The sequence below is a fragment of the Plenodomus lingam genome (assembly GCF_022343315.1).
Source record: "Plenodomus lingam strain CAN1 chromosome Unknown contig_21, whole genome shotgun sequence".
NCBI lineage: Eukaryota > Fungi > Ascomycota > Dothideomycetes > Pleosporales > Leptosphaeriaceae > Plenodomus > Plenodomus lingam.
This window is the reverse complement of record NW_027093938.1, coordinates 1,275,357-1,336,304: the sequence shown is the minus strand read 5'-3', so window position 1 is coordinate 1,336,304 and position 60,948 is coordinate 1,275,357. Positions and strand designations below refer to the sequence as shown.

Genomic DNA, 60,948 nt, shown 5'->3' with positions numbered 1-60,948 from the left:
TATTCTAAATAGGTTCTAATATTCTTAGGCTATTCTAGGTACTAGGGGCACTTTATATACCTATACTAAAAAAGATTATAGGCTTAATATAGCCTACTATAAGGTTAGTAGGGTTAAGAAGACTAGCTAGCCCTCTATAAGGGAGGTCTATAAGGTAAAGAGTAAATATATTATTAACCTATTCTTAACTTATTATACTAATATATATAGACTTCTATATAAAGATTATATATAATTACTAGAATACTCCTTACTATAAGTTATTTAGAATATATTTAAAACTTATTACTAACTTATTTTATAGAAGTTCTCTAAGCCTAGCTAGTAGCTACTATAGGCCCCCTTATAAATACTAATACCCTCCTAAATATAATTTAGAAGAAGACTTATACTAGCTATAATAGTAATAAGGTATAGCCTATAAGAACCTATTAAAAACACGTTACTAACTTATTATAGCTTAACTTTATTACTATATCTACCTTACTAAGGATTTAAGGTTATTAGGTTCCTTATACTATCTATACTTATAATTATCCTAGCTATAGTAAGTTATTTATAATATATTATTAACCTATTCCTAATATATTTTAAGACTATTACTTTAATACTAGTATAGACCTTGCTAATTCCTACTAGAATACTACCTAGTTCTACTTATAGTATGCTTTTGTAGAGCCTAGGGAGGATAGGGAGGATAGAGAAGATACTAGAGAGGGGGAGGGAGATAATAATAGTAATAAGTAGGAATATATTAAGAATATATTAAGAATAGGTTCTAATAAATAATATATAATAGTATATAACCTAAAGGGGTAGTAGTAATTATTAAAATAAACTCTCTACTCTTCTCTTTTTTTTTTTCTATCTACTAAAAGTAAAGTACTATTTACTTTTATAGGGTCCTTTAATAGTATATAACTTTTTCTTTTTACTTTTATAGGTATTATAAAGCTCTAGTAGTCCCTTAGATTAAAGAAGAATCTAGTATTTATAGGTATCTAGCTATAATATATTATTAATATATTCTAAATATATTTTAAGAGACTAGACTTATATCTCCTTTTTACTACTTTTGCTAAATATTATTTATAGTGTAAAGGAGAGCAACTATTTGCTTCTCTTCTTTACTCTCTACTTCCTCTTTAGCCTCTACTCTAGCTACTACTTCTTATTATAGACTAGCTATCTTAGAGGGTTCTTAAACCTTAGAGGAGGCACTTAGTATAGTCTACTCTACTAGTAGAGAATATATTATTAATATATTTAGAATATATTCTTAAGTATTTACTATTAAGCTCCTATAGAAGATCCTTACTTCTATAATACCTTATATTATAATTCTACTATAGTTTACTAGGGCTATTTAAACCTTAGGATAATACCTCTTAAGGTAGTAGATAAGATTACCTCTATTAGAGAAGTAACACTAAAATAGTTATTAATATATTATAAATATATTCTAACTTATATATATATATACTTTACAAAGTTCCTATACCCCTAATCTAGCCTAAATAGCCTAGTAGAAAAGCTTACTAAGAAATACTATACACCCTTTATTTAGGTAGGATATTATAGGAGAGAATACCCTAGTATTAGATAGAAGTAACTTAAGCTTAATATATTGCTAGTATAAATCCTACTTAGTATTAGAACAAGTTTATAACGTGTTCCTAACGTATTCTATTATATACTAACTTTAAAAGATCTTTATAGACTATATTAACTAGTTATATCTAATAATATTAAGAAAGATAGATAGTAAAATAGTATTAAACTCTTAAATATAAAAAGTTCTTATAGAGTGTAAGAAGAAAGAAGAAGAAAGAGAAGAAGAAAGAATATATATTTATCTACTTATATATACTTATATAATAGACTAGAATATATTAAGAACTAGTTAGGAACTAGTTACTATATTTATAAACTAACCCTACCTTATATAAAAAGTAGCTATCTCTTTCTTAAGTTTAAACTATACCTTTTATAATTTAAATAGTGCCTTTTTCTATATAAGTTCTTCCTTATTTACCTCTAGCTTTTCTTTTCTTTCCTTTAGAGCCTAATTACTAAGAAGAGCCTTTTATTATAAAGTTTATAGTTATAGACTAATAATAAGTTAGGAATATATTATAAACGTATTTTGCAAAGCATACCTTTAGGTTACTATTAGTAGAGGAGAAGAGCCTAGTAGTAGAGAAGATAGAAAAGGGGCTAGTAAACTTCTTTCTAATACTACTCTACTACTTGCCCTCTAGCTTTAGGCTTTTAAGCGTGCTCTTTTATTTCTTATTAGGACTAAGATATATCTAGTTAAATTAGATATAGCAAGACTTGCTTTATTATTATCTAGAGTGTTATTATTATTATAGGACGTGTTCTAAATATATTCTAAATATGTTTTAATTAGCAAATATATATAACGCTAGCGTAAGACTTACTTTCTCCCCTCTAAAGCTTTTTAAGGTACCTTTGCTTAAGCCTATTAGGAGTTCTATAGTTATAGTATATTCTAAACTTGCTCTAGGCTTTAAACTCTTTTATATCCTATAGATCTATCTAGTATACACTATATAATATTACTTAAATAATTCTAATAGGTTAAGAATAGGTTATAAACTTACTTCTAAGTGGCCTTAAGAATACTTACATGCTTACTAGTTTTATATCCTTTCTAGCCTACTTGCTTAGCTATATTTAAATAAGATTCTAGTTTTTCCTATACCTCTTTTAATATTTTACTATAGTATTATATAATCCTAGTAGTAATTACTAGGTTTTTCTTATAGATTACCTAGTTTTAGGTATCTTTAGAGGGTTTGTGTTCTAATTATATAAGAACAAGTTAGGAATATATTTAGAATAGGTTTAGAATATATTTACTTACGTAAGAGGAGGTTAGTAAGCTAAAAGTATTCCTCTGCTATTAATACCTGTAGTAATTTACTTAGATATAAAGAGGTAGTATTATCTAGCTCTCTTTTATATGCTTTATAAATACTTCTTTATAGATATACTTAACAAAATCTTATACAAGATTAAAGTTGCTAGCACTAGTTACGCTTATAGGGATTAATTAACTAGAGATAGTGCCTAAGTCCTAGAAATAAGTTAGAAACACGTTATAAATAGGTTATAGTGCGCTATAAAACTTGCCTATTATCTACTTATTATATATATTAATAGTAGTCCTATAGAATCCCTATAAGTAAATATACCTCTATAACACTTATCTTTTTATAAGTGCTTTACACTTCTAAAAGAAGTTAGTAATAGTAACTTAATATATCTTAGTTATATCCTTATCTATAATAATTTAGCTAAGTATAATAACTATAATATATTAGAAATATATTATAAACCTATTCTTAATACGTACGCTTCTTTTCCTATAGGTAGAAGATTACTATTAGAATCTCTACCTATGCCCTATATAACCTCTTATATAATATATCTATCTAGAACATATCTTAATCTAATAGAATTAATACCTACTCTTTAAAAAGGTAAATAATTAAGTTACTTAAGCTTAATATAAAGATTTACTATATATACGCCTGTAGTAACGTGTTAGCAATATATTCTAAACCTATTCTCTTACACCACGTATAGTTTTAGGATCCTAATACTTTATCCTCTACTTATAGTATACTCCTCTAAGGCTACTTTTAAATAGGAACTATAGAAGCTTTTTACGCTTTATAATACGTAAGATTTTATCTTTATTTATAAAGCTAATATATATTTCTTTAATAGAATAGAAACCTTTAAGTTAGAGATAGGTTTAGAGCTAGGTTAAGTTTAGGAACTAGGCTATAATAAGTTAGGAATATATTTATAATAGGTTATAAACAACTTATATTATATAAGCTATAGAGTAAGCATAGGCTATAATACCTTTACTACTTCCTTAATATTACTATTAGATAGTGTTAAGGGAGGAGGAGGTATATATATATATACTAAAAGAAATAATAGTAAAAAAAGGTATTACTACTATATCTATTAGTATAATTACTTAGAAGGTAACTTTATATAGGATTTTAAATAGAGATCCTTGCCCTTATAGATAATTAATGCCTAGAATATATTAGGAACGTGTTAGGAATAGGTTATAATATGCCTACCACACTTCTTTATCTAGCTTAACTATAGCTTAACTATAGAATATAAAGCAGGACTACTAGAAAGATTTAATATCTCCCTAGTTAGAAGACCTTATAGATATATAGAGTCTACCTCTAGTAGTACCTAACTAAAATAATATTTTTTCCTAGTAGTAGATATTAGGCTATAGTTCTAATAGCTAATATATAGTTAAGCCTGTTCTATAATTTACTAACTTATTATTAATATATTTTAAATATATTTAAGTTTTACTCCCTACCTAATTTACTATAGTCCTTATTATAGGATAATAAGACACCTAGTAGTCTTTATAAATCCTTAAAGAGAAGCGCTTAATAAGGCTATAATAATAGCTTCTTATTTATAGTTCTCTTTATAGAATTTTCTTAGGTACTACACTTTTTAAGGTTTAGATCTAATTATATAATATATTATTAATAATATAATAAGAATATATTTATAACATATTCTTAAGATACTTACACGCTTTTACCCTAGAGTATTAGTATTTATACTAGCTTGCTAGCTAGCTATTAAAGAATAGTAAAGTTATAGGCCTATTAAGATAGATAGACTAGCAGGAATATTGTACCTACTAGAATTAGAATAATTTAAGAATATATTCTTAACGTGTTACCTATATAGCCTATATAAGCACCTCTTCTCTTATTAGATAAGAGCTATCTTTATATTACTAAACTAGTATTATATACCTATACCCTTAGCTATATAATTAAGGGTATACTAGGAGAATAGCTATATACTTAATAATTACTAGTATAAGTAGTAGTCCTTAACTATTACTATAAGTAAGGTATATATTATACCCCTATAACGTGTTACTAACCTATTCTAAACTTATTCTATTTACTTTTACTTACTTCCTTAATACTACTACTACTATCCTCCTCTAGCACTTTATATAGTTACTTAAATTTATCTCTAATATTACTATCTAGTTTAGATATATTATCTAGTACTACTATACTAAACTCTAGTATAGTATTTAGGAACGCCTATATATTATTAAGAATAGGTTTAGAATATATTTAAAAAAGATAGTAATAAAAACTATATTTACTTGCTTAAATTACTCTAATTTATACTTAACTATAGGCTAGTTTATATAACTATAAAAATTTGCCGCTATAACGTGGACTTGAACCTACAGGGATATTCTAACCACTCAGAGTAAAGCCCAAGTCGCCCGACGCTAAACCCATGGTCATATGACATGCCACCACGGTTTCTTCACTGTCCATGCAATGTGAAACCAAGGCAACTCCTCTCATCTGAAGGCGTGCGACCTAGTGCCAGCTCGGTAGTCTTGTAAGCTCTGCTGTACCGGTACTGGTAGCGCTTATTGTGGCACAGCTGGCCTGGCACGTCACCTGACACCCACTGCCACCACTTGAGTTGCTTCGCACTGCCTGGGAAGCACTCCTTCGTGGAGGCATTGTTACGCAGCGATGACGCCCCCAGGCCGCTCGATTCAGGCATCAGGTTGGATAGTGAGACTTGGTGCTGTGCCTCAGACTGACAGCCTTCTCTTCAATGCTGTCCTTGCCACACTGGTGTCCAGGGTTTTCCAATGCAAGCGAGGTTGGTGTGCACATCATCATGGAACAGTGAGAATGCACTTGCGATAACAGTAATGTCAAGGATGGTTTCTTGTATTAACGAACTACAATACTTGAATGTGGTGGACATTCCGATGAATCCAGTCATTACCCATCTCTGCAGAACGCCCTGTAGATTCACATCCATCTTCTTCCGCCCATAGCTACCACTCGAATCGCGAGCCAGAACGCCTCATTGAAAACTCGTTTCCAAAATCTCTGGCTTTCGGTCCTCCAAATCCAACATCATCTGCCCAAACAATCCATTCGCCCATGAGAACCACTGCCTGGTCCAGTTGGTCTCGTTGAAGCTGTTGACGCTCTCGTGAATCAAACCCAAGCCCGCTGTACTGCTCACAAGCTGAGAGAGCTCGTGGACAATCTCGTCATTATCGTCCGTGGTCAGGATGCGCACAATCGAGGCCATGGGCCACGCCATTCCGGGACCTATGTGGGGGCCGCCGATGGCGCTGAGGACAGGGCCGCGCATAAAGTATGGGTTATCAGCACTCAGAATGAGCGAGCGCGTGTTGGCATAAGTCTCTGGATTGACGGGATAGCGGAAGAAGGGAGCGGATAAAAGACCGGGGATATTGGCATCGTCCATGATGTTTCTGGAGCCATATCCGTCAACCTCAAAGGCATAGATGTTGCCATACTTGATATGATGCACCGTGCCATGCGTCTCAATAGCATCGCGCAAGCTTGAGGAAAAATCACACATTTTTTGTGAAAGCTGTGCTGAATTACCATCGTTGAGTTGGCCCATGATTTCGGCAGTGGTTGACAGATAGGAACTGAACATCATGTTGGAAGGAATGTAGAGCTGGTAAAGGGTAGCGTCATCGCTAGGTCGGAAACCGCTCCTGATGAGTCCAGTGCCATTGGCTGTTGGGTTCCCCAGCCCATCGTTGGCGAAGGTCTCAGTGGCACGTGTGGTGTATCGAGTAAAAGTATACGGACTGGTGAGGACAGCGCCATCAGGGCCATAGGTCGGGAGTCTCATGTCTTCCGCCACCTTGAGGACAGCCTCGACTGCTTCGACCCAGTGGAACTTGCCGAAGAACTCGGCGTCGCCCGTGGCGTCATAGTAGTCGGTGGAGATCTGCAAGAAGGCGGCGAGAGAGTCGAGTTCGTATTTGCACTCGAATACGGAGTCGTTGGAGTAAGTTGGAAAAACCGTGTCCTGGCTTGCAGCTTCATTGATGGCTATTCCGATTCCGCTCTCTACAGGCGGTTGGAAAGAGTTGCAGTACGGTGACGTGAGGAGGTATCGGGCCTGAAGGTTGATGACACCGCGATACAGACTGGCAATCGAATCTGGTTCGCTGCTGGCGTTGAGCAGAGGCAGGTAGCTTTGCAATTGGTTGGACGAGTCGCGTAGCCACATTGCATCGATGTCTCCCGTGATGATGAAGGTCAGCTCTTCGTCTGCATTGTCTGCTGCAACTCCCTTCCATTTGATCGCAGTGTCGAGAGTGTTTGGATACGCATTCTGAAACAGGCGGTAGAGATCGGGGTCGCGAATGACACTTTCCATGCGTTTGACTGTATCTTCCAGAGCCGGGGACTTGAATGTGCGGCACTCTTCCGTTGGTCGCTGGTACGCAAGCTTGTATTTGCCGGAGCTCAGAGGCTCATGAATCTCTTTAGCATAACCTATGTAGGCTGGACATTGTGCTGTGGCCAACAGCGGTATACTGTACAGCGCACCTAGTAACTTGAGATACTGCATTTCTATGGCGAGGAGGAATGTGGATAGGGCAGGGAAGTTGGTCCACGATGCAGACAGATATGTATTCGTCAAGATGGGCCGAAGGTCATGAACTAGCGTTATGAGAAGCACAATTGCGGAGATGAGCAGCATGGTAAGTTCCCATACAGCTAATTGGCCCTTCACCTGCGCGTTTGCCATACCCCGCTCGACAGTCCCATGGGCATGCGCGAGTGCTGGGTAGCTGATGTAACGTTCTGTGAAGTAGTTCGGCCCAAGAGGTTAAACAGTGGCCAACAACGTCATTGTACGTACCCAGTTATCCGACTTGGTCACTACTACGGGGGGTCTGCCGTCTTTCGGTTGGTGAAAGTAAAAAATTGGAGTTGGTCAAGTGATGTGGAGTGCAGATCGGTAATCCTTCAAGTGATGCGAAAGAGGGATGCTAAGCTTCCATGAGTTGCAGGGAGGTGACCAGGTTTGTAGGTGAACAGTAGATCTTGTGTACTATCATGCGCAGAATGGCAAGATCAATGTCTGTTTGAGCTTGCAGAGCTGAACAGAGATAGTAGACGTATACACAGAGATAGTAGACGTATACAGATGCGCATTTACAAAGTATACAAATGATTGCTTGGAGATGGTAGAGTAGTGAACGGGCAAGTTTCAGTCAAGAGAAGCTCCAACGGGTCCCGCAAGAGGCTTAGTGCATCGGCATATATTTATACCGACCCTTGGAGCTGTGGTTCTCTTCCCTTCTCTCCTCTCCATAGATACTACGCCGTTCTGACCTCTATATTCGAACCTGATCAACAGACGCGATCATCGGTAGAAATCCAATGGCTGCGCGGAGACGGAACCCGATGTTCAAGTTGGATTGTACGGATAGTATGCGCAGACGAATCAAAGCAAGTTGTCCTGATCTGTCCCTCGATACCGGTACCCCAACGGTGCTTCTCATGGCCACGCCCAGACCGGTCATATTGCAAGGGACTGGTACAAGCATCATGCCAGTTGCCATCAGATACATAGACTAGGACAGATAGATCTTTACTCCAAATACCTAGTCATAGACGATTCCAGCGTGCTGACTGTAGCGAACATAGAGTACTCTATCTACAGTTCCAGCAGTCTCATTCTAAACGCCCACGATACCAACTGGCTCACCATCAAGGGCCGGCAAACTTTCATCCCATATTCGGTCCTACTAGGCAGACTGTTCAGACCGTCAGCTAAGCATGGACTACTGGATGTTGGTGGTCGAGTAGGTCTGCTAAGAGTCATCTCCCGGTCCTGAGGTCTTTCGCATGAGCCTGAGGCTTTTCCGCTCGTTGCCAGATTCAGCGACTTGGTTCAATGAGAAGCTAAAGACAAGAACGACCCTAGTCCGTTCCGTCCGGTGTCGATCATCCTTTGGTCAATACCGTCCCACCTGGATATTCACAGTACTCGAACGACAACACTTCGGAACTTGGATTTTCATCCCACATTAAGCAAAGCAATGTTATCTGGACAGGTCATCAACCTCATGTGGCTTACCAGCTGAGAATTGATTGCCATTGCTACTCCTCTTATTGTGGACATTTATTGAAAATGGTCGAAACGGTCAGTCGCCACAACTGGCTTTTGATTCGGAGAGTACAAACCCTTGCAAACACCTTCGTTTCTGCCATGTGTAGGAAAAGGCTGACTGTTTAGAAAACATGGGAAATTTGCAGATGAACGCTGCCTCATCACGTAGGTCGCCCACCCAAATGTTGGCATGGCTCTTCAGGTCGACGCCAATGACGTCACCACCGCTCTGTGGTATACGACCGTTTTCGAGCGCATCGCTGCTGTCTCGCAGGGTCTTTCCATCTTTGCGTTATGGCCTTGCGATACGAATCGGCCGTGGGCAGGCGCTCGGGGTTGGTAGGTGCCATGACCTAGAAGTTCTTCGATCTTCTTTGAGAACGGTTTCTTCTGCCGCTGACCCTTGTACCACGCATCTCCATGTCGAGACATGTGCGACCTCCATCCTCCATGCCGCTTCTTTGGTTTTCGTCATCAATCATCAGTACAGGTTAGAAGGCCTGTCCTTTGTCGGCGTCTTCACCCATACGTCGTAGTGCTGTTGCTGTTATCACAGTCAGATCGTCGTTTGTGACTCTGACAGAGCAATATTCCTTACGTTGCACTGATAGGAGCGTGGGCCATGTTTTGATTGGGATTGCCTCGGCGATGCTGGTGGGCAAAATTCGGCAGCTTGTTCCAGTTTCGCTCCCTGACCTCTCGCATATACGCATCTTGTTCAGGACTGCGAGCATTGTAACTCGACTGATCTTCTATATCGCCTCCGTAGAAGCGCATTACTGGTTTCGTTAGACCCACGCACAACTAGACAGCAAAGGCCCTGCCCTCTTCCGATGGCACACGCGTAGGGGAATCGTCTTACCTGCAAAGCCACAGATGACAAGCGCACCAGATCCGAGGATGACGAGAAAAATGATCAAGGCTGGGGCGATGGTAAAGCCCATGTTGTCCCTCTTTTGAAGATGGGTGATGATGGAACCCATGTCATCCCTTCTTGGAAGATACATGGCGGGGGCGTTGCGGGTTGGACGGTAGTGAGATGGAAGTTTGGTATGTGGTGGTGGTGGTGGCACAGAACGAGAACCTCCAGGCCAGCGTATTTGATCGAGGTGGCCGGTTGACAGCGGCGTGAATAGAATTTCCGGTGAGCGAGCGAGTGTGGCGCGGGACTTCCGGGACTCAGGCTGGCAGTGAGCGTACCGTCGTAAGATGGACGGGCTACGGGCGATGGCGGATCGAATATCGACCGTGGGTGGAGGTTGACCCAGGGCTTGGATCGCAGATTGCAGGGCACCGATTTCTCATCAATCAGGGAGCAGAGACTTGGAGAAAGCAGCCGGTGTGCAAAGGGAGATGCCTTGGATCTTAATACGATCAACGGCTCTGCCAGTTCGCCCTTGTTTTCCCACCGACAAGCCCGCAGCATCTGACAGCTCGTAACATGGCCCAATCGGGAATTGGCAGCACACGCCATGTGCATGGCCATTGGCTGGCAGGAGAGGATCACGTGTTTTTCGTCTCACAGGGACCCCGCTTTTGTCCGGATTGCCATCCCCTCTTGGCCTCTGAGGCACACGTAACCTTTGCGACCGCAATCCTCCAAGGCGCTGCGGCTGACTACCAAGTATACCACGCCCCGGCCCCATTCGGCGTGGCTATGCTCTCCTCTTCTTCCTCCTCCTCTCCTCCTCCTCCTCTCCTCGCTGGCCAGCCCGCTCGCAAAACAAACAAAACCAGGCTTCTGCCAACCCGCTCTCTCCACACACAGCTTACCCTACTCTACCCTTTGACACCACTCTTTTCGGCCTTGGTGTGCTGGCGATGAAACACTTGTCAGGCGGAAATCAATACCACGGCTCTATCCGTCTTGCGACGAGGGTTGGCAAGGCGGATTTGTACTGCCAGAGCGGGTGATGCGTCTGACTAAGCCTCGATTACGCGTCGTGCTTCCCGCGGAGTCGGCGACGGAGGGCTTGCCGTCGGTCGATCAGTACAGACTGTCGAGTGGAACGAGTGTTTCGGATGGAAATAGACAAAACTCAACATCCTTTCCCTACTAGTACCCTACTACCACCACCACCACCACCACCACCAACTTACTGTGTACGCATGCACGAGATGTGAAATATCCACATGCTCGTTGTCATCAATCACGGTAGGGCGGCCGCAAAATCTCGCTGCCTCCGATGTGTCCTCCAATCTCCGATTTCACCCCAAATCTCTCCAATCTGCCAGAAAGGCACGTCGCTGCTACTCTAAACACAAGCTCGGCTAGAAGATGATGTCATTGGAGCACGTGAGCAGACGGGAAGAGCATGGATTGCAGAAAGCGATACTCACTATACAAGTCAACAAGTGACCGTCATCTTGGCAACTCTTTGACATGCTTTCATCTCATGATGGTTGTGATCAGGGTGGGCAAGTCACAAAACACAGTAGAAAAAGCACATTCTCCTCGATTGGTGCCAGTCTTCAGCCCTTCTACGTAGCTTGCTCGCGATGACCATTACACCCATCCAGCCAACGCTGGAGACTGCGAGGCCTTCTCTGCGTAGCCTAGTTTAATGGCATCGCTTTCTGCTTGGGCACAACGGCTGGTAACGTGGAGGTGGTGAGTTGCAACGTGAAGATATTGCAAGCCCAATCATGGTCAAGAAGATGGTAGAATGGCATTGTGGTTGCTGGGCCGATGCATTCTTTCCCTCCAACAGGGCCAGGATGCTTTTACGTACAAGCCGCCCCCCTTCAGATGCAGGTGTTTCCGTCGAGATGGAAGGCAACCGTCATTCAGCAACACAGCCACAAGCGGCTGCTGTCCACACCCTTTCAAGACTATAGATGGCGATGCATTTGGAAAAATAAACAGTTTGCTTTGTAATTTCGATCCGGCCATCAAAGATATCAGCGATCCGATTAACAATTTTGGTAATTGCTGTGGCTTCGTGCAATTTCCTGATATGGACTGTGCTTGATAATGGACTGTGCTTGATAAAAGCCTACCAGAGCGGATAATGAAACGACATGGTAGAATAGTAGCAGCCACGTTCTGATAGCAGTGGCATAATTGAGGCAAATCCTGGTTACCGTGTCCTTTCAGTGCCCCACGAGTCCTTCACCTGTGACATACCCCAGCAAACTGAGTTGTTTCCTGCGGAAGTGAATCATCGAGCAAACGAAATGCCTGTGCTTTCGACTTTTCAGGCCGGAACCTCATGAATTTCTCCAAGTCCTCAATCTGATTCGCAAAGGCGATGGTGAATAGGTCGATTGAACAAGGCTTTTTTTTGGATGCCGATATGTTCTCGCATCTTCAAAGGACCTTTCTAGTGGTTACTTTGGGGCAGATGGTCAGAAGTGTGAGTATGTCAACAAGGGTACCGGTACCTACATATGGTGCCTATGCCATGGCTCCTCACATACCTAGCGGAGCGTCTAGAGGATGTTTTGCACATTGTAGAAGCAGGAAGATGTGCTCAGATTGAGGCATCAAATATTCGGCGCTTGTACATTGCCAAGGTTAATCATTCATCAACTGTGACAAGGTAATACTCTCTGTCTGGCCCTGGTGGCAGTGGTTTGGCTTACCTAGTTTAGGACCCTGAGTTTTGTGTTCGGCAATTGAAATAGAGCCGATCATGACGTTTGAGCGTGCCGGCTATGCGACAGACACAGAGACACGGACAGGCGCATAAGCGTCATGTTGTTCGGATGTAATTCTATTCTTCGTGACAGTTTGGCGGTTTCTCTGGAACCATCTTGGACTGTCCCCTTGAGCATCTGATCGTTCACAACACAGCCGTTCAAGCGGTTGCGCCCTCTGTTCATACGCGCGCATTCCCACAATACTTCCCTGTGAGGTCTACCTACCGTAAAGCCTCACAATGGACGCATTACCCTCTTCCTACCGCCTCCTTGCCGCTCTCCCTACACACATAACATTGCTGCGGCCACTACCTGCGCAGTTACGCGCACTACGCACATTACCGCCACAATGGCGCTTCACAAACACACGAGCCATCAGCACGTCGGCGCCAAAGATCGACCGCTCCAAGTCCAAGCTGTTCAAAGATGCCGACGAAGCAGTCGCGGACATACAGCCGGGTTCCACCATTCTGAGCGCAGGCTTTGGGCTCTGCGGTGTTGCAGAAACGCTGATTCAGGCGATGAAGAAGCGTGGGCCCAAGTCGCTGCATTCGCTGACGGCGGTGTCGAACAATGCCGGTATCGAGGATGTTGGGGGGTTGGCGCATTTAACCAAGAATGGACAGGTTGAGAAACTCATCATCTCGTTCCTCGGGAATAACAAGGCGCTGGAGAAACAGTACCTTTCTGGTGGTATCGAGATTGAGCTTTGTCCGCAGGGTACGCTGGCTGAGAGGTTAAGGGCTGCTGGAGCTGGTATTCCGGCATTTTATACGCCAACGGCAGTGGACACGTTGGTGGCGGAAGGCAAGGTGCCGGCGAGGTTCAATGGCGAGGGGAAGGCTGTCGGATATGGGAAGAAAAGGGAAGTGAGGGAGTTTGGGGGGAAGAGGTATCTGATGGAGGAGGCGTTGAATGGCGATGTTGCGATTGTCAGGGCGGCAAGAGTGGACGAAGCGGGCAACTGTGTGTTTAGGTGAGTCTTGGAATTTCTTCTCTTGAACCAACGGCTGCATATTGTTTTCAGAGCCAAGAAGAAGGTTGTGAAATGCTGACATGGAGGCGAACAGATACACCACCAAAGCCTTTGGGCCCATAATGGCAAAAGCAGCTCGTCTCACCATCGTCGAAGCAGAGGAGATAGTACCCATAGGCACCTTTGACGCAGACGACATCGACCTCCCCGGCATCTTCGTTGACCGCATCGTCCCCTCCACAGTCCCCAAGAACATTGAGATTAAGAAACTCCGCAAAGAAGAAGCCGCTTCCACCACCTCGCCCACCGCATCTTCGGAAAACATGTCCAGCCGCGAACGCATAGCCCGCCGCGCAGCCAAAGAGTTGAAACACGGCTACTACTGCAACCTAGGCGTCGGCATTCCCACTCTCAGTGCCTCGTTCGTCCCTCCAACCACCAAAGTATGGCTTCAGTCGGAAAACGGCATCCTAGGCATGGGACCCTACCCGACCGAATCCGAGCTCGACGCCGACATCATCAACGCCGGCAAAGAGACGGTGACACTCCTGCCGGGCGCAAGCACCTTTGACAGCTCCGAATCCTTTGGCATGATCCGCGGCGGCCACGTCGACGTCAGTATCCTCGGTGCGCTCCAAGTCAGCGCCGCCGGCGATCTCGCAAACTACATGGTCCCCGGCAAGGTCTTCAAGGGCATGGGTGGCGCCATGGATCTCGTGTCCAACCCCGAAGCTACCAAAGTCGTTGTTGCGACCGAGCACACGGCCAAGGACGGTAGCAGCAAGATTGTACAAGAGTGCGGGTTGCCGCTGACGGGGGCGCGTTGTGTGAGCACGATCATCACCGACCTTTGCGTCTTCGAGGTGAATCGGAAGAGGGGTGGGCTGACGCTGACGGAGGTGGCGCCGGGCGTGGATGTACAGATGGTGAAGGAGAAGACTGATGCAGCGTTTGAGGTTGCGCCGGATTTGAAGACTATGGATTAGTCGTATGCATTGACGGTTGGGTTGTGCCGTGAAGCGGCAGAATGGGTGAAAGCGAATGACGAAGAAGAAGATGATGAGGATCATGTCGTTTTCCCATGGATTGTCATTCGTAGCGCCTGTCATTACACGCGGCGAGTGTGCTGTAAATACGTTGATATATGCCGTTTCTAGCTTTCAACCAAGTCCACGATGGTCTGTAAACGGCTATGTTGGCTTGCAAAAACATGCTGAACATTCACCTTGGTATCGGACCGATACCTACAGCATGGACGCTTGTAAATATGTCGTTGAGTTCATGTCGTGACCAAGTCTTGCCTGAGTCATCACAGCTGCTCATCCCCTAACGGTGATCTGATCATTATAGGCATTGTGCAGAATGAACACATGCAACCGTACCTAGGTACCGTGCGTACTCCAAAAGAAACCGCAACACCCAGAACCTCGCCAACCAGCCAAGCATAACCCAGACCAGGACATCAAGAAAGCTTCGCCATGCTTGGTCCGCCACTCGCTCCATCCCCTCCCTGCCCGCAAAAAGCTTGTCGGATAGGTACGGTGACAAGGACGACTAACCGCACCCGAACAACATCATGCTACCTACATAACATACCCACCTCCCACATGTATTGTCCTAACCACACACCGCATCACAACCTATCATCCCCAATTCTCACATTCACATCGGCATAACCCACCGCACCGCATCCTACACACCACCATTCTCTCACCCTCGGTGCCAAATCTACACCCGCTGCGCAGTCACGGTTGCTAAGCACAGGCAACAAGCAACAAGCTCCACACTGACGCTTGCAGCGCTGCCGATCATGAGCGGCCCAATGCAGATGCAGCAGGCGACGGCGCGGTGTGTAGCTGTTGTAGCCAATGGGAAGATGGAATGGAGGTTGGGTCTGCCGTGCAACCCCGTGGGGTGGACGGAGATGGCGGGATTAGGTTCTGGATGGGAAGGGTTTGGGTCGGGTCTCGGGTAGGTATCGGTAGGCTTTTTAATGCGAGGGGGCGTGCTTATCTTGAGTGATGATGCGTCTTGGTGGGATTTGGTTCTTGGGTTTTAGATTCGAAAAGGGATCCGGTACGGGGACTTTAGATACAAGAGACTTGTGGTACGAAATCTTCTTGGTTTTGTTTGAAAGGAGAGTTGAGATAGTGCAATGGACGACAAGATGGATGATGAGAAACTTGAGCAGACGGGTGGCTGTGAGGTGGGAGAGGTGGGAGTGCACGATGCCGATGGGAAGATGACGCGTGGTGTGCTGCTGAAGATGGATGTACGGTATGTTTACGATCCTGTTGCGTACTACGCAGTCTTTCAATCGTTATACGGTATTGACCATGGCAGGATTTTGCCCGTCCTCGCGCTGTTGTTCTTGTGCTCCTTTATCGACCGCACGAATGTCGGGAATGCCAAAATCCTCGGACTGCAAAGGGACATTCATATCAACGACCATCAGTACGCGATTGGACTGTGTGTGTTTTATGCAACATATATCGCCAGGTACGTTGGAATCAACAAGATCAAAGCGCGTCTAGTGATTGACACTGTGATAGTGAGCTTCCGTCCAACCTCGTGCTCAAGAGGGTATCGCCCAAGATCTGGCTTCCCTTGCTCACAACCGTTTGGGGCATCCTGACCATGTGTCTCGGATTCGTAAAAAACTTTGCATCTTTCGCCACCGTCCGCGCACTCCTCGGGGTAGCAGAGGGTGGCCTCTTGCCGGGCATGGTTCTCTACCTCTCCCAATTCTACCGTAGAGACGAGCTAGCTCTTCGCATCGGCATCTTCTATACAGCTGCATCCCTATCAGGTGCTTTTGGCGGTCTGCTGGCACGCGGCCTCAATGCTATAGGCCCAGCAGGCGGTCTACAAGGCTGGTCCTTTATATTCGTTATTGAGGGACTCCTCACAGTCCTCATCGGCCTCGCATCCGCCCTCCTCCTCCCCAACTCCATCGAATCCTCCCGCTTCCTCACCACGTCCGAGAAAACCGATGCACGGCGCCGCCTAGGAGAATCCAGCGCCGAGCAGGAACGCTTCGACTGGGCCGAAGTAAAACGCGGCATCCTAAACCTCCAAGTCTGGCTCACTGCGCTCGCTTACTTCTCCATCCTCTGCGGCCTCTATTCCTTCGGCCTTTTCCTCCCCACCATCGTCAACAACGGCTTCGCCAAGGATCCCAACCAAGCCCAGTTATGGACCGTCATCCCCTACGCCGTCGCCGCCTTCTTCACCGTCATCACCGCACTCCTATCTGACCGCCTTGCTCTCCGCGGTCCCGTCATGCTGTGCACACTGCCCGTCGCCATTGTCGGCTACGCGGTAATCAGCCAGTCCACCAACCCCAAAGTCCAATACAGCATGACATTTCTCATGGCCACGGGCATGTACTCCACCGTACCCTGTATTCTCTCCTGGAACAGCAACAACAGCGCTGGCCATTACAAGCGCGCGACCACCAGTGCGCTGCAGTTGGCGATTGCCAATGCCGGCGGGTTCGTCGCCAGTTTTGTCTATCAGAAGAAAGAAGCCCCGCATTTTCATCCTAGTCATCGTATCATGTTGGGTCTGCTCTGTGCCGCTTGGATCTTGTAAGTTTTTTCTCGCGTCAAGTCAACACGGGCTTGCTAATGTGCATGGTAGGGTCGCGGCGAATGTGGCATGGGTGAGCAAGATTAACAGGGACAAGGCGAGGGGGAAGTATGCGGCTTGGCAGGGGAAAGGCGATGATCGGGATCCAGAGTTTAAAATGGTGTTGTAGAGGAGTGCGTATAAGGGGCTGTGAATTTCTCACGAGTTGTCTTCATTGTCTTTTTGAGTACATGTTGGATTCTCTCAAAGTGACTCGGTTTCACTGTCCTCATCCCCTCTCTCTCCCCCCCCCCCCCCCTTCCCCCAAATCACCACATCACCCACCAACCCCGCCAATCCTCGTCAGCACCTCCATAATCCCATTCTCACTCTCCGCAAGACCACTATAACTCTCACCAACCCCCTTCCCACTCTCCCCAGCTCCCTTCCCGCCCGCAACAAGACCAGGGCCCCCCTCCTGTTTCCTCCTATACTTCACCAAATACAACACCAGCCCCACAATCGCAAACAGCAGCACACACGACACCAACGCCGCGACAAGCAATATCCCGAGACGACGGTACATGCTGTAGCGGCGACCAGTGGTAGCATTCGAGGGACCGATTGAGGGACCGTTGGTAGGCATCAGGATAGGGGTGGTGAGTGTGCCGGTTGTAGTGCTCTGCGCACGATAACGATTATCCCGATGGCCAGACCCAGCAGAAACAACAACACTCGTCCTACCAGCCATATCCCCCATTTCCACATCCCCATCTCCATGTCCACCCCGCTCCCCTCTCCGCTCAAACAATCGCTTAATCATACCCGCCTTCTTCCGCTGCGGGCGCGGAGGTAAGGCATTGGGGAAAGCTGTGCAACACTGTGTCTGTTGCATGTTGTTCCTGGTTTCTGTCGCCGTCGCCGTCGTAGCTGCAGTCCCAATCTCCGTCTCCTGGGCAGCCGTATTGTATACAGGCAGTGGCGGCAAGGGAAACGCAAGCCGGGCAGATACAATCGGTGATGCGAGTTCTGCGCGAGGTGAGACGGGCGTCAGGACTGGTGATGTCGGAGTCATTGGCGATGTTGTGTATGTGGATGGTGAGATGGGGTCGATGTGGTCATGCTGCTGGTCGTGTGGAGATGAATGTAAAACTGAGTGTGCGAGGGGGGAGGGAGCAGCGTGCTCTGCGGCGAACGTGTGATAGGTTGGGGATACGGCGTTGTTTGTCGCTGGTGCGGTTGGTCGGACAGTTTGGATGGGCGGTGGGGTCATTGAAGCGGTGCGGGTTGGATGATTGGGTGGAGGGGAGAGGAGCAGGTGTGGTGGTGGTGAGATCGAGAGGGTTAATTGGGGTGTCGGCGTGACCATGATGGAGGCGGTGGTGTTGTTTGGGGACTGTAAGTTTGTTGTTGTATATACTGTGGAAAGGCAAAGGAGCAGCTTGGATTTCGCAGTGAGATGGGTGGTGAGCGGTAATATGACTAGCGGGGGATGGGTGAAGGTGAGAATGAACTCTAGGGGAAGTGACTTGTTTGCCTATGTAGCATCTATGCAACAACGTTTGCTTTCCAAATTAGACTCAGTAATGAGCAACACATGGACAGTACCCTCTTGAACAAGATATATCTCTTTGCCTACAAGATAACCTCCCTCCATCTCAACATCTCCAACCACATCCACATCAACGTCTCATCATGCAAAATCCCTCGCATGCTCCCTCACCTCCCCTCGCTTCGCCAACTTCTTCACCTCCGGCCCGGGAATCGGATACCCATCAAACGACCTATACAGCGAAAACACAATCCCCGGGTCCGTCGCCTTATAAAAGCTCGTAGCTGGGACTCCCCCATCCAACTTGACAGTGCCACTGCCCCCAACCTCGATATTGATGCACTGCGGGTAGGCCTGGGCGCCGTTGGGCTGTCCGGCCGCATGCAGGGCAATGATTTCGTGCCGGACGACGTACTTGCCCGGTGCGAGGTTGGGGATTGTGAGATCCCAGCTGAAGTTGTTCTTGATCAGGTCGTCGGTGACCCAGTTCCCTGGGTTACTACCAGATTTATAGGCGCTGGATTGGACCTTGGTCCATCGGAGGGAGGTTGGGGTTACGGAGCCGCAGTCGCCGTTGCAAGGGGCTATGTATTCTTGGACTGGGCCAGCGTGGGAGACGGGCCATGTGTCCCCTGCTTGAGCGTTAGCATATGTTGTATGTCGATGGTTGTGTATGGGCTTCGAGCATGTTTTGCTAAGGTTTGTTTCTTTGAAATGAGACGGAACTGGGGTTATGTACACTGGAAGGTTACTTTGCTGCCTGGCTTAACAGCGACATAGGCGCCATTGCTCTTCCCGAGCTTGTGGCAGACGATATCTGCGCTTCCAAAGCGACTGGGTTCGACGAAGCCGTTGTCGAGGTTGTCTGCTTGCCAGCCGACAGTTGCAGGAATGGGATTCTGATACCTCAACGCAGCGTTCCAGCCTTGATAGGTAACGCCATCGGCAATCACCTTTTCGACGTGACCATGAGCTGCCACCAGTGGTGCCAGGAGTACCAGCAAAGACAACATCGCGAGAATGTTACTGCGTGGGGAAATGACGTGGAAGTAGATACAAGAGAGATGGAGAGCAAGAGAAGATGTGCTTCCTATCGAACACAATCTGCGTAATCCAGATTCACCACGTCCCCCTTATATACACCTCCTCATGCGACTTGTACACCCCTCACACGAATGCTCAAATCCCGCCTCATCAGGCCCCTGGTGCCTCTCAAAAACTCCCATACCAATCACCACCTCCTTCCAACCCATACCCAATCAAAGCCTCATCTATCGCCAACTCTATTCCCGGGATTCCAGCCACATCCCCAGTCTCGCCACGCGCGTTTCGAGGAGAAACAACGGGGAAGCGGTACGGTACAGGTCGGGTGATGCACTAGCGAAGCATTTCATAGGCCCCAGGGCGACTGTGGAAATCTTTTTGAGCAAGAGGTGGAGGCGTGGTAATTTGTATGTAATATAGCGTTTTGTTGGAAGCTGAAACGGGGTATCGGTACTGGGGTCTTGGGTAAATTGTATGCTCCCGGCTTTTGAATACCGGGCTTGGGTGGGGTAGGGTTATCAGGTACGAGGTTGCAGGTTTATTTCCGACTCGAGTGTGGACTTCATACTTACGATGTGGCTAGGATTTGGTGGTTTGAGAATGGCAATGATAAAATTTGGGAGGAGAGAATGAGCTTGCTTGGGAGATTTGGCGGGACTAAAGGACGCTTGCTGAAAATGATGTTTGTTGCGTCCACTTCGATTCATGGTAAGATCGTTGCACGGCACCTAAGCCATATCACGCGCATCGGAGATTTCCCATGCATCATGCATGCAGTGTAACACCCTTCATCACAGGCGCAAATAATCTAGGAAAATATTACTATCATTATTAACACGTGCAGTGGGCACGTATGACTGAAGTGCGGTACACCGGTCCGTACTGCGATTTTAATTGTTGCACATATGCATCCGCAAGACCATGGTCTAGACAAAAACGCCTCGATCTATGATGTCATGGGTTTGGGTATGAAAGTAGAGCGACTGTTGGCCGCTCTGGGCTATGGTGTGGCTGTTACAATGTAGCAGTTCGTGTGGAGAAAGATGGGCGAACGAGAGCGAAGGTTGAGAGCAGCATAGGGTAAGATGGGATTCTGTGATGGATGAAGGGGCGGTTCAGTGTTCGCTCTCGGTTACACGGGCATGTGTATTGTATTTTCATTTTGGTGTGGTTGTGTTGTCTAAGTGAATGAAGGCTGAGACTTGCAATCAAACGGCGTTAAACCCTTGCCTCGATTGTGATGAATCCCTGAAGAAATGCGCCATCGCTATGATACATCGTATGTGTGTAAATGCTACACTTTCGTTCTTCCAGACCTGTCAATCACATGTATTTCGTTCTCGCGTGTCTATCAGGATGATGACTTGGTCAGCACGAAACCGACATTACACCCATCGTCCTTTAGCACGTCGAGGAAGACATCATCGTCGATAGCTACAGCCATCTGATCGACATCGGCATCGGCATCTGCATCATCGTTCGGATCCTTCTCTTCCGCTTTCTTTCCAGCTGCTCGCAATGCATTAGCATCGATGTGTCGATACTCCATCAACATCTGCAGCTTCGGCTTCTTCGCTTTCCTCCTACTCTCAATCTTCGCTTCCTGCTCCTCCATATCAACCTGGCTTGCTTTTCTCAGCGTCGGTACAATTTCCTCTTCTTCCCGATCCTCATCACTTCCCTCTTCCTTTCCCACCATTCTCTCCTCTGCCCTACCCTGGCAGTCACACCCACACCCAAGCAAATCATGCGTTTGACACCCAGCCCTTTCATCCAATCGAAACAAGTCCCTCAACTCCTCTCTGGAAAACGAGCTCGCACTCGCCTTATTATCCACCACCGCGCCGGCTAATCCCATCTTACTAACCTGTCTTTGATAAATCTTCTCATCCAGTCCTCCCTTGATCAGGAATCGATAAATCTTACAGGGCAGCTTCTGCCCCTCTCTATGTATTCTTGCCATAGCCTGCAAGTCCGTCGCGGGATTCCAGTCACACTCAAACAGCACGATGCGAGACGCGCCAATCAGATTAATGCCCACTCCACCCGATTTTGCGGAGAGCAGGAAGGCGAAAGCGGTGGATTTCGATGACGTGTTGAATTTGTTAACAAGGGGCTGGCGCTTGGCGGCTGGGGTGCTGCCATCAAGGCGTAGGTAAGTGTACGACAGGGACGTGAGGAGCCGCTCAATCATGTCGAGAGTTGTGGTGTAGTTTGAGACGATTACAATCTTTTCATCAGTAGTGGTGTGGATGCGGTGGACAAGGCTGTCTAACAGTCGCAGTTTTGTGCTCGATGCGCTGGAGTTGAGGATTTGTGGTGGAATGAGGGGAAGCAGGGTTTGTAGGAGTGCGGAGGGTGTGTCATCGTTGTCAGTTGAGGACTTCAATAGCGAGGGACTGTTGCAAACTTTTTTGAGGACGTTGATGAGTTGTAAGGCCATGTCACTGTTGCCATTTCCTAGGGCAGCGCTGAAAATGGGAGAAGTGAGTATGTTGCGGTAGGCTTCTGCTTGGGCTCTGGTGGGCTTGCAAAAGACAATGTGTTCGGTCTTTGGCGGCAGGTATTTTGCAAGAACGTTAGCGGTCCGTCGTATCATAAACTGGCTGGTCAGAGACACGAGCTCTTTCCACCGAGCTTCACCCTTTTCAAGTTCCGATTCGGTTGCATCTGGCTGACGACTGCGCATAATCGGGGCTTCAAATGTGCGTTTGAACGCAGAGCGTTGGCCAAGCAATCCCGGATTGACGAAGTCAATGGCTGTATAAAACTCGCCAAGATCATTCTGCAGTGGCGTACCAGACAGAATGACACGTCTCTCAGTGCTGAGTGACTGTATAGCAAGCATAGCCTTATTGTTGGCAGTCTTGAGCCTGTGTCCCTCATCCGCGATGACGATGTCGATGCCACCGGCCTTCTTCAAGTCCTCTTGTACGACACGAAGCATCTCATAGCCAACAATCATGACATTGTAAGCCTTGCCCATCGTGAAGTCGGTGACTTTTCTGTCTTTGTGACAGCTGAAGAGGCCAATTCTCTCATTGCCGAGCCATTTCCGAAACTCGCGCTTCCAATTGTCAACCAGGCCCGCTGGACAAACGATGAGCGCTTTATTCACAACGGGAGAGCTACCATGTATTGGATTTTGCTTCAACAGTGTCCATATGAGTGCAATAGTTTGTAGTGTCTTGCCCAGGCCCATTTCATCAGCCATGATCGCACCCTCGCCCTCACATCGCATGCCCATGACACATTCGTAGAGGAATTTCACACCCTCGCGCTGGTGGTCGCGCAGGTGTTTGCTCAGGACAGGGTCGACAACAACGTCGACAATCTGTTTGCCCGCAGGACAGCTATTCGGCCTTTTCATAACCAAAGCATTCTCTGCATTTGGATCGTGTCGTGGTTGTGGTATCGACGCATTTCGCTGAGCCATGACGGTATTCGACAACAGAGGCGTTTTAAAATGTTGCTTGCGTTGTAAAGAAGGCGCATAATCCGGTACATGCTCGCCATCCGCACTTCCAGATGACTGCGTCCTCTTCACGTTCGACTTAGATGTAAGCAGAGGCTTGTACCCCGGCTCAAGGCGCTTCGCCTTCCCAGCAGGTGCAGCTGCCGCTGTGCCCAGAAACATTCGTCCTGCGAGATAGTCTGCCTTCTCTATGCTGCCCTCGATTTCCAATTCTTTACCACCTAACGAGAGCGCCGAGCCAGGAAGCAACGGTAGGCTACATGCACCCCGCCCCAGCTCCTTCCCAGTATCGCTATCGGTAAGGGTGGCGTGTCCGCCCACTACGGCCAGCACGCCATCACCGTCCCATGTCTTGTTCTTTTTGGCTGTGTACTTCCGCCATAGAACAGTATAGTATTTTCCATCAAGGCCTGGTGGTAGGAACTGTGCGGGCGCGGGATTATGGAGAGTATTGAGCGGCTGACGGGTGCTGGATGGGAGTGCATTGGATGATATTCGTCGCTTCTTGTTGGGCGGCTGGCTGTTGTTGTCCGACCCAGAGCGTGCGAGCGTAAGAGGCCGGAATGGTTTCATATTGGTCTCGGGTGGGATTCCTCGAGAGTTGACTGCGACCAGAGCGATTGCAAAAGTGGTGGGCGTGGAAGGTTGAGGGTGAACGATATGCAACGCGTAACGCGATCTGGAAACGCGCTAGTACGTTGTCACGTGTCCACCACTTCCTATCTTGCTGGCCCGATCACGTCCTGGGGCCTTGCCAGGACGGTAAGAGAACGGAAACAGGAGTTGTGGTAAGGGCTAGGGTCGTTGAAACGGGGTTCATTATACTACCGCCACTCCAAATCTGTCGTTTTGTATCCAGTTCCAATGCACCATTTTATATGCGACTCATGCATGTGGCCGCCATTCCAGCCAACACCTACAGTTGACTCAGAGTTACTCTCGTCACATTAGTAGTGTCAGACGCATTTACTGTTGTGCCCTTGAGGCTATTGTGTCGTTTAGCTAAATTTACAGCATGCAAGAATGCGTTTCAGACGCCATAAAACTGCCATCATTTTAATCTTGCGCAGCGCTCGAAAATTCTCCTTGATAGTACTGCATCATTGGTTAGTCCACCTGCGTTGAAGCTAGTCAGAACAGGTGCCAGACTTTCAAGAAGGCAACACTCACTTCGGAAATGTTCTTCGCCAATTTGGTGTCGCCCAGCCGTGCCTTTGCATTCGGTATCGACCATTTGTTTACGCCCCACCACCATCTCCTTATTCTCGCGCCAACACCATGGCCACTGAATTTTGCGGATCGATTCCAGTGTCTCCAGCCGTTGAGCAGGAGGGTCCATAGCACACCTTGCGCGAAGCACATGAGTACCTGATGCCATTAGCCCAATTCTTCATCTATAATAGGATTGAGATTGGCCAAACCTGGTCTCGAAATGTAATCCATGCAACGCCCTGCCATCCTTGAGCATGGTCGATGCTCTTCAAGTAGCTCTGTTCGAATCGTAGGTCGGGCAGCGGTGGCATGTTCTGCTTGCGTGGTACTGGATCCAAGACACTGACGGGGATCTCATCTTCGCCGAGATCGGAGTGGTCGTCATCGAGGTCGGCATGTGTATTGAGAGTAACGGGCCGCTTCTCAGAGGCAGCAGTAGATGGATTGACATCGTGCTTGACGGATGGGTGGCGGTTGATGGAAGCGCCTTGCAGCGTGGATGCAATATCGATAGGCGTTTCAGACTCCATGATATCTTCGTTGCTTTTGTGCAGACGGTTTTGGCGATTGAATGGCGAATGGAGGGACCACCTCTCCTCGTGGATGTGGACGTGGACGTTGTCTTTGTCTTGGCAGTTGACGTCGCGGAGGTGTCCCACTTCGCCGCTAAAGTGAAGTAACCTCAGTTGACTAGTCAGGCAAAGTAATGGACCCTCCAAGTTGACGCACGACTATCTCCCCCCTCACAACCAAGCTTGCAACAACCAGCCTTTGCCCCTGCACCTATTTTACCGCATAACAACCTGCAAAAATGGGAAACCAACAATCGGGGCTCCTTGATAACATTGCCTCGGGCTCGAATTGTACGTCCGCGCGATGGCGTAGGGGGGGGGGGGGTTAGGAGCAGTAGTAGTCAGAGGCCGACCACTAACAGTAAACAGTCGACCGCGAGGAAGTTGACCGCCTGAGAAAGCGGTTTATGAAGCTGGACAAGGTATGCCACACCCTTCACACTCTTAAACCATGCCGCAAAGCTCATATACTGCACACAGGACAACTCAGGAACCATTGAGCGCGACGAATTCCTGGCCCTCCCCCAAATCTCCTCGAACCCCCTCGCAACACGCATGATTGCTATTTTCGACGAAGACGGTGGCGGCGATGTTGATTTTCAGGAATTCGTCTCTGGTCTCTCGGCTTTCAGCAGCAAGGGAAACAAGGAAGAGAAACTACGGTTCGCCTTCCGCGTATACGATATTGACCGCGACGGATACATCAGCAATGGAGAACTGTTCATTGTGTTGAAGATGATGGTGGGAAGCAACTTGAAGGACCAACAGCTACAGCAAGTGAGTGAGGCTCTATTTCCAATCTTTCAATTTCCAGGACTGGCCGGCTACTAATACTAAACTAGATTGTCGACAAGACCATCATGGAAGCCGACCTCGACCGCGACGGCAAGATCAGTTTCGAAGAATTTACCAAGATGGTCGAAAATACCGATGTTTCTATGAGCATGACACTGGACCAATTCTAAACCATGACTTTGGCGATATGACAGTTGGTGCTACCAGCAAGGACTTCCTTGGCGAGGCGTTTGAGGTGTTTATGAGCAGGCTCGGAAATGGGCGGGACTTGATTCTATATTCTTCAATACAGAAAATTCGGCATTCTTTTGACCGCTACGCATTGCCGTGAGCTTTGACTGCCCTGGCTCACGCAAGCAACATGACGATAAGTAGACAATTCAGGTCATCAACATCTAATACCACTACCATAGACTAACACTAGAGCCGTGAAGGATACATACTCTATTTACAGAAATCTCTGTTCCAAACACCTTGCCATCATCATGAAATACCAGCATCAGCATGCCCACCACAACGCCATCACAATTTCAACCCCACCCTCCCCATACCCTCTCACCTTCTGGTTCCTTTTCTTCCCCGCCCTCTTCGCCCTCGCCTTTGCCGGACGCATATGCTCGCTCTTCAAGGGCTTATTAGACCCCACCACTTTTTGCATAGCAACTTGAGTCATTCTCGGTTTCGTTCAAGCAACATCAGCATTGTGCCCATCGCTGTGGTTGGGGATGTTGATTCCCGTGGAATTGATCGCCAATCCGAATGATCGGCGGTCATACCTCTTCTTGCCAGCTTTGGACTGCTTTACTATGCCCTTGGAAGTGAGCCTTTCTTCGCAGATGCTGCTGGGCCCACTTCACCGAAGCTGAGGGATTTGGAGGATCTGCCTTGGGTTGTGTGTCTGGGAGTTCCAGGAGTTCTACCAGGTCCACTAGGTCCACCAGGTAGTGGTGGTAGCATTGGAGCTTCAGCACCTGAGCTAGGCTGCAGTATTTCAGCAGATAATTCCCGGGGAGCCTGGAGGGACCTGGAGGCGGTCTTGGATAAGTTCCAGTTGAAGATCCTGATGGTGGTTTGCGTGGTATAACCGTAGGTGGCCCTGGTGGTGAATCTGGGGGCGGACCTAGAGGTATTCTAGAACGAGGTGCAGGTGGTGGTCCTACACCTCACCCTGCACAAGGGGAGGATGATGACCGTCCATGGGTCCGTCACCGCCACCATGACTCCTCCCCGGCATCCCAGCCACCACGTAACCCACAACACCCGCTTGCAACACACGCTGCAACCCACAACATAATCATCATCCACCTCCCCGAATTTATAACCGTAGCGCCACCCGAAACCACGCTCGATACATGCAGTGCTTGTGCTGCACTCATGCTCGTCAACGCACCCGCAATCCCCACAGCTACTGATACGCCGAGCAAGATTTTTGCGGCTTTTTCATTGCGCCCGCCGTGGCGCTCCGCGATAAAGTAGTAGAGTAGCGGCAGGAGGAAGAATACAGCAGCCAGTGCGGGGATCGGGTACAAAGCATTTTTCTGCAGTGAATTGGCAGTGATGAAGAGGGGGTGTTCGATGGGGATATTGGAGTGGGATGGGGGTTTGCCGCGCGGGAAGCATGTGAATACGCGATCGGCTGTTGGGTTTTCGGGTGATGGGAGGTTGGTGCAGAATCCTTGGTTACTGTTAGAGAGGTCCAAGGAGATATGAGAAAGGGGAGGGGGAAAGGCAAGGTGAGTATGTACCAAAGTAGCCGATTTTGATTTCACCAGTGACTTTGCTGTTCTGGGCGGTCTGGATGATGTTCACCCACTGGAGGGTGTCGATACCGGCGCCTTTGCCTATGCAACCGAGGAGGACGAAGACTGGGGAATGTAAGTGATCGATACTGCATGGAAGGTTCAAGTTAGGAGGAAACAGGGTACGTACGGTATATGACCAAAGACGCGGCAGTCGCAACTGCGACAGCAGTCACCCTGCGGAGTAAGAATCGCTCTGAGTAGCTTGTCAGTGTTATTTTTCGAGTGCTAATGAGGCCAAACTTACTAATGAATGACATGCTGGCTGTGGGAAATGGTAATCAAGGTGCTGCTTATTGGGTCCAGTATTAAGCTGACGTGATGTATTATATATTCTTATACCATGGTGTGAATGGTGTGAAGATTCCATACATGTGGGCGTAAGTTTGACAATTTGATGAGGCAGAATGGTGGTCAAAGTGGTGAATCAAAAGGCGGACGTGAAGACTTGATTTGACATGCCATTGAACTACGGTACAAATGGCGATTCATTGCTGATGATTCATGTTCTGGTGGCAAATTCGACCCGTTTGCATATATGGGCACATGCAAATGCCATTCGCACTTGTGACAAGAGTAATCAACATTAAAGATGAGCGAGCACCCAAGAATTTCACCATTCGCGAGGCTTAGCTGACCTATTACCGCGCACGCCGGTCGACGGTCAATTTCCGTCTTCAGAGTGTCGTTCAAGGTGTTTGGTTTTCACAGTCGTTAATCTGGATGATGTCGCGTTGCGTCACGCCAGCTGGGAAGATTGGCGAGATCATGAGGACTGGGGGATAGGAGACACGTACCACATTGCAAAGACACCACAGATTTTCCACCAGGGTCGTTCATGGCGGCCTTGTTGTTCATCCGTGTGAATGTAGCCACTTCACACGTACGCACACCATTCACGCACATTAGCAATGAACTTGATGACACCATATCCACAATGCTTTCCCCGTACCCGTCTATGTTCTCTGTCCTTCTAATTCATCCTCATAGAACCGCCAGTATAACCTACTTTACCATTCTAGAGATAGTATGTGCAATCTATATTTATCTTTCTGCTTTCCCAATAATACGGTACGGCACGCTACAACACTGGTGCGCTGTAAACCCCCTCAACTCCGCCTTTCCCCATCCACCCACGAATCCATCTTGAACGCCAAATCCTCAATACCCCGCCGGCTCAGCCTTCTCCGGAAATGCAGCCGCATCAAGATTAGCACCACACTGCGCCTTCCAATTCTGAGGCGTATACGCATCGACTATGGATTTAAACGCTTCCTGTAGCGAAGTCGCATATGCGTATATTAGCTGTTTGTTCATCATCGCCCACGCATGAAGCTGTGGTGCATAGGATGACAGAATGAGTGCGAGGAAATCAAATGAGCAGACGAAGTCAATAAAAAGAGCAACAGTCGGCGAGGAAATCTGAAAGAAACTCACCAAGGTACAAAATGTTGTGTCGCCGTGTAAATGATTACCCTGAGTCTTGCAACCGGGGACCTGCATGATCCTGTCATTGTAGCGTATACGTACGTAATACTGCTTTAGCTGCTCGCGCTGGGATGAGGAGAGTTCGGAGACGGGTGTGCGCGGTGTGGTGTGGTGGGCTGGGGGCTGGGTGGCTGTGCCGAAGAGAGTGGACCACCAGCTACTGCGGGACGTAGATGTTAAGGAGGCTTGCTGTAATGGGGATGTTATTGAGGTAGTAGGCGTGCTAATCCGGACTTTGAAGAGTTCGAATGCTATGTGACTTGTGAATGGGGGCCATTTTTCGCCGTCAAAGGCTCCGAGCGAGGATAGGACGCCGGCGAGCGTGGTATCATGACATCCCGACATTGCGAATTTAATGCCGGTTTCGCCGCCTCTGCCTCTGCCTACGGCGGTTCCGATCTCGACGAGTCCGTCGGAAGAGGTGTGGCGTGTGGATGCAGCCATGCGACTGGTGATGTCGGCCATCAAGCCGCCGATACCAAGGGTTCGGTACTCGACGCTCTCCGTGTACCCCTTGAACCACTCTTCGACGGCAATCTTGTCAATTGTGGCTCGTAGCTTGGGATCGTAGAACTCCTTAGGGAGTTTTGTGTCGGGGCCGTGTGCATCTGTGGCGTTGATCGTGTCCATGATACCTGAGAGACGGGGCCGCGAATCAACGGCTACTTTGGCTTGGTTGGGCATGTATTTCGAGATTTTGGAGGTTAAATACGACATTTGGTCCGTGTCATTCCAATTTTGCGCTGTGCGCGCGGCAAAGGCACGGGAGAGTTGGGCGAAGCGGCGGCAGCTTGCATCGTTGGGGAACAGGGTTTCGTCGGCAGGTGTGCGGGTGATGATTGTGGGGGGTGGGAAGTCAGCGGTGCGGGTGCTTGGGGGGTAGAACCCGGTAAAGGTCTGTTGAAGGGATTCCAGGGCGCGGGGGATGGGGGTTGCGCGTAGATAGATCATATCGGCATCTGCGATGAGGGAGGGCATGAATTGAAGTTGATCGACGTAGAGGTGGCGTAGACGCTGGCCGAGGGCAAATGTTGTGGAGCGCCCTTGGTCGGTGAGTTCGCCTGGTTGGCATATACCGTCATACTCGCCTTTGGGACCGGCGGCGATGACTGCTAGAAGGTCAGGAAGATCGAAGGGATTGGGCATGGTAAGCAAGAAGATATTACCCGGTCCGTCATTATTGTCGAAGGTCTCAAGACGACGCCGCCATTGGAGCTGATTCCATTGCGAGGAGTCTTGGTTGGTCTGGATTACACTGGTCAATTGACGGACTGCGTTACAGTAGGGCCAATCTTTGTCATATGAGCTTCAATCTTCAAGCTGTTTTGGGTTATGCGTACATGGCCCAAGGCCAGTCTGAATTTGTGTTTAGTAGGTATCTTTTGGTTTGTTGGCCTGAAAACTATCTTACATTTTGGAATCGTGGAGATACTGGACTTCTCTCGCCTATTCCAATTATTTAGCAGAGTAAATAGCTGTCTAGCGATGAAAATCGAAGCTGACCATGGCGAAGAAGCTATACACGAAATTAGTCCACTCTGATACCGGTACAACATCTCGGATTACACAGAGGAATGCAATTGGTCTTACGATCTGCACGAGTTGTAACTCAAGCTCTTTCGGATAAAGCTTATCCAGCTCTTCCTGCGTGTAGGGTTGCCGGGGTACAAAGGTCGTCATGATGCCCTAAACTATCTCGAAGTCGCTCTTCTGGAGATTCAAGAAAGCAGAAAGTTGTGTAGATTGAAGCCCACAGCAACTCTTAGTTTCTGCTTCTCAAGCGCCAAGACCAAGTTGTTGTTCCGCTGGGCATGTCAACGACCAGTTGAGGGACCTAGCCCATCACGTGTTACGTCTCCGATGGCTGAGGGCCCTGATTGGCTGTTGGATTCGGAGATTTGTTTGCGATTATCTGAACGTCGTCGACACTTCGCCGTGTATGCAGGCTTCGCGTGGGCCACCAGAACACGAGAGCAGCGCCAATCCTATATACACTTTTTTTTTTGGTTGGCTAGGACGATTATCATGTGGGTGAATTGATGTTTTGTGTGTGAGCGTGTGTGTGTGTGTGTGTCCAAGATCCTCACACTTGTACGTAGCCACTCAACATGCACCCAAAGCTGCGAGTCTCCCCAAAGCTTACCCATCCAAAACCTCCCAGTACTCGTCCACGACGCCCTCAATTGAGCCATGCTAGGCGCATACGTCTGCAGACAATGCAGAGGACGGATCGCGCGACGCGTTACGCCCCCACGACATCGACTCCAACACTGGCAGCCACGAGCCACATTTACATCGCTACGACGCCAAACCCCACCGGAAAGCTCGCAAGAGCAGGCAATGAACCAAAAAGATGACGAAACTCAGAAGCGCCCGCCAATACCGCGCACGGAAAGTTATAAGGCACCATCTGCGCAAAGCAGCGCAAGCAGATATTTACATCTCTTGAAAGAGACAGCGCATGGTGAGAAACAGTCTACCATCACATATCCAGATGGATATGAACCAAAAGATGTCCCAATCGCTTTTGAGGGCAGTGCTAGGATCGCAGAACCTAGCTACGCAAGGAAGATCGCGAATGCGCTCTTGCTCAATCGAGATCTCAACACAGCCTGGGCATTGTTCGAGGCAACATACACATCTAGGGACTGCAAAGCACTCACCCAACCTAGCATCCCTGATATTGCCCTGTTGAAGGACGGTACAATATTCCTCCTACTCCTCACCACTGTAAACCTTGCTTTCTGCAGAGGAGATACGCATTTACCGGTGACACCGACACAGTTGTTGTTCCGGTATGAACAACTGGGCATAGCTCGTCCGGAGTATTGGGTTCGACAAACGCTTGCATACCTGACATACCAAGCAATAGAAGCCGCCAACACTGCAGCCGAGCACCGACAACAAATTCTGCCTGTCTTGCTACACGAGCTCATCTCTTTGTGGCGTCTGTTCTTCCAATGCAAAGGTATCAACAAGGACGAATTGCAATCTATCAGCACGGAATGGAACCTTTCCCCCGCCAAATCAATGACGGAGGACACTGAAACCAAGAACTTTGGCTTGCGGCTCCAAAAATATCTTCCTAGATTCGTGGGTAATTCAACGCTGGGATTCTGTGCTGTTTACTTGTATAGCATTTCCGACGCCTTGATGTCTGCGGAATCGCTTAAGCAAGAAGCTACGCCTCTACTACACTTTTTTGAGCGCCTACTGGCTGGGTCACATGTCGACTATATCTACCGTCATACAGAATACTCGTCAGCCTGGAACGCCTTGTCCCCAGACGTCCGGCAGCAGATTATGCAGGAGATTGATCGAATGCCTTCACGAGCCTTGATCAGGCTTGGAGCAAGTGGAGGTACCTTGGCCGAAAATAAAGGAGATGAGGCTGCCAATCTCGAAGCTTTCTACCTCAAACGCATAGCACGCGCGGTAGAGTCGACAACGTCATCAGTTAATCTTAAAACCACCTGGACGCAAGTACAAGACGCTTTCACCTCCGAAGGTCAAAAACCCGCCATCCCACCATTAGTATACAATGCTTTACTGTCAGGTTTTATGAAACTCCACAGATCTTCACAGTGTGTCGAAGTCTGGAACCACATGATCGCACATGGTGTTCAGCCCACTTCACGAACTTGGGTTGCACTGTTGGATGGCTGTGTAAAGGCAAAGGATCTTGACGGTATGGACGAAATGTGGCAGCGGATGCTTCACACTGGTCTAGAACCAGACGATTACCTGTGGACAGTACGAGTCAACGGCCTCATATCCCTTCGCCAAGTCAGCCGTGGTCTCATGGCCCTCGATGAAATGGGCAAGAAGTGGTTGGCGGCAGAGAAGATCGCCACGACGACTAAACCCAAAATGGTAAACAAAGTCACAAAGCCCACTATTGAAGTCGTCAACGGTGCACTATCTGCCATTGTCCGAATCCGTCCCGATAATATGAGCCACGGCAAGAAACTCGAATTCGTACAAAAGATCATTGGTTGGGCTGGTAGCTTCAACATCCGTCCCGATGCCCGCACCTATAATTCTATAATCCGCTTATACCTGGACGCAAACGACTACTCCAATGCCTTCAAAGTGCTGCGGAAAATGGAAGCTGACGGTGTAACTGTTGACATCGCTACACATACCATGATAGTGAGCGCAGCATTTGACAGCGCATCATTCGATAGCCTGTCTGCATCGGAACAAACGTCGCGCATGCTCTCGCATCTCAACAGCGTTGAAGCGAGTGGTGTCAAACTCAACGATCACATCTACAGCATAGCTCTCGATCGAATGCTGAAGCAGTACAACAATGCCGATGCGGCAAGAGCCGTTATAGATCATTTGACAGCGAGGAAACTCGTGCCTAGTGCAGCTATCTACACCAGTCTCGCATCCTTCTACTTCCAGCAAGAACCACCAAACATCTTGGCAGTGGATGGCCTGGTCCACCAAATCTTCACCTCACATCGCGTCCCCAGCGACGCCATCCTCTACGATCGTCTGATGGAGGGCTATGCAATGAATGGCGAAGTGGGCAAGATGATGAGTGTGCTCGCACGCATGACCAGGTTTGGAACACCAACGGGCTGGCAAACACTAACCAAAGTCGTACTCGCGCTCTTTGAAAACGGAGACTTTGAGCGCGCGAGAAAAGTGGTGTCTGATATTATGCGTGTCGAGGGTGTTGCTGAAGGCGGCATCCTGGGCGGCCCTCAGGGAGAGAAAAGATTTTTCGCCATGTTGGAGAGTATTGGGTTGGGGGCTGAGGAGATGGATGGCAGGCGCGACAGTGAGGGTCCTGCGCGGTGGAGAAGGACTCAGAGGATAGATCCAGACGATATGGCGGACTCGCAGAGTGTGTTAAGGGATCAGTCACAGGATGCTGTATCGTCGGTGCAGGAGCAGGTGCGGCAGCGTGGAGATGTGGAGAACGAGGATGTCCACGGCTTTTTATCGTCTGAGCAGGAGACGGCGCAGTATCGCGCTTGATGATCGGTCTGTATAAGTCTACGACTTCAACAATATCACAAGTGCTCCTCTTCTTCTTCAGAGTCAGAAATCATTGGGCCTAAGTGCCACAAATTTATATAACCCTAGTTTGGGGGTGTTTGTATCTGCTGTGGTCCCACTAGCAATATGCCATCCCTCGTTACATGCACCAAATCAATGAGACGTCCCTGCAGCCATCAATAGCTAGGCGGATCCAGCCAGGAAAATGGGAAATGCAGACGGTGCGTCCAAGTTGGGATTTTGTAGTCTCTTGAGCAGGTTTTTAGTTTTAGGGGTTATGGATAGGTTTTGCAGGAAGCGGACGGGTGTTGCTAGGTTTGCGGGAGGTTATGGAATGTTGAGCAGGTTGGCTGCTGGTTGATGGTCACCCAACGTGATGGATGTGAAGCGGGATGAGCGGGTGCTGTTGGGAGGGAGATGGGAAGACTGTAGGATTGTTCTGATATTCACCCATGTATATTATACAACGGAGTAGCTTCATGTGTCGTTTGGGGTGGGACGAAACATAGAATGATGAAACATCAGTGGTCATGTCACAGCGTAGACACCATACCGGTACTGTTCATCCACCATGTGTGTACAATCAATAAGCAACCTGTCCAGATCTAGCAAGGGCCGCAACATCTCAAGCCCGCCATACCGGTAGAACCATGGATTTGATCTCGATCCCTTTGCCCTTATCTTATGAATTAGATGCTCTGACTGAAATTTGGCGTTCCGCCTATCCTATTTAGGCCTAGCGGCACGCAAGCGCGCTACTAGTAAACTTATACAAACTTCTAAACTAATAGGAGGGTAGGAATATATTTAATTATCTTCTAAAAACTTCTAGGCTAATAAAAGGGTAGAATAGCTATTTTAGCTAGAGTATCTAAGGGAAACTAGGGCTTAGTTTAGTAATACGTAATTTTAACTTATTAGTAGCTAGGATTCTACCTTTAATACTATATATTATATCTTTAACTATATTATTTTCCTACCTTACTAGCACTATCTAATAGCCTATCTTCTATAGTATAACTTTTATTACCCCTTACTATCCCTATAACTATATACTATTACTTAGTATATCCAGAAATAGTATATTATTATATTACTAATACTATATAATTAATAATATTTAATATACCTATTACCCTTATTAGACCTAGGCTAGATAGTAAGATGCCTAGTTAGTTACTTATTAACTTTACGCTACTATAAGGATACTCTTAATTTAGTATACTATACTAGAGCTATTATAGCACCCTTATTAAATATACCTCCCTTAATTATATATAGTAAAGATCTATATCTAATAGATAGCTTATATCCTCTTCCTATACTTACTATATAAGTAAAGACGCAAAGATAAATAAGGTCCTCCTATTATTCTAAGAAATAGGGTAGTTATTTAAGATATTTATATCTATATTTACTAGTATTAGGGATAATAAATACTTAGTTATATCTACTAGTTAATAATATAATACTATTAAGAAGTAATATAGGATTATAGAGGATATCTTTTTAAAGCTTTATAATAAGGATATATTTAAAGAGTAGCCTATTATTATATAGTATTAGTAAGAATTAAGTGTATTAATCTAGTTACTACCCTTTAAAGTATATATAACTAGGACCTTAGTAGAGGATTTTAACTTTAGTAGTGTAACTTATCTTATAGAGATAGATACTCCTATTTTATACTATATACTCTATAGGTATCTATAAAACTAATATACCTTTTTAACCTTATACTAGGCTAGTAATATAACTCTTATATATATAAAGCGCCTCTTCTTAGTTACTATAATCCTATACTATTTATTTACTTAGGAAAGCTCTAATATATTTAATATATATTTAGGTTTATATTTTTAAGCCTCTAGAGTTCCTTAATAAGTTATAGAGATATTATCTAGCCTTAGACTTATATATTTATATAGGTATATTAATACCTAAGCCTTAAGGCTAGCTAACTTTGCTATAGTATATATAACGCTAGGTTCTTAACTTATATAATTTCTTAGCTACTAGTAAGGCTAGCCTTTACTAGTCTTTTATAACCTCCTATAAACTTTTATAAACTTCTATAACTTCTATAAACTTTTATTAACTTCTATAAACTTCCTAGGCTAGCTAAGCCTACTAAGCCTTACCTCCTCTAAACTTCTATAAACTTCTATAACCTCCTAGGCTAACTAACTAGCCTACCTACTAGTAAGCCTTGCCTCCTCTAAACTTCTATAACCTCCTAGGCTAACTAATAAGCCTACCTACTAGTAAGCCTTACCTTCTCTTCTTTATAACTATAAATATATACCTATAGTATATACTAATATATAGTATAGTCTAAATTACGTGCTAGTATATTAAATCTATAGGTAGTTATTATTTATAATAATATTAACTTTATTAATTATAAGTGCTATAAAGATATTAGAAATTAAGTAGTATTCTAGTTATTTACTAACACCGCGTATATTATATATATAGAACTTCTAGTTAGTAGTCTATATTAAGGTATATATAACCTAACCCTCCTGCTATCTCTTGCTAATATTATTCTAAGCCTAGTAGTGTCTAGGGGTAATAATATAGGCGCGTAGATATTATAGTTCTTAATTATAGACACCTTACAATATCTCTATCTAAGCGCTATACGTAGTGTATTTAAGCAAGATCTAGACCTAGAGCTAATATTTCCTACTATTAATATACTACTACCTTATAAGACTAAGATAGTCTAGTTTATAGGAATTAAATATAATAAGAGCTTAATAGAAGGGACCTTTGCTATTTATAATAATATATTTCTAGATTAGCTAGGCTATAAGATCTATAATAACCCTATACCTAATAATATCTTCCTTAAGTAGATATTCCTTCTATATAGTAACTAACTTACTATAGACTATATCTATATAGTTATATATAAAAGCTAGCAGGCTTATTATACCTATAATTAGTAATAATAGGTATAGCCTATATTAGTATAGTTTTACGTATAAATAAACCTTTTAAACACTATTATCTATATATATTAGGTACTAGAGAAGGGCTAGTTAAAGTTAGATTACTGCCTTATAATTAATATAATATAATAGGGCTATATAATAAGTACTTAGTGTGAAGGGCTTAGGCTTATGCCTAAGCCTAGGTCTAACACAAGACAGACCAAGTCTAACACCACTACTAAGCGAACACATTGCACACCTATAAAAAGGCGCGGAGGGCTTACCTCTCCTTTAAGATACTAAATACTATTATCAACGCTTATTGCATTCTCCCTTAAGGCTAGTCTATAACACTTAGGATAATATAGAGTTCTACTTAATAGACCCTATTATTACCTAAGGATACTAGGTATAGATTATATCTCTCTTTTACTATTACATAGTCTAGATAAGAGTCTTAATAGTAGATAGCTCTAGGTCTAGTAGCTTTAAAGAAGTAGATATAGTTATCTCTCTATAAACCCTAGAGTAGTTTATATAAATAGTTAAGGATATCTACTAGTCTATTCTATTATATAAGGCGTAGAAGAGTCCTTATCCTAATAAGGACTTCTATTCTATATATTGCCTCCTATAAGAGGTAGAGTTATTCCTTACTCTACGCCACGCTATAAGAGTAGGTAATATTAGTATACTCTAGTGCCTTATAAACCCCCTTACTATTATATTCTATAGTGCTAGCTAATAGAATTATATAAAAGAGATACTATATTATTATTAGAATCTATCCCCTATTAATAATAATATCCTCTAATACTTAATCTTAGCTTCTAGTTTAGTAAATATAACTAGGTTACTAGGTAAGTTTAAGCTAATTAATCTTATACTAAAGTATATTAATAGTAGTTATAAGCTAGACCTCTATAATAAGAAAAACTCTACGTATAATATTAAACACGTATTCTAGTAAACTATATTATATAGCGCGTATATAGGCGACCTCTAGAGGTAGATAGAGAGGACTTTTAGCAAAAATATAACTAGCAAGCATACCTCTAATAACGCAGTAGATAATATATTTTATCTTGTATAATTACTACTTATAGATAGTTAAGTAGTATAGTAATCTAACCCTATCTAGGATATACCCTTTAATTTACTAGATATCTACTAGAAGGGCTATAAAATACTAGAATAGAAGATTATATAGTTTAACGCGTAATATATTATTATACCTTTATATACTAATACTACTATAGGCCCTATACTTATATTAGATCTAGGTATATTTATAGATATTAGTAAGTTTATTTTTAAGTAGTATATATAATTAGATAGACTAGGTATTACCTTATAATATAAGGAGATTAAGTCTTTAGACTTAACCTAGTACTAATATAAGAGGGACTAAACTTAATTTTATTAAAAGTAACTATCTAGTATATTTACCTCCTATAGCTTCTAGCTACTACCTAGTACTCTAGGTACCTTTCTATTTATTACTATAACCTATTAGTATAGTTTATAGATATAGTAATAGATATATATACTTAGAAGGGGGAGGTCTTTAATAGTATACACTTAAGGTAGTAACTACCTATTAGATTAGGTAGTAGCGCCTAGAGCGTAACTCCCCTTAGGTAAGGCAATATGTCTACTATAGTAATATCGCCTTGCCCCTCTTAGGCGTGTAGGTAGGTGGGGCGTTATAGGGGTAGAAGGTAGGGGGGTAGGGTATTAGTAGGTAGTAGGTAAGGCACCACGCCTAAAAGTTATTAGAAGGGGGGGGGGGGTAGGGGCGTTATATTATTATTACTACTACTACTATTATAGTTATAGTTATAGTAGTAGTTATAGGAGGAGAAGAAGGAGTTATAGATAGAAAGGGGTATATATAATTATTAAGTATTATTACCTATATAAGTAGGATATTAGTTAGGGCACTATAAGTACTTTCCTAAGGTATTATATTTACTACCTACTTACCTTTATTAGATAATAGTATAGTAACTTTATATATATAGACCTAATAGCTAATTAAACTATAACTATACCTATAACTATAACTATAACTATAGCTATCTACTCCTGTATTATTATTACCCTCTTCCCCTGCCTCTACTATAGCCCTCCCTCTATACCCTTAATATAATTAGCTAGAGCGTGTCCTAGGCACTACTATACGCCCTACTAGCTTCTCCCTTGCTATAGCAAGGTATAGCTGCTAGTTAATATAGTAAGGTTACCTATAGGCTAGATATACTCTAGCTAGATACGCGCCTGCTATTAAGGTGTACTAGTACTACCTAGACTCTACTCCTAATCCCCCCTCTACTAAGTATAACTCCCTCTTATAGTTACCTTTATAGATATTATTTACTATATATAGTCTAGATAGTAGAGCGTAATATATAGAAAGGCCCTTTACCTACTAGTTTTAATCCTTCTCTAGTTAACTATATACCTATATAGGAGATAAGGCTAGGTATTTAGGGAGGATTATATATAGTAAGGTGTTGTAACTATATAGTATAGTAGATAGGTCTCTAGTAAGTTAACTATCTATAGGGGGTTAGGAGTTTAGTTAATAAATATATAAATAAAATAAGAGAGGAAATTTAATACTATATTACCTACTACTATAACTAGTATAATAAAGTATAGCTTGCTATTATATTATAGAAGTAGAGGAGATATAATAGTTATAAGCCTATAGTTAGTTAATATAGAGGATAATAAAGGCTATAGGTAATAGAACGCTACTAGATATTTATTAGGTTAGCGCCTACTATATCTAATAGCGTCTTATTAGCCTAGAAGATTACTATTATAGACTAGCCTTAAGGGAGAATACAATAAGTGTTAATAATAGTATTTAGTATCTTAAAGGAGAGGTAAGCCCTCTGCGCCTTTTTATAGGTGTGCAATATGTTCGCTTAGTAGTAGTATTAGACTTAGTCTATCTTGTGTTAGACCTAGGCTTAGGCATAAGCCTAAGCCCTTTATATACCCCTAACCTTCCCCTATAAACTATTGTAAAATTGTCTTTCTAGGGGTCTAGGGTTATATCTTTATCCCCTATAATCTATTTTAGGCTTTATTACTATATATTCTTAAGTTTTATTATTATATCTTTATATTCCTTCCTAATTTATAATAGGCCTGTATATTAAGTAGTACACGCGCGTAGCATCTATATATTTATTTTAGCACCCTACTATAAAAGTTCTAATATAGCTATCCCCCCTTACTATAAATTTCCTAAACTTACTTTATTATATAATAGATTTTCCCTACTAATTAGCCCTCTCTCTACCCTTTCTATATTAATCCTGCCTATCTAGCCTCTATTATATCCTTATTTACTACTACTAGTACTAGTAGTAGGGATATACTATAAGGTAGTTAGACCCTACACTAGGCCTACTAAGATAAGGTGTATACTTCTAATATTCTCCCTATATTTCTTATACTAACTTTTGCTTAGCACACGTCTCCCTAAACATAGTTACTTAGTAGCTTTATTATTTCTAGTAACTTAGATTATAAGGAATATAATAGTAGCTTTATAAAGCTACTTCCCTATAATTAGTATATTAACTAGCTTTATCTTTTTAGTAAGCATAACTATTAGGAAGGTAGTAGTAAGTTCCCTTTAATTTTTATTTTCTTTATAGTAAGTTCTAACTATATCTAGGGCGCTTATATAAGTCCTACTAATATAGCTATAAGACTTATACTTAGTTAGAAGCTATCCTTACTAACATTCCTAATATTTACTAAGCCCTCTATCACTAGCTTTAGTTTTATTATAGTTACTAGAAGGATTGCCTTTATATTATAAAGAAGGGGACCCTTAGTACTTTTTTATAGAAACCTACTAAAGGCACCTATTACTAGTTTATACTATAGTTCTACTTACTCTACTATTATTTTAAGGATCTTATATTAAGGGCTTAAACTAATAACACTATTACTCTACTTGCCCCTACTACCTACTTACGCGCCTATAATTAGTATTAGCTTAGTGCTATTATTTTATCTACTACTAGTACTCTAGTATTTCTACTTTAGTCTACTATTACACCTTTATATAGTAGTTATAGTAATAATAACGTTATATAGCTTGCTACTACTACTAGTGTTACTTTCTAGCGTATTAACTAGTGTATAAATAAGACCTAGGCCTAAACTAACCTTTATATTAATAAGCTTAAGAGCGCTGCTAAGCGCACTATCTATAGTATTAAGACTCTTATTATTAGTATTAGTTTTCTCTTATTCCCTTTATATCTATTCTAATATTTATTTTCTTTAGGCCTAGGGTGCTGCGCGTTAGTAAGCTATTAAAGTACTACCCTCCTCCTACTACTACTACTACTGCTGCTTATACTTGTTAACTAAGTCTTCCCCTACCTATAACGCGCGCAAGCGTTACTACTATTACTAAGAGATATAGAGGCGTTAGAATAATATAAATAATAGTTTAGGGGGGGCTAAGGGGAGGTTAGTTATAGATAGTAATAGTATAGACACTACTACCTAATTGTTAGCTATATTATAAAACTTTAGTAGTAGGGCACTTGCTTAGAGTGTTATTAGGATAAATAAAAGATATCTCTAATACCTTTCTACTTCTTAATTATAATAAAGGTCTAAGTTATTATTCTAGTTTCCTTTTGCCCTTGCCTCCTAGCTTTTATGCGTATTAGGCTATTATTATGCGTGGTATCCCTATACTATTCCTTAAACCTATCTAGAGCCTTAGTATCCTATACTACCTCTAGTAGGTGCTATATTAGATTAATATACCCTTTCTATTTTACTAGGACTTAATACTTCCCTTTTCCTCTTATATTCTTTATATAAAGGATCTCTTCTACTTCCTATTTATCTAGTATTATATCTTTATTTTCTAGAGTAACTATTAGACCTAGTTATAAGTCCTAAAGCTTCTAGCTTAGTAGTAGGTTATTAGTAGCTCTCTCTAGTAGATCTAAATACATAGTCTTATATAAGTTCCCTAGTAAGTCTAATACTACTATAAGTAGAGTAGGAACTTCTATTACTTTATACTTTACCTATAGCTAGTTAAACTTTATACTTAGTTAGTTTATCTTTATATTATATATTATAAACTAAACTATATTATCTTTTAGGAACTTTTTAGCTAGGTATTAGAACTAGTTTATTACTTCCTATTATTATTACTATTAGAATATAATAGTAGCTTACACTAGCTCTATACCCCTCTATAGGTGTAATAAGAACGCTATAGCCTCTCTATAAGGATTCTTAGGCTTTACTAGTAGTAATATTATCTTTTATAGCATGTCTATAGTATACCTATTTAAAAGTAGATTTAGGCTAATACTAGTTATACTAGAGTCCCTATTATTAAGTGCAAGTTAGTAGGCTAGTAGGTAGTTAGGCTAGTTAGTCTGCTTAAAGCATACTATTATATATAGCACTACCTGCACTTCTTAGTTTACCTACTTTATCCTGCTATCTATCTAAGGGTAGTATATAGTAGACAGTAACTAGTTTATCTTTATTATCTAGTATAATATTATCTAGAAGGATCCTAACTAGTCTAAGCCTTAGTTAGTAATAATAGAGGATAGGAAGCCCTAGAACTGCTACTAGTTATCCTAGAAGATCCTTACATAATAATTAGCTACTATAGAGACTATTACTTTAAGCTAAATATATTTAGACAATCTATTAGTAATAACTAATAGGAACTAAGGTTTACTATTATCTTTTATAGGTAGATTAACTATAAAATCTATAGATATTTAGGACTAGTATTATAACGTAACTAGTATAGGTTATAATAGACCCTATTAGCGCTTCTAGGAGATATAAGCACTATAATAATAGCAGTTCTAAATATACTATATAATATCTCCTAATATTCTATCTTAATAATAGTTATAGCGTATTATTTAAAATATTATATTCTTTCCTAGATATCCTACTAAACCTAATTTATATGCTTGCTATATAATAGTAGTTATAAGGGGTTCCTATATTAGTAACTAAATAACGCCCCTCTAAAGCAAAGTGCCGTGTGCGCTAATTATATAGTCCCTAATCTATTACTTTGTATTAGCTAGAACTAGGAAAGACCTAGCGCCTTTCTAAACCGCATTAAGACGCACTTAGTATATCTTATCTTCTAATACTACTTTGTCCTATAGTGTCTATATATATAGGTTACTAAAAAGGCTAGCGCCCTTTAGTAACTTAGACGCCTCCTCTACTTCTAATACTGCAACCTAAATTAATTTAGGGCGTATTACTAACTATAGTGTTACTTTAGAGGAGTTTAAATCTTATAGTTGCCTGCTTAAGGTATTAGGTTATCCTATAAGATAGCTAGGTCTATACTATAGGATATACTAATATTTTAAAAGTTCCTCTACCTAGCAGCACTATTACTTACTTAAGCTTTAAAGGCTAGTAAAGTACTCTAGGTTTTTATAGTTTATAAATATTATAAATAGCCTATAAACGCTTTATAACTCTACTAACTAACTTTTAAGATACTTAATAATAGCTAGTAATTCCTTAATATATATAGTATAGTTTTGTCTCTCTAGTATTAGTACTATAGAGTAGTAAGTAACTAGGCGCTAGACGCCCCTAACTTTTTATAATAAGCAACCCCTAAGAGCGTATCCTAAATAGTCTACTTCTAATAATATTTCTTTAGCTAGGTCCTATTACGTTAGTACTAGTCTAGATATAAATACCTTTTTTAGTGTATTAAATATACTTTATTCTTCCTCTCCTTATTAGAATAGGGTGTTCTTCCTAGTTAGTTAGTGTTGCAGGAGGGATATTAACCGGATCACGGAGCATCTTAATCCAATCAATCCCGATCAATACCCCTGTATGACCCACTATCTAATTAACTGCCAGCTTACTGCTAAGTGCCTAATAAAAAGCAGGAGCTCTAGTAAGGAAGGTTTACTAATTATTTACCTTCTAGTAAGGGTAGCTGAAGCTCTATATATATAAGTCTAATTATAGTAGATATAATCTAATAATCTATCTCCTAAATTATTCCTAACCTTAGTAATCTAATTTTCTATAGTTATAAGCCTGGTTAGCGTAGTAGTATTATCACCACATTTTAATACGCATTAGTAGAGCGTGGTTAAAAATTATAGAGGACATGGGTTTGAATCGCGGTGTTAGAATACTATAATTTAAGAGGTCCTAATTAGTGAGCCTCTAGAGGCGCCCGGCTATACTGCTTAACAGGGTTAACATTTCTCCCAGATTAACGCCACAATACTACTTAACAACAACCACAATAAAAAGATTGCGCTTCTTCAGCCAAGCATATGTAGCTCTGCTTAACTAGGGGGTGTGTCGCAATACAATATCTTATCAATATCCCACTATATATATCAACTTATCGGGGTGGGGTAACAGTGTTCACTTTTGCCCTATTCTTGGTTTGCGACAGTTAGTTTAAAGGCGCTACTACTTTAGAAAACTTTATAATAAAGTTATAGTAGAAGTTAGTAAAACCTAGAAAACTCTATACCTCTCTTATATTCCTAGGGGATTCCTATTCCTATACTACCCTAAGCTTTTTAGGGTTAGGTCTAAGTAATTTGCCCGCCTTAATAATATAGCCTAGGTAGCGTACCTCCTTAATACTAAAAGCACATTTCTCTAAGTCTAGGTGTAGTCCTACTTCTTTTAATAGTATAAGTATATACTTTACTTTTTCTATATAGTTAAACTAGTCTACTCTTAAATAAATTAGGATATTATTAAGGTAGGCTATTATATATAATCTAAGTAACTCTATAAGCGTAGTATTAATATATTATTAGAAAGTAGATAGCGCACTACTAAGACTAAATAGATATACTAACTATTTATATAACCTAAACTAGGTGCAGAAAGCTATTAAGGACTTATAACCTTCTACTATTCTAACTTTATAAAAGGTAGTATAAATATCTACTTTTATAAACTAATTTATACTAGATAGTATATATAAAGTTTCCTTAATAAGTAGTAGTAGGTATTAGTTAAATATTATTATACTATTAAGTATCTAGTAATCTATACAAAGATGCTAACTACCTAATAGCTTCTTTACTAGTAATACTAGAGCTCTAGCTATAGAAGAGCTTGCTTAGATCTAGCCCTTATCTATTAATCTAGTAAGTTATATTCTTAGTTCTAGTAATTAGTCACGTGATATAGGGTATAGGGGACCCTATAGGGGGTTAGGCTAGGTTCTATCTAGGAGAGTTATTAACTAAATATAGTAATCTATACTACCTTAATAAGGTAGCAAACCACTTGCTAACTCTTTGTTAAACAGGTCCTTAAACTCTTATAGTTCTAGTAGCAACTTTATCTTTCTAGTTTTATACTTAGATTTATAGGGAACTATATTACTAGTAATATAGATAGTGTGTATGTTAATAGGACCTCCCTTATTAATACTTCCTAGGTGTTTTATTAGGCGCAAGTTATATATTACCTATAAAATATCTAGTATATTTATTACAAAAATTTATACCTATATATCTTCCTATTAGGATCCTTAATTTAGCAACCTATTATAATTAAACCTAAGATAGTAGAGATATAGGTAGGATATAGGCATCTCCTACTCTCTTATACTACTATATTTCCTACCTTCCTAATTATTAATTTGCCTTGTAGAATATCTATAACAACGCCCTCTCTGCATAGCTATAGTCTACCTAGTATTAGTTAATAGGAGAGACTAGGTACTATATAAGCTAAAAGCTAAGACCACTAACTATCTAAATTATAGTCTAATACTACTAACTATAAAATTCTTATACTATTAGTAATTCCCTAGGCATATTATAAGGGTTATAGGGGAATATTAATAAAGTTCCTACTAATCTATCTTACTAACTTTTCCTTAACTATACTAAAACACTAGCACCCTAAATTAACTATTACTTGCATATTCTCTACTCTACCTAGGAGGAGGGGAATAAAGAAAGGAGGATTATTTAACCTAGCCTTAACATCTAGGGGACACTTAATAGCCTCTACTATTAATAATTCCTCTATTATAGTGTCCTCCTTATACCCCTAACTTGGCCTAAAGTTAGGGGCAGCTAGTTTCCTAAATTAGGGCCGCTTACTAATACTATAACTGTCTTAACACCTACTAGTTGTAGTAACAGGGTATTAGGGCATGCACGCACAAAATAACTGCCCTATCTACACTAGGTGCAGACCTTCGCTAGTTTCTGTGTATTAAATAGGTCCTATAGGATCTAGTTAGGACGTAATATTAGTAGTTTAGTAGGTATACTTAATAAGGCTACTACTTCTACTATATTTATATCGCTATCCTAATCTAAGTTAGACTTCTACTAGGGTTTCTTAGACTTACTAGCCTAAAGAAAGCCTAGTTCTAGAGAGGCTATTTTAATATCTACTATAATTATCTTATATTCCTCTATAGCTATATTATAGTTTATCCTAAAGACTCCTCTATTAAGGGAAACTAAGTATATATAACTATTAAGAGATTACTAAAGTTATAAAAGCTTTTATTTATTATTCTAGTATAAACCTCCTAACTATATAAGAAGCTATATAAAATTTATAAAGAACTCTATAAAAGGCTAATTTTAGCCCTAATATAAGTATTCTAATATAACTTAGGCGCGCTCCTACCTATAATAGTTACTATAATAGAACACTAGGTAGTTAAGAAACCTACTTATATCCTAATACTTACGTGTACTATCCTTAAAGTATAGTGCTATAACGCGCTAGACTATAGGTAATAACTAGGACTAAATATATATAAACCTTACCTCCTTATCCCTAATAAAGACCTTGTCTATATATAGTTTAAACTCTATAGTTATTTACTAGGAGGAGAAGTTTACCTTAGTGCTATTATATAGTAAGCTAACTAGGAAGGGTTTATAATATAAGGTAGGAGGGGGTAGAGGTAGTATATTATTAAACCTAGCAGGCTTAGAGGAGGGTTAGGATAGAATCTAATTGCGTATTTCCTTATTCTATTAACGTAGTATAGCTATTATAGTAGAGTCTTAAGCCTATTATTCTATTAATCTATAGACCTACTATATTAGCCTTTCTACTATATTAGGTTGCACCTAATTATTCTAAATATCTAGCGTGTCTATCTCTTATTACTATTATAGTATATTTAGAAGAAGATACTAAAATATTATAGACTAGCCTTAAGGGAGAATATAATAAGTATTAATAATAGTATTTAGTATCTTAAAGGAGAGGTAAGCCCTCTGCGCCTTTTTATAGGTGTGTAATGTGTTCGCTTAGTAGTGGTGTTAGACTTAGTCTGTCTTGTGTTAGACCCAGGCTTGGCCATAAGCCTAAGCCCTTCACAATTACTAGTTTTAAAACTAATAAGAATAATTAGCTTAGAAGTCTTAAGAAGATTACTAGCCTTAAGCCTAATTAAAATAATTAGCTTAGAAGTTAGGAGAAGTTACTAGCCTAAAACTATAGAGGTGATAGCTATATAGTTACTATTAACCCTCCTGCTACCTATAATATAATAACTAATAACTCTAAATATAATTATATTATTTATATTTCTATTACTTAACTATCTATATTTAATAGCTATATTAGGTATAGGCTTAACTTATAGGCTTATAGGGCTTATACTTTAAAGACTAGATACCTTGCTTTATTATATAGATAATAGCTATAGCAGGCATAGCCTTAATATATAGGCTTATAGGGCTAGTTATAGCTAGTATTATAATATACTAGAAGAAGAAGGTTAGTATAGCCTAGTACTTAATAGTATATACTAACTTATATAAGGTCTTAACTCCTTAGAGAATAGGAGGCTATGCTATATATAACGCGTTTTACTAGTCTACCCTAGTATAATACGCCCTAGCGTAATATAAGGTTCTTTAGCCTTTAGGAGAATAGGAGGCTATATTATATATTAAACTATAAGCTATTAATCTTAATATTATAATCTTCCCTAATCTTAGTAATATCTTCTTTATACTAATACTATAATAAAGTAATCTACTATTAGAGTTCTGCAATAAATATAAGCTATCCCTAGAACCTACTAGCTAGAAGCGCCTCTATAGGTTCTAGGGATAGCTTATACTTATTATAGAAGTTAGGAGAGGGTATATATAAGTTAACTATATTAATTAGGTGTATTAGCTTTCCTAGTAGTAGTAATTAAACTACCTAGCTTTAAAGTTTGTAGTAGTTTGCAGAAGGCTATAAGGGGTAAGTCTTACTAGCAATAGGGTAGCTAGTTAGTCTAGAAGATTATAGAATATTATAGAAGTTTAAGAAGTTTATAAAAGTTTATAGGAGGTTAGTTAATCTCCTAGTTAGAAGGTTAGTAATATACCTACTAATACTTTATAGTATTAATAATAAGGAGATAGACTACACTAAAGTTAGCGCTATTGTGCATAGACATACACTTAAGTCTACTACCCTAGGTTAGAGCTACAAATTTATTAGTATTTGTCACGCTAGAGACGCCTATAATCCTTAAGACTTATAAGGCTAGAGCCTGTTAATTTTAATAGGGCCCTCCTCTAGTAGGTACTAAGAGTACACTACTTAATAAGAGCCTATACTCTACCTATTACTAGGATTTAATACTAGATAATTACTTACCTAGTAGTAGGGTAAACCTAAATATTAATATACTCTTTAGGTACTTGCGCTATAAGGCCTATATAGATACTTAAGTTTAACTAGCTAGTACTATAGAGCCTCCCTAAGGTCTATAACCTTACTAGTAACGTAATAAGGATCCTAACTAACTAGTAGAGCTAGGGCTATTCCCCCTTAAGGTCTGCTAGCTTAGTAGTAATATAATAGGGTTCCTTTTAGATAAGGACTACTAGGTATATCTAGTAGTTAGACTAATAAGAACTAATAAGAACCTAATAATATAAAGAAACCTGTAACGACTTAGGTAGGTAGGGCATCTGAAAGGTATCCTATACGACTTAAAGGCATATGGGAGTGCGCGTCTATACAGAAAAGGATAAGATTCCTACACCTATAGGTCTTGTACAAAAGGACAAGAAGAACATGCCTATCCTAACTATAGGCGAGCTGTTCTCTATATACATTAGTAAGTTAGGCCTTTATTAGGCCTAACTTAGCATAGAATAATAGGCAGGCAATTCTACCCTATTATTACACTACCCCCTCCTATAGAGAAAGGATAGTCCCTATCCTTAGGATTAGGTTTAGATCCCTTATAAAAGAAGAGCTTTTTGCAAAATAAATCCACCTTTACCTCTGCCTTTACCTTTACTTCTTCTTCCTAGAGCACAGACCCCTATCCCTAGCCTACATATAACTAGCCCTCTACCTACTAACTTTCTTATTCCTATATCCCTAATTTTTTAAATATTTAACCTAATCTATCTAAAATCTAGTAAGTATTTAATCTATATAATTAAATAGTTGCTAATCTAAATTAGAACCTTTAGCTATGCTAGTACTAGTACTACTAGGAGTCCTCCCTATCGCTTATCGCGCTCTCTATATAAGGGTAGTTAGGGCTCTAGCTAGGGGCAGGTTTAACAATTTTAATTTTAAGTTAAAGAATTCTAAGAAGTGCTAGTACTATATCTCCTAGAATAAGTATTACAATCTAGTAAGTATCTAAGTCTAATAGGGTTCCTTTACTAATTCTAGTAGATTCCTTCTTTTATTAGCTAAGAGTACTCTACCCTTAAGGGTGCTCTAGATAAGTACTATAGCTTAGTAGCAAACCCTGCTAAAGGGGATAAGGATAAGGAAGCTGTGGTTACTTATTAGAAGGATATTAAGCAGTTTAAGGCTACTATTTAAGAAGCCGCCTAAAACCTTACTAAGTGCGTTACTATTACTAATGCTTAGACTAAGAGTATAGAAGCTACTAAGATCCTTATAGCTATATATTATACTACTATATCTAATTTATATTAGCTTTAGAATAGTATTTATAAGATAGTCTTAGTAGTTAGGGGCTTAATAAGGGCTATTAATAAACTTAAAGAGGAAACGGCACTAAATTAGGAGGCAACCTTTATAGTATAGGCTAAGATAAAGGCGCTTAACAAGAGAGCGTCTAAATTAGTTCTAGCTCCTACCCCTACTCCTAAACCTGCTCCCACACCTACTACACCAGTTGTCTAGAAGCTGGCTAAGAAAGATAGTCTAGGCGCTATCTTAGCTAATACAGAGTCTAAACTAGGTTCTAATAGAGAGATAGATATAGAATAAAGAGGTTTCCTAGGGGTAGTGTCCTAGGGAACTTAAAGGTTCTAGGACAGTTCTAAATAGGATATAACAATAAATAGTAACAAGAATAATAGTAATAGATAGTAGTTAATAGATAATACGTAGCTAAATAGGATATAAATTAGTTATAATATTAGGTATAATTGTTGTAAAGTAATATTAGATCCTCTTTACCTTTTTCCTAGGCTTAAATCTATTTTAGTAAGCTACGTAGGGGACCTAGCTAATTTAGATACTATTAGTAGAATACCTATAATTTATAGGGAGCACCTATAAAGTTAGAGGTAGGATACTAAATAGGATTAGGATTGTGTCTAACCTACTTAACCTTATATTTTAGCTTAGATTAATATAATTTGCTAGCTAGGATTGCTTCTACCTCCTATTCCTCTACACCTTGTATAGGGGTACTAGGGGGTTTTAGAGCCTCTTATCTAGGTAATAGGTCTTAGGGATCTTTATATAGTATATTAGGAGAGAAAACGTTATAGATCTTAGAACTAGGTAGTAATTAGAGGCAATACGCGTTTCCTACTTGTTCTAATACCTTAAAGGGACCTTCCTATTATTTAGATAGTTTTTAGCTAGGTTATAAAATAGCAAGATTAGTAGTAGATAGATAAATATAGTTACTAACCTTCTAGTTAACTAGATAGTAATAGCAATTAGTAGTAGAGTGTATTTAGTCTTAAGCTCTTTCTATATTTTCTTTAGCAATCTTCTAGGCGTTGTGTATCTAAGTAGCAAGGGATAAGGCGTCCTTATAGTTTAGTTTCTCTAGTATAGTAGATAGGGTCTTTTCTAGTTTCTAATACTAACTTTGCTTTAGTAAGGAACTAAAGAGGAGCTAATATAGAGCTATACTAATAGATAAATATAGAAGAGTACTTTAGGCACGGTCTATTATAGGTAGTAGGTTACTCTAGTTATCTTAGTAATAGGATACAAAAGGCCTTAGTCTCTAATTAATATACTTATTTATAATCTTAGTTTATCTATTAGTTTATTTATAGTAGGCAGTAGAGAGCTTAACTTTAGTGCCTATAATCTAATAGAACTTAGACTAGAAACTAGATACAAACTAAGGGCCTTAATTAGAAATAATAGTATCTAGAGTGTGTCTAAATTAGTACACCTACTAAACAAATAAGGTAGCTATACCTTAGGCGTCTATAGTTTTATAGCAAGGGATAGTAATAGCTTGCTTTAATAGGCGATTAATAATAACTATAATCTAATTATAACCACGTTAATCCTAAGGAAAATCCTTAAAATTAATACACAGGTGTTGCATTAGTAGACTAGGGATAGGAAGGGGGTAGAGCATGCTAGGGAGTTAGTACTATCTTAGGTGCCCTCTCCTATATAGGATACAGTTCTAAACGTAGCGTTTATAGGTAGTCTCTATACCTTTCTAGTAGTAATATTAGGCTAGAATCTAATAGGTTTTAGTAGCTAATAAGTAGGTAGTAGATATTTAATTATAAGCCTTACAAATTAGTCTAGTATATAGGACTAATCTAGCAGGCACGCAAAGTTAATCCTAGTAGAGAAGGAGTCTATTTTCTATCTAATAGTGCTTAGGCAACTCTAATCTTTCTATTAGAAATAAGGACCTATTTTCTTAGAGAAGAGTTTTAATAAGTTCTAGGGATCTAAGAGTTATAGGGTTCTAAACTGCTATAATTAAAGCAAGGATTAGTAAGGAACGCTTAGCTAGGTAGTCTTGCGCTAAGTTAGAGTTAATTTAGGGGTATAACCTATCTAGGGCAATTATTACTTGTAAACAATTATCCCTTTAAGTAGTCTTAAGGTTAATTATATCCTGTTCCCTTCTGCTTAGGATATTAGCTTAGGCGTTATAAGATCTAGGAGTATACTTAATTTAGAAGTTAAAGGGACTTATAACCTCTAGCTATCTAGCTTGCCTAGCACTAAGGACTTTAGTAGATATAAAGTACTCTAGTGCTCTATAGTCTATATATACTCTAATAAGGTGCTAAGTACTTATTAGGTTAGCACGCTATTTCTTAAAGGCGCAGATTATTACAAACAATTCTTTATTATAGATTTCCTAGTTAAGTTTAGAACTAGTAAGGGTCTAACTAAAGAAGGATATAGGGTACTATTTCCTATTAGGATGCTCCTATAAGAGGATAGCTGCAATAACTCTATTAGAGGCGTCTATCTCTAGTTTTAGAGGGTACTTAGGATAAAAGTAAGCTAAGCTTAGGATTACTAGCAGGGCATTCCTAAGCTAGTTAAAGGCTTGTTAGCATTCTAAAGTCTATACAAATAGGGTAGCAGGGCTCTAAAGAGTAGTTAAGGGCTTAGCTGTCTTAGAGAAGTTTTCCACAAATTGCTAGTAGAATCTAGTAAATCCTAGGAAGGACTTTACTCTAGTTATCGTCTTAGGAGCAGACTAGTTTTAGAGTACTTTAACTTTGTTAGGGTCTACCTCTAAGCCTTTGTTAGTTAGGATATATCTAAGGTAATAGGTATAGGTTATATAGAATTCGCTTTTCTTAATATTAGCCTATAATCTAGTAGAATAAAGACGCTTAAGGACTTTTTAAATATAGTCCTTATAAGTAGCAAGGTTTTTAGAGTAGATAAGGATATTATCTAGATAGGTGATATAGAAGTTGTCTAAATAATCTATTAGTATATTATTTATATAGCGCTAATAGGTTACAGGTCTGTTATATAGCCTAAATAGTAGGACTTTATATTTATAGGCACTATACCTAGTGTAGAAAGTAGTGTACTCCTCTAAGTTAGGGTCTATTTAGATCTTATTAAAGGCAGCATAAATATCTAGCTTAGTAAAGATTTTTGCTTTAGCTAGCTAGGATAATAGATTGTCTATATAGGGTATTAGATACGCGTCCTTTTATATTAAGCTATTTAAGCTTACAGTAATCTATATAGATCCTAAGGCCTCTATTTAGCTCCTTAACGCATAGGATAGGAGAGGTAAATAGGCTCTAACTAGTCTTAATAAAACCTTTCTATAGGTACTCTTATATATATTCCTTAGTGGCCTAGAGTTCCTTAGCATTTTAATAGTAGAGGGGACTCTAGTAGTTTAGAAGGGGTTCCTCTAGGACTATCTTATAGTTATAAGACTAGTAGATTAGAAGTTTGTTAGCCTTAGCCTTATTAAAGATGTCCTAATAGGAGTTATAGTTAGATAGGAGCTTCTAATTTAATAGGCTATAGTCTAGAGTGTCCTATTTAGATAGGGTTTAGATCCTATACTTAATCTTATATAGGCTAGTAGTAAAGAATTTATTAGAAGATTTTTTATATTAAAATAGAAAGTATTAGTAGAAATAGTAGTAATTTAGAATTTTATAAGTAGGGTAATAGTTAGTAATTAGACTAGGGTAGGTAGCGTAATAGGTTTAGTAGTAGCCCTATAAGTAGCTAGAATTTTAAGTATACTATATATCCTGTTAATTAAACTAGGACTATTTTAGTTTTAGTTCTCCTCTTAATCCTAAAGGGCGTCTCTTTACAAGATATTATAGGTAACTAGAGTAGATAGTACTTGCTAGTAGAGTTATACTAGAATAGGAGGTGCAGGGTTATAGGTTAGAGGATATTTCTCTAGCTAGATTAGTTAAGATTTATCTATATTAATTAGGATTTAGAACTATTTTAGCTAGTGTTATCTAATAATACAATCCTAAGAACCTAAGTCTACTATTATAAAGGGGTAGTTATAAACCTTTTAGCTACTAACTATTATATAAAGCTAAATATAGTAGGCAACTAGTAAGGAAATCTAATCCTAGAACCCTTTAATAGTAAGCTTATATAGTAGCTTTTAGATAGGTACCCTAAGTATAGAAGAGATATTATAAGCAATTTTTAAATTAAGAAATAAATAACCTTAGGCCCTAGTATCTACTAAAGTGTTTAGGCAAATACTAGATCTATTAAGGTATAGGGTTGTACGTGCAAGTAAATAGGAACTAATAAATAATTTAGTTAAGGAAAGGTTTAATAGGTTATATTAAGTTAGGCCTAGGAAGGAGGATCCTCCTAGGCGTTGTTGTTTCCTGTCTAATAGCTATCTAAATTAGTTAATTTAGCAGTTTCTTCTTCCTTAGAATTCTTAATAACCTGTTCTACCTCTATAGCTTAAATCCTAGGGGGTTTAGGGCAGTTACTAGAGAAGTGCCTAGGCTTTCTATAATTGTAGCAAGTTACTAGGGTTCCTATTATAGTAGCGCTAGGAGTAGCTAGCGTAGTAGATAGGGGTTAATTATTTTAAGGGGTAGTGCCTTATTATTACAAGTAGGGCGTATAAGGTTTAGCTATTAAAGATCTATTATAGGGTTTCTAATTAGCGTCTAAATAGGACTAGCTTCTAGAGTGTTAGAAGGGGGTTAGTCCTTTTCTAGATAATAGAGTAGTCTAGGTAGGAGTAGACAAGGTAGGGTATAGGTAGTGTTCTATATTAAAAGTAGTAAGATAATCTACTATAGTCTTAAAATTATTATGCTAATTCTATTAGAAAGCAAGGTTTAGTATCCTTAGGGAAGGTGTAATCTTTATCTAGAGGTAGTAATACTACTCTAATTAGGGTACTTCTCCTCTAATAGCAAGACTCTAGAATTATAACTTAAAAGTAGGGAATATCTCTATATTAGTTATATATAGGCAGTTAAATATAGTCTAACTCTTAGCTATCTTATTTCTAGTAATAAAGTAAGTTTAAAGGAGGGTAATTATTTCCTTAGCTTTTTAGAATTAAAGACTTAGGGAATTAGATAGGTAACGTGGCTCTAAGTATTCTCTTGCTAGTCTAGAGTAGTGTCCCTAGACTAACGCTATCTAAGCTCTAGAAGAGGGGTAGTAATTAGCGTTAATCTCTAGCCTATCCTAAATAGATACTTACTATTATCTAAAAGTAGGATTAGCACTATTACTAAGTATAGAGATATTTAGCGTCTTTTTAGATTATCTCTTAGCTTTTATAGTATATACTATAGGGTTTAATATAGAAGCTAAAGACTAGCTAGGTTAGGTAGTACTCTATATTTCCTTATAGAGGGAGGTGTTATATAACTAATTAGTAAGTTGCTTAACTTATTCCTCTAACCTCTCCTTTTTAGATAGGGTTAATATATATTTATCTTTAAGGGAGGTGTTGCTTTAAGATTTCCTAGGAGCACAAGGTACCTTAAGAGATAGATAGGAAGCAGGTCCTTCTAGGAGGGCGTTGTTAATTAAGTCTTCCTTATCTAATTTCTTTCTATTAGTAAATAGGCTTTTAAAAGTAGCTAAACTAGATACCCTTCCTTTACCTTTATCTAATATTTTGTAGTTAATAAGAATAATAAATCTTTTCTTTTTAGGGGGTTTAGTTGTAGGAGGATATTAGCTTTGCCTCTAATTCCTCTAGGCTTTTAGTAGTCTCTAGGTCTCTACCTTAACGTAATCTAACGCGATTTTTCTAAAGGTAATCTAGCACTACCTATAGGTCTAGAAGTCTAAGCCTATAGGCTTTAGTTATTAGAAGTTCTAATAGCTATTCTAACTATAGAGTTGCAGGGTTAGATAGCTACTAGAACAAAATTAGTAGCTTAAAATAATAATAAGTGCAATATTCTTAAATGCTGTTACTAGCTAGGATAATATTCTTCTTATAATATAATAACTTAGGTAGGTAGGGCATCTAAAAGGTATCCTATATAACTTAAAGGCATATTGGAGTGCGCGTCTATATAGAAAAGGATAAGATTCCTACACCTATAGGTCTTGTACAAAAGGATAAGAAGAATATGCCTATCCTAACTATAGGCGAGCTGTTCTCTATATATATTAGTAAGTCGGGCCTTTCTTAGGCCTGACTTAGTATAGAACAATAGGCAGGCAATTCTGCCTCATTGTTACACGCTCTTAATAACTAGGGTTATTATTATTGTTATTATTATTGTTATTATTACTACCTCTACTACTACCTATAGCAGTAATAGTAATAGCGTAGACGTAGACGTAGGCGCAGACGCAGGCGCTAGAGGGGGGGTAGGATAGAGAGGGTAAGGCTAGGGGGGCAGGAGTAGCCTACATATAGTTAGTATATATAAGTCTTAAATAGTATTATAAAAGCTATACTATTATTAATAACTAGACTATAGGTAACCCTAGGGGATAACGCAAGTGGTGTCTACTATATCTTGCTTATTTAGGGAGACTACAAAGGATCCCCTAAAGAGGGCGTAGTTAATATATATAGGGGGGTTAATAGCTATATTATTATTATTATTACTATTAATATATTATTATAAAGTAGAGGATAAGTTAACCCTAAAAAAAAAAATTTTTACTAATAACGCTAGTATCTATAGTAAATATAAATACTAAACGCGTATTACTATTATATTAACTCCCTACCTACCTAATTAGCTTATACTACTAAACTTCTAAATACTTCTTAGCTAATTAGCTTATACTACTAAACTTCTAAATACTTCTTAGCTAATTAGCTTATACTACTAAACTTCTAAATACTTCTTAGCTAATTAGCTTATACTACTAAACTTCTAAATACTTCTATAAACTCCTTTACACTTCTATAAACCTTTAAGCTAACTAAATAGAGAACTATTATTACTTTACTATAACTATAAATAGTCTAGCCTTATAACCCCTATACTCCCTAACCCTTTAATATTAGCTATATTTCCTGCCTGCTCTATATATACTATAGTATAGTTATTACCCTACTATAGCTTATACCTATAGGCGTCTAATAAGCTAACTAGGTTTAACTTAGTCTATTTATACTACCTTAATCTATAGTTAGAGTTTAGGGTAACTAACTAACCTAAGGTAATAGCATAGTCTATAGTATATAAGGTCTACATAGTAATATAAGGGTGTTATATAGAAGGTATATATAGCTACTTCTACTAGTTACTATTAAATATACTAATATTAGCGTAATAATAGTCTCTATAATATCTATACCCTTTATAGCCTATAGTATAAGGATATTATCTACCTCTTAACTACTAGCGTCTATAATATTAGATAGAGAATAAGGCAATAATATTCTACTACTTAGTGCCTCCCCCTACTTCTATATAGCTATCTTACGCTAAGATTAATAAGATATATAAGTAGATACTAATATATTATTAAGGCTGCGTATAAAGTTAATAATACCTTCTATAGTAAAGGTAAACTAATAGCTATACACGCTTAGAGCCTTAATATAGAACTTAGTAGTAAAGAGTTTAGATAGTTTAGTAGGATTACTATTAATATCCCCTATAAACTTATTATAGGCGTTACTTACTTTAATATAAGCTAACTCTAGTATATATATACCTACTAGTATAAGAAATACTATATTAGGTTATATATATAACTTAGTCACGTGCTTCTATATAAACCTCCCTAGCTTCTTATATATAAATTAACTTATCTTTCTAATTCTTAGTTTTATAGGTTACTCTAGTTATACTAGTAGTAGAATAGGGACTAATTTAAGAGCTATATTATAACCTAAATAATAATACTCTAGTATAATAGAAGGTTGTTTAGTAGCTAGTATTAGGTCTTTACTAAGTATCTCTAAGAAACTATAATAGTAATAAGGGTTATTTACTAACTAGATTAATTCTAGTAGTACTTTATTATATAGATTAAGTTTAGTATTAGTCTAATACACTAGTTAGCCCCTACTATTAATACCTTCTTCCCTACGCTAGTCTATCCCTTTAGCAAGCTATAATAGGTTAAGGGTATTATCCTAATTACCTAGAGTTGCAACCTGTAACAGCTAGCTATAGCTATAGAAAAGAGAGGGCTAAATCTAGTTTTTCTTACAACTATTACTTAGCCTAGCTATATCTAACTTCTCTTTAGGTAGTTAAGTTAACCTAATACTAAATAACTAATATAGTAATATAATATACGCAACACTAATATAGCTATAACCTTACCTCTATTAACTAATACGCTACTATATATTAGTAATACTCTATATAATAGGTATATTATATATAATAACTTAGATAATATCTATAATATTAACGCCTATACCTAGGGCTATAGTTATAAAGATTATATAGATAGTTAAATTAGCCTTATAGAAAGCCTTATATATTGCATCTTTATTATAATCTAAGTTTATAGCTTTATATATTTTAATAATATTAAATATATATCTCTTACTAGTACTAACCTTACTAGTAGTATACTACTATTTAGTAGTATAACCTATAGTAAGGGATACTAATATCTTTTACGCCTAGGTTACTACCTCTTTAATTATACTATAACTATTAATAAATATAATTATCTTTAGAATATTAGAGGGTAAGGCTTGCCTATCTATAGTTGCGCTATCTAGAAGATAGAAGAGCTTATCTAGGTTCCTTAGTTAACTACTTAGGATAGGATATATTATAAGCTTAATATCTAGCTAGTTAATTAATATCTATAGAACTAATATATAATATATCCCTATTCCTACTAGGTAGAACCCTATATAGAGTAGGACCTTCCTAGTTACCTAGATATCTAGTATACTAGAGTAACTAAATTATATAATATCTTTATAAAGTATTATATAGAGTTCTACTAGCTATATAAATATAAGTTAGAATAGTTCCTATTATAATATAAGGTAGCACTTATTAATAGTAACTAACCTAACTTTAGCCTAGAAAGAAGGCGTTCTTATAATAACCTAGAATTTCTAGCTTACTACCTGCTTAGGGCCTAAGAGTATATAGGTATAGCTACCCCTAGCTATCTCTATAAGGATATAAGTATACTATAGTATTTATTAATTAAGAAAATATAGCTATAATCTAGGTAATATTTATATAGCCTTAAACTACTTATTACTAAGCTTACTTAATAGTATTATCTATAAGGTTATCTTCCTTATTAATACTAAGTATATATAGAATATTATACTTTTCCTATAACTAGTATAAGTAATAAGTAGGATATCTACTCCCTAGCTATATATTAACTACTATAAGGTTTAAACCTAACCCTCCTAAGGTATAATAACCTACTTAGTATATAGAGATAGGATACTGTGTGTAACAAGGTAGGCGCCCTGCCTGTGAAATGAATACTACGTCATCTCCCCTGCCTGTACCACTTGGCCATGGTCTAAAAGGTACGCACGAGAATACTTAAGCTAAGTAATCCTCGCATAGTATAATATATATATCTTAGCTAAACAGCCTTAGATAATAGTGCTAGACCCTAGCGCCAACCCATGAACCTTGTTCAAGTCTAGCCTAGGCATCTAGTAAGCGCTAGCTATTTTTTTTTAGCCTAGCCTTGTTACACTGTAGAAATCTGGATCACTAAGGTCAGGAATAATTTGGGAGATGGATCATTGGATTGTATCTACTACGATCGTACTTATATATATAGAGCTTCAGCTACCCTTACCAGAAGGTAAATAATTAGTAAACCTTCTGTGGAAATTTAGATCACTAAGGTTAGGAATGATTTGGGAGATGGATTATTAGATTATATCTACTACGATCGTACTTATATATATAGAGCTTTAGCTACCCTTACTAGAAGGTAAATAATTAGTAAACCTTCCTTACCAGAGCTCCTGCTTTTTGTTAGGCACTTAGCAGTAAGCTAGCAGTTAATTAGATAGTGGGTTATATAGGGGTATTAATTAGGGTTAATTAGATTAAGATGCTCTATAATCTAGTTAATATCCCTCCTGCAACACACCCCCTAGGTATAGGTGGATCTTTTGTTATTATTGCGCTTATAGTTAGTAGGTAGTGTGGCTAATTAGAGCGTTGTATATCTAAAGGGTTAAATTAGCTTACCCTTTAGATACTAACTAGCGCGCCTTCCTTATTTAGCCTGTGCTTACGCGCGTAGATATTATCTAGACTAAGCTCTATAACTTTATCTACCTAACTATAATCTTTACTATAGCTTAAATTATAAGATTATATAACCCTAAAGATCTAAACTATACTTATATCCCTACTAACCTATATCTTAGTTAAAGTTAAAAACTACTACTTACGCTTGCTCTACCTACGCTACCCTTATTACCTCCTATGCTACTAAAGCTACTATTACTAAGGCTACTACTACTAAAGAAGAGCGTACTACTACTAAGCGTAAGGCTATTATAGAGCGTGTAGTAGCTAAGCATATAGCTACTACTACTATAGTTAAGATTATAAAGCTAAGGAAGGTTGCTCCTGCTCTAGCTCCTACTACTCTAGCTCTAACTCTAGCTCCCGCTCCTCCCTAGACCCTATCCCCTATCCTTACTCCTGCTCCTGCTCCCTCTCTAGCTCCTAAGGAGACCCTAAGATCCTCCTATTATAGAGAGCCTAGTATTTATTATACTAAAACTTATCTAAATTATCTACACTCTACGCTCTTTAATAAGTCTAATAGTAAGTGCTATAACTCTTCTAGTAGGGGGACTTAGTACTAGTAGTACTCCTCTAGGTATAGCTATATCCTAATATATATAATCTATATAAGAAT

The 60,948-nt window shown here is 40.7% G+C and overlaps 11 protein-coding genes across 11 annotated transcripts; 5 read left to right on the top strand and 6 right to left on the bottom strand.

Moving 5' to 3' along the window:
- Positions 1-5,439: 5,439 nt before the first annotated feature.
- IAQ61_005316 (uncharacterized protein) lies at positions 5,440-7,721 on the bottom strand (the record flags this gene model as incomplete). Its single annotated transcript, XM_003837615.2, has 2 exons — positions 5,955-7,721; positions 5,440-5,675 (listed from the first exon to the last, which is right to left on the bottom strand). Coding segments are annotated over exons 1-2 (1,947 nt in total), but the record flags the coding sequence as incomplete, so codon positions are not given.
- Positions 7,722-9,555: 1,834 nt separating this feature from the next.
- Positions 9,556-10,043, bottom strand: IAQ61_005315 (uncharacterized protein; the record flags this gene model as incomplete). The annotated part of the gene is made up of 3 exons (XM_066096747.1): positions 9,556-9,580; positions 9,635-9,815; positions 9,899-10,043. The coding sequence occupies 3 exons, from the start codon at positions 10,041-10,043 to the stop codon at positions 9,556-9,558; spliced, it is 351 nt and encodes a 116-aa protein (XP_065953442.1).
- A 391-nt stretch (positions 10,044-10,434) lies between these two features.
- On the top strand, positions 10,435-15,005 carry IAQ61_005314 (uncharacterized protein). Its single transcript, XM_003837617.2, has 3 exons — positions 10,435-12,578; positions 12,631-13,654; positions 13,749-15,005. The coding sequence occupies exons 2-3, from the start codon at positions 12,918-12,920 to the stop codon at positions 14,638-14,640; spliced, it is 1,629 nt and encodes a 542-aa protein (XP_003837665.2). The 5' UTR covers positions 10,435-12,578; positions 12,631-12,917; the 3' UTR covers positions 14,641-15,005.
- An 804-nt stretch (positions 15,006-15,809) lies between these two features.
- IAQ61_005313 (uncharacterized protein) lies at positions 15,810-17,414 on the top strand (the record flags this gene model as incomplete). Its single annotated transcript, XM_066096746.1, has 4 exons — positions 15,810-15,931; positions 15,998-16,153; positions 16,207-17,244; positions 17,297-17,414. The coding sequence occupies 4 exons, from the start codon at positions 15,810-15,812 to the stop codon at positions 17,412-17,414; spliced, it is 1,434 nt and encodes a 477-aa protein (XP_065953441.1).
- A 147-nt stretch (positions 17,415-17,561) lies between these two features.
- Positions 17,562-19,802, bottom strand: IAQ61_005312 (uncharacterized protein; the record flags this gene model as incomplete). The annotated part of the gene is made up of 3 exons (XM_003837620.2): positions 19,516-19,802; positions 18,948-19,408; positions 17,562-18,761 (listed from the first exon to the last, which is right to left on the bottom strand). The coding sequence occupies exons 1-3, from the start codon at positions 19,787-19,789 to the stop codon at positions 17,562-17,564; spliced, it is 1,935 nt and encodes a 644-aa protein (XP_003837668.1). The 5' UTR covers positions 19,790-19,802.
- Positions 19,803-21,171: 1,369 nt separating this feature from the next.
- Positions 21,172-23,868, bottom strand: IAQ61_005311 (uncharacterized protein; the record flags this gene model as incomplete). Its single annotated transcript, XM_003837621.2, has 1 exon — positions 21,172-23,868. The coding sequence occupies one exon, from the start codon at positions 23,866-23,868 to the stop codon at positions 21,172-21,174; it is 2,697 nt and encodes an 898-aa protein (XP_003837669.2).
- Positions 23,869-24,351: 483 nt separating this feature from the next.
- IAQ61_005310 (uncharacterized protein) lies at positions 24,352-25,037 on the bottom strand (the record flags this gene model as incomplete). The annotated part of the gene is made up of 3 exons (XM_066096745.1): positions 24,352-24,390; positions 24,445-24,663; positions 24,717-25,037. The coding sequence occupies 3 exons, from the start codon at positions 25,035-25,037 to the stop codon at positions 24,352-24,354; spliced, it is 579 nt and encodes a 192-aa protein (XP_065953440.1).
- A 281-nt stretch (positions 25,038-25,318) lies between these two features.
- Positions 25,319-26,044, top strand: CNB1 (Calcineurin subunit B; the record flags this gene model as incomplete). The annotated part of the gene is made up of 4 exons (XM_003837623.1): positions 25,319-25,370; positions 25,449-25,501; positions 25,560-25,856; positions 25,922-26,044. The coding sequence occupies 4 exons, from the start codon at positions 25,319-25,321 to the stop codon at positions 26,042-26,044; spliced, it is 525 nt and encodes a 174-aa protein (XP_003837671.1).
- A 191-nt stretch (positions 26,045-26,235) lies between these two features.
- On the top strand, positions 26,236-27,350 carry IAQ61_005308 (uncharacterized protein; the record flags this gene model as incomplete). The annotated part of the gene is made up of 3 exons (XM_066096744.1): positions 26,236-26,258; positions 26,664-26,860; positions 26,920-27,350. The coding sequence occupies 3 exons, from the start codon at positions 26,236-26,238 to the stop codon at positions 27,348-27,350; spliced, it is 651 nt and encodes a 216-aa protein (XP_065953439.1).
- Positions 27,351-28,834: 1,484 nt separating this feature from the next.
- Positions 28,835-30,841, bottom strand: IAQ61_005307 (uncharacterized protein; the record flags this gene model as incomplete). Its single annotated transcript, XM_066096743.1, has 7 exons — positions 28,835-28,948; positions 29,111-30,270; positions 30,328-30,453; positions 30,502-30,517; positions 30,573-30,607; positions 30,665-30,677; positions 30,752-30,841. The coding sequence occupies 7 exons, from the start codon at positions 30,839-30,841 to the stop codon at positions 28,835-28,837; spliced, it is 1,554 nt and encodes a 517-aa protein (XP_065953438.1).
- Positions 30,842-31,351: 510 nt separating this feature from the next.
- On the top strand, positions 31,352-34,153 carry IAQ61_005306 (uncharacterized protein; the record flags this gene model as incomplete). Its single annotated transcript, XM_003837627.2, has 1 exon — positions 31,352-34,153. One exon carries the CDS (start codon positions 31,352-31,354, stop codon positions 34,151-34,153), a length of 2,802 nt encoding a protein of 933 aa, XP_003837675.1.
- Between the last annotated feature and the right edge of the window lie 26,795 nt (positions 34,154-60,948).

Coding starts and splice junctions, on each gene's coding strand:
- IAQ61_005314 (XM_003837617.2), top strand. CDS start 12,918: ATGGACGCATTACCCTCTTCCTACCGCCTCCTTGCCGCTCTCCCTACA. Junction 13,655..13,748: donor GCGGGCAACTGTGTGTTTAG/GTGAGTCTTGGA, acceptor GGAGGCGAACAG/ATACACCACCAAAGCCTTTG.